Genomic DNA, 72,089 nt, shown 5'->3' on the forward strand with positions numbered 1-72,089 from the left:
TTACACAAGACCCAATGATATGAATTTACCAAGTACGAACAACAAAATGATTACGTTTAGTTTTTGCTTGAAGTGGGGTTAATTATGCTTACTTGATACAAAACAACCACCTGCCAACAAGTCCGACATTTCAATAATGTTTCGCAAACTTTACGATTTCCGACTTCCGGTTGGTGTGTGAAGGCCCTCTGTAGTGGCATTTTCTTCTGATGCGGCTGCTTCTTGGCGCACAGACTGAGCAAGTTTTGTGCTTGACTGCCTTCTCTAAATTTGAACACCTAAAACCAAGCCATTATAGTAGCAGTGACATGTGATAATACAGCCCAAGCACTTTTTGAGAAGCGGCCTAAATAAAGATGGTCATCTGCCCATATTGGGACAATAAAGCCCATCTTAAAATAAGGAAAACCTGGAAAAAAAATAGAAGATAAAAAAACAGGGTGAATGAAGGAAAATCTAAGCTTGACTTCATCCAGGTCCACAAATCTTGACTTTTTTTTTTTTCTTTTTAAACCTGGTTAAAAATTTACACTATTGACTAGTTATGTCAGGGGTAGCCGTGATTGAGTAGCCTAAAGTTCGTATCTCAGTGAGGGGTGAGTGCATGCAAGGGTAGCAAATACTGAGTTTCATCAGGGTTTATAAAATTTTGCAAACATACTTGCAAATAGTTTTATTTCTAACTAACAATAGGAAAGCAGTCATTAACATTTGTAAACCATTACAAGGCATATCATCAATGATGTTTTTGATTAATCAGTGCTAAAGACCACGTGACCATTGTTCCAGGCCAGCCAGAATGTCTCATACATGCCTAAATGGATTTGTTTTAGTGTTGAATTTGTTTCTTTCAATTGAGGCCAGAGGTGCCAAACACTGATCTACAATCCTACATGTATTAGATGTATCCCAAAATCTGAACGAAACGAGGGAACAGAGATTGATATTTGAACATGCAGAAAAATAGATACAAATAATTTATTCTCCACAGTGCATACCAAAAGAAACATGCTGCATTTACATATGAAAGAGTCATGCTTGTCCTTGGCTATTTTTTCCCCAGATGTATACTGAAAGAAACATTCTGTATCTATATACATTATGCAGTCAATACAGTTTGCAACTCAAAGGTCAAGTCAAATATGGTGATCACCACAATACAAAATGGGTGGGAGGGGCTGTGAATGCATTCTACCAGTGAGGATCTGTGTTCTGAGTCTTTTGAACAGCTCCTCACTTGTCTGAACAATGGGAACTGAGTTTTTGTAATGAGCCTATAAAACTCCTCCCTCCTCTCTGTCACTTCTGAAGGCAATATCATCTTAGCATATTAGTGCTATAGAGTTGTGAGTGGGGCTTTAGCAAAATTTGTTACAATGACCAACATTCCTAATGTACAACTATGACATGATTTCAGCCCACACACTCACACACTCACACACACACACACACACACACACACACACACACACACACACACACACACACACACACAAATACCGTAAGGGTCCATCTTTTGAACAGGTCTTGGTCTTTAGTTTTAAGTAAACGGCTCATGATTGTACAACTCTCAAATGTCCCATCATTAGCGGCAATAGTCGAAATACTGTTGTATGCCAGGACCACTTTGCAATAACTGAATGTCACTTTATTAAGGTTTCCTGCATACCAAACAAACGATTTGATTGTAATCTCACAAGCCACACACTCTTTGGATGATGGCCTACAGTGGAGCCTATAGCAGGGAAAATTCCAATTGAGATCTAAATCAGAATTCCGATTTATTACAACAACCAAACCATATTGCTCGCAAAGAGCGTTCTCACTTGCTTGTGATGTGGAATGCGCGGTGGAAGGACTATGATGAGGACAAAACAGAGCGGTGGGAAGATGTATGCTAGAGTGTTCTTGTAATAAATTGGAATTTCAAGTGTAAACTCTCCTTCCCTGTTATGATGTTTTGGTCAGCTCTAGGCTCTAGGTTGATGTCTGAGGACTGTTACTTCCGAGAGCAACTCCATATTCCTCGACAACGGCCAAGGGATGGAAACAGGGAGGGACAACAGTACAGTTTGTGTACAAGACTTCATCATTCAAGATTTAAGTAAATATCTGTACTGCAGTGATATTTGTCTTGAATATGTAAAGTATGAATACTTTTCACACTTTAAAAAAAATTGCAATTTGTGTGTAGAAAAGGATGGCACTCACATGGGTAGATCAGACCGTTGAGGCGGATATTTAAAGTTGACCTATTTTAAAGTTGACTTGTGCAACTTAGTCAAGAAGGGAGGAAAGCACATTTTTCACTCAGTCAAGTTGCATAAAAAAATATATGAATACATATTTTAAATGTGTTATCTTTGTCTGATCTTTACATTTCTTTGATGAGCTTAAACATTAAAATGGCCAAACTGAAAATGAAATTTTAAATAATTGTTTTGTAAGTGTGTAGAAAACCTGACACATACTTAAAAAAGTGAACACAATGAATTCCAGATTGCAAATTGTTGTCCTGACCAAACATTTATCAAGCCTGTCAAATGAACAGACATTCTTTTGAATATAGCAGTCATAACAGAAATGAACGAAGAGAAAATCGATATTATTTAGGCAATGTCATTTCCCTTGATCTGCTACTGTAGTTATTAAATGACCGAACATGCAAGTTACATACAAGTTCACTTCTGAGGGTTGCCATGAAACAATTATTGCCTCTGAGCTATGCTTTTACAGTGTGAGAGGCTGCTACTTCTCACGTGGTGCAACATTTCAGGTCGAGGTGCTGATTAGAACTAATCATCTCCACGGAACTTAATTAAGTACGCAACAAGAGCTGATTGCCTCTGCCTCCCACTGCTGCTGTTATGGGGATATCAATAGTAAATGAACAGTGTCATTAATGCTGATCAGACCTAAATGGGTAGTGAGTCGTTCTGTCAATCACCATAGTTCATACTAATTCAAACAAAAGATGGTACGATATGCAGTACGTGTCAGAATAAGCAACATAACAGAATCTGCCAGCAGATCTTTAGTAAATATTAAATTTATAAACCAACTCCAGTTCTTAAACTCATTTTAATCCAAATATGGGTTAGCGTCATGGCTGGGATCATTTCATCCCACAATGATGCACAATGGTGCTGGGAGACAGGAGTGAAAAAAAAACACTCCTCACCCTTTTGTACCACTGGTTTTGGCAATAGATTATAGATTAACATGGCTGCCGTGGCACGTGAGATGAGCGAACCGTTAAATCACCAAAGGGTTGGCTGTTCAAATCAGGCTCTGTCTGAGTCATGTGTCGCTGTGTCCTTGGGCAAAACACATCACTGACTTTATATTTCTTATCATGGGGAGAACAACTAACGTGTGTGACTAACAGTTCGGTAACAGCGATGCATGCAAACAACAACATTTATGCCACCAAGCAAGCTATTCAAGCGTTACAACTTGAATCCAATCACATTCCCAGTATGTTGTACATCAAAGTGGAATCCAGTGCATGCTGTGTACGCCACGCTTACATTTAAATATGCAAATCATATATAAATGAACTCTGCACCTGAGATTTCCCTATCTTCACGATTACAAAAAAAGGAAACAAAGGGATGGGTAAAACAAGGAAAAAAGAAAAACTTTGCTAGCTGCAAAGTGGAGCTGTATAAAGATGTGCTCTTTGGTGCACTGTCTTCTGGCATAATGAATAAATACCAGAGGAGTGACTTAAAAGTAAGGCTCTCACTCACAGGAGGAGGGAAAGAAGAAGTGGTCCCATATAAAGCGGATGACGGCTGCCCACTGTCCCAGTGTGGTTAGCATGGCTATGTTGCGCTTTTGTATCCACTCATGTAATTGAAGCAGTAATGGGCAAAGTACACAGATTGTTTACTTGAGTAAAAGTAAAACTACCCCATGTAAAAAATGACTTGAGTTAAAGTAAAAGTGCTGAACCAAAAATCTACAAGTAAACGTACAAGCTCTGAAATGTACTTTGAAGTAAAATAAAAGGGAAATTTATTTTTTTTCCACGATTCAAAGATCACAATTCAAATTAATTTTTTTCTATACTGTTGAGATAAATCTTGTCAGTTATGTTCAAGAAGAAGCGGCTCGGTGGAACTGTCTACGGGTAGTAGGCGGGGGACATGTTTCCTCACACATTCCTAAAACATGCATGGAAGGTGTATTGGACACTCTAAATCAGGCATGTCCAAATTCCGGCCCGGGGGCCAAATGTGGCCCGTGGTTAATTTCCATCTGGTCCACAGCCTCTGTCATAAAATCAATAGCGTCTGGCCCGCATGGACAATTAATACATTGGGCAGCAGCGCTGTTACCTACGTGTGCTAAATGCTGGTATCTATAGGCTCTATTAGGAACAGCAAATTAGTGTATGAGTTATTGACGGTATGAGCCACTAATTTTCTAAAATGGCGACAATCAACAAAAGGAGGAAAGTTGAGCTGCAGTGTGATGGAGTGAGCTACGGTCAGCACCAGCAGCTTTATATCACCAACTTTTACTGACAGCTGGATAAGGACAAGTTCTGAGAGATTCGAGCATTTGGTAAGAAAATGCCGAGCTTGTTCGGGTCGACGTATTTGTGTGAGAAGACATTCTCGGTTATTAACTTAAATAAGAGCCGTGTGAGGACACAGCTATCGGACTCTCACTTTCAAGACATCTTACTCATCCATACTACTGCCATAGACCCACACCTGGCCTTTGTCCTGTACTCCAGATCTCAGTTTCACCCATCACACTTATGCGGACAAGTCATTTTTCATTTACGATAGGTCTGAAAATGTTTTTTTTTTTCTTTACTCCAGAATAATAACCATTTGAAAATCCAATCAACATTTGTAGTTACTAATTTCATATTCTAAATGAGCCCTGCAGATGTTATGACGATTGTTCATTTCTCTGATATTGTGTTTAAAAATTCTATAAATATTAAACTGTCGTGAGATTTTTTTTTATCAAATGTAATTTGCACCTAAGAGTACAATTACTTCTGTTCAACTGTTTCCAAAAAGTTAGTGTTAAAAAAAGTGAAGTTAAGTGAATATTCAATTTCAATATTTAATGTCAATTCATTTTTGATATGCATGTTTCAAATTAACCAAAACACATGCTTAAGATGGCTGAAATGAAATTAAAAAAGCAAATGTTAAGCACAGAATGGCTCGCTGAAATGTATTTAACTTAATTGCTGTTATATGTAAAGAACGCCTGCCAAGGTTGGCCACCCTACATTTTTAACAGACCAAATCTGGCCCACTTTGCAAAAAGTTTGGAAACGCCTGCTCTAAATGGTCTCACACAAAACTTGTTTTGGGTTTTAAACTTGTTTTAGCTTGCAGGCTGCACATAGGAAAATCTGCAAATAAAAACCATGGTAAATATTTATACAACATTAAAACATCAACTTCAGATTTATTATTCTTTTTTTTAATACTGTCCAAAATAGTACAAACACAACATCACTAATAATGACAACAACAACAAAAAATAACATTACTATTAATCATTAAACATTGCTGTTCTTAAAAAAAAATATATATATATATATATATATCACATTTTTATACTTAACAAAATCATCTTGCGGGCAGATTAAAACTTTTTGGGCCAGAACCAACCCGTGAGCTGTATGTTTGACATCCCCGCTCTAAATTGTGCTCAGGTGTGATTGGGTACATGAATGGTTGTTCGTCACTGTGTGCCCTACGAGTGACTGGCAACCAGTCCAGGGTGTCCCCCGTCTACTGCCCGAAGACTTGTTGGTGCCTATCTCAGATAGGCACCAGCAAGTCAGAGACCTCAGTGAGGCTAGGCAGCAACATGCATAATGCATAGATGGATGCATTATTTGACGTACTGTACTTTACTATAAAGTTAGCAGCATTAGATGCATTTGTTATTTATACGTCACACTTCTGTGTTCTGGATGAGACCACGATTATCTTAACTAGGATGGAATCACACTAATATGCCCATATTTTAATCAATTTTTTTAAATCGTACCATTCCTTCTTTTTGAAATTTTACAGCAGTGCTTTTTGTTCTTCTCAAAGTGGCGTGAGACTAGGCAGCAACATGCATAATGCATAATATCAAAAAATTGTAAAACTGCAAATGAATCATGTTTAAGTACTAGTGGTGTAAAGATAAACCGATACAAATCGGTTATCGATCTGTAGCGTATGAGATCCGAGTGCATCGGTCGATGGAGCCCTGAATCGGTTAAAATACACTTTGTGTGCAACCAACTCGTATGTGACGCACATAGGTCCGCATAGTCTATGATGCGGCGCACCATATTTCCCCAGACTGGGAATTGAGGAATCACGTCTTACAAACCAGAATCTTCAATGACAGTCACACCTGAAGTTTGAAGTTATTTTTTGCCTTTAATTGGCAACTGTTTTATTAAATAACTAATTCTTTTTTTTTATATATATAACTAACCTCAGCTCAGTGTATTAGCAGGAAGTTTCGCAAACCTGCCAGTTTTGCATTTCAGTACATTATAAGGCTTACATTCATGTTGAGTAGGCCTGATATATTATTTCTTGGACACTAAATAAACAAAAGGTGAAATTACACGTGTATGGGCCTCATTGACAATATCGTTGATTTGTATTGAATCAAATCGTACCGAATCGTTTACTTGTATTAATGAATCGTCCCTGAATCGGATCGTAGCCTGCGAATCGAGATTTGAATTGGATCGTTTTCTTGGTAAAAGATTTACACCCCTAATAAGTACTCAATTCCTTTTAAAAATCCACTCTCCTTCTTTGCACAAGAATGTAAGAAACTGATAAAAGATAATATAATATGATTTAAATGAATTTTGATTTTCATATTTCTGACATTGGAATGTATGGAAATTGTCTGCAGCCAACTCCCATAATGACTAATCTGCATATCCTATTTAATATTAAATTTGGGGAAACGACATTTCTGTTCGGTTTAATCTGAGTGATCAACTAATTAAATCAATCAAATTATGATGGAAAAATCCTCAGTTTTGCTTGGTATGGGCTGCCCCTACTAAGTGGGATTTCTTACCTTGGTAGAAGATAAAACCAATGATAACATATTGTGGACCTAGACCTTTGTCAAACAAAAAGTTAGCTGACATCATTAGCATTGTCTTTATTAGAGTAGCAAGCTAATGCTAGCCATGTTTTGAACCTATCCAAGGTAGCTAGCGGATCACCAAAGTTATAACGGCAGTAGCCTTCAGCCAACTTACCTCATCATGGTTTATGATTTTCGAATGAGAGTTCTTGAAGGCAACCACCCCATGACGTTTTGGGGTCCCCAATGAACGTTAAGAAATCATTCAAGTAAGGTCATGGGTGAGGATGAAAGACTGTGGGATTTGGCCTCTTGAGCCTGTGCTTATTCGGCTTATTTGTTCGTTTCTTATTTGACGCGAGCTTCTAGCAAAGGCTACCTACTGCCTACTTCCTCTCTGCTCTCCAGGTTATGCGGCGCTGACAGTTGTGGGACGACCTTATGTTTTTTTTTTTTTTTTTTTTTTTTTTTAATTTAGCGGCAGCCAGGCTGATTGGTCATACATGGTTTACGTAGTTTGCGCAAAGGTCCTGAAGGAAAAGTAACAAGGCCTTCTATTGTGAATTGTTAAAAAAAGAAAAAAAGTCACAAGACATTTCTTAAAATGTAGCAAGTAAAAAGTACAATATTTGTGTTTTAAATGTAAAGGTAAAATGTCAGGAAAAATCTACTTCTAAAATTACAGAGTACAGGCAAAATTTACTTCAGTACAAGTACAAATACTTCATGACTTCCCATCACTGAATTGGAGACACGTCCTCTCTGTGTGCGCGTGTGTGTGTGTGTGTGTGTGTGTGCGTGCGTGTGTGTCTTAATTTTTCATTAGTGTTCATGTGTCTGATGTGCACATCATTCAATCATCATTCAGAGGACTGTTTTATCAGTTACACATTTCCCAGTGCCACTTCTACAGTAATGCCACTTTTCTATAAGCCCCAAGAACCTGGTGATTCTATGCTGTTTTACCTGAGGTGCATATACACACACACACACACACACGCACACACACACGCTCACCCCCACACACACTGAATTCAGGGTTCATTTTATGTATTACAGAAAAAATGCATGCATGTCACTTGCCAATTTAATGTTGACCACTAAACAATCTGTGTAGGTTACATTTTCTGTGCACAGTAAATTGTGCAAGAGATACTCATAAAGTTTAATATTTTTGGTAATATTATTGTACTGTGAAACTTCATAACGCATGCATGTTACTCCATGGTAAAGTAAAGTCGTTGTGTTCACCACTATACATATTAGTATATCAGCATTCATTTTTTAAAGGCACACTAGTCAGGATGTTGCCATGCATACAGGTTGGGGAAAAAGTGTTCAGTCGGAGAAAAACCCAAATAGTGTCTGATTGCAGGTCGCAGAATGGGAACGTGTCCCCCCCAAGGTCTAAACGCCCAGTCATAATCGGGATGTCACACGTCTTGCCTGGAACATTCAATAGTAATGGGAACAGCATGTCTCTGCCCACCCCACAGGTACTCCTAAAGGAGAAAAAAGCTTAAAGTGATATTGATGATTTCAACTTGGGTCACTATCAAGTTGCTAAATCTTATAAAAATGATTAAGGCGTATTTTTCTTAGAATAGACCTGAAAAAATAAAGCGTTCTCACGTTCCTAATGACTATTTCAATCTGGTAAAAGGGAATTATTTTCTAAAACCTTTGTAAACTGTCATGGCATATGCATACTTTTTTTTAATTATGAGTCTAAAGCGCATTTATTGTGCACCAAAATTAACAGCATCTGCCATGGTTAAAGTCTGATCTACAACCAATGAGCTCTCTGCAACCTTGCCCATAATACAAAATAAGTAGACAGGAAGTTCAACACTAACAATAACGAGGCTCATTATGAGTTTGACACATTCTCATGTTACCTTCTATAATTTTACATGTAAAATTTAACCATCTGAATTGTACTGAAATATCTAGCTATACATTTTCATAGAGAAATGACTGTATGTTCAAGTCAAACAATTTTTTTTAACAAAATAAAGAAACACTGTACAAAGATACGGGGTGCCAATTGACAAAAGCTCCTAATTAATATTAACTAAAGGAGGGATTAGAAAGATGTAAAACCAAAGGAAAACTTAAAATCATGTGGACAAATGCATGTGTGCATGTCTATTCCCAGGGAGTGTTCACATCATTTTAAGCAGTCTGAAGTGGACCTCTGGAATGTAAATCTCAACTCCGTCTGATTTCTGGGCTGATGACATCTGTCTGAATGTGCAGCTGAGAGCAATTACTTCATGATAACTTTGAGTGGGTTTTCTTGCACACTAATTAATCTTTACTGCAGGCGAGCGCATACACGCACGGACACACGCTTACACACACGCACATTCATGCGCACGCACATTCATGCGCACACACACATCTCAGCACAAGTTGACACAATGAAACAAGTACTGTGTCTGCACTTACAGACTTTAGGAACCAAAGACACTTTAGCGTGTGATTTGACAGTCAGTCACACAGCCTCATGTTCTTACATCTGTCATTTACAGTAAAAGGCAAAATATTTCAATAATTGTATAAAATATTAACTTTGTTAGGTTGTGGTATAGCTATTTATTGTGTTGCATCCTGACCCTAACCACACACAGGCATGCAAAGAAAGATTCAAACAATGCTAGACCTCTTGAGCAGGGCATGTGGGAACTGCGGCTTGCTCATAGATAGTAACCAGGAAGTATGTTGCCACTTTAGATTTGAGTGTTCACATGCTCAATTCTGTGAAACAGAATTTTCCCAAATGGCACTTATCCGATAAAAGTCTAATAACATGTTTACAATCCCTTAGCACATGAACCAAAATCTTATAAACCCAAATTTCACACGTATAACAAGTAAAACAGTAGTATAACATGAGGCAGCCAACAACAACAAACAACGTCAACTGACTCTTCATAACAATCAAAATTATGCAAGGGGTCATGCTTGTCGGCCAGTTGGACTCTACAAGGTACAGCTCTCTTTTAAACTCTGTGGTGTGATCTGTTGTCATGTTCTGTTATATCTCGGGTGGAACCACCAGCTGGGCACCTGGTCTCAATATCCATCACTTATTTACCGCAGCCGGAGCAGGGCGGTGACATTGGATTATTCTCTGAACATCCGTCTTGTCAGTTTTTCCGAGTTTTCCTAGTTCCTGTCTATTGTATATGTTTGCATACTCTGCGAGTTGTTTCTCTCAGTTGTCACTTTGTTCTTCGTGAGAATTTTTCGTACATTCTTTGTTGTTATTTTATCATCCCTCGAGTCTTTTCCAAGCTTTTTACTTGGCTCGACGTCGCCGCCCCGTGGATTCCGGCCCTCCAGTGTCCGTCCCTTGTTTCACATGTGCTAGACTCGCATTGAGGCATTTTGTCTATGCAGCTTTTTGTTCTCCACTTGGCCTATGTCCTGTTTTGATTTTATTGTTTTCTAATCCCAGTAGCATGTTACATGCTCCTTTTGTTATTAAACTTTTTCCTCAATTCATACTTTGTGTTCAGTGTCTGTTGGGTCCAGCCACTCCCGTTATTTCCGGTGACGCAAAGCGTCACACCAGTTATGTCTGAGAAGTTGTGATGAAATGGTTAACTCTGATCAGGAAACCCTCTCTGCCAGCAAAGCAGAAGGCAGTACCAACAGTGCAAGACCTTGAAACTGAATTTCAAGACCTATGCCTTGCTGCTCAGAAAGGAATTCAATTTCCTGTAACAACACTGAACAGACCTGTTGTGGGTAGGGACGCTTCTTCTAGACTTTTGCTATGTTATGGCAGAGTCCGATTGTAAGTGGTCGACTTAGTCTGTTGCCTCTGGTCTTTGACTGAGTGGTGCTGATTAGATTAGTAACAGCTGCTTCCAACTGAAGATGGAAAGGTACTCTAACTGAGCCAATCAGGCTAGACATGCTGGCCAGAGGCACCAGTCACAATCAATGATGGAGCTCTTCTCCTTTATTTAAAGACAGTGAGTATAGGGGCTGGGGCGGCTGCCGGTGGTGGACGTGAGGGCTGTGGACGGGTCAACGAACTCAAGAGAGGACAACGCTATCGAGAGGTGGCTGGACCTGGAGGGGCGAGGAACCAACGGATCGATGCCCTGCTGAGTTTCAGCCTGACTGCAGGTTGAGAAGGGCCCGTGTACGCGAGTGGCAGAGGCTCCGAGAGTGTGAGTTCTCCTGGCCAACGCAGCATTTTTTGCTCAACCCCTGCCAGTGGCCACCTGCTGTGCCCGTTCCACTGTGTCTTCATGGGTAACCCTGGTGTGTGCCCCCCTCCCCGACCTGGACTATCGGCAATGGACTCTTGCCAGACAGACCATCAATTGCATGTTTTTAGTTGTTGTGTGTTTTAGTGGGACATTTAGTTTTTTTAAAGGTGAGTTGCATGCGTTTCAGGATTGACTTTTAGTGTTTAAGGTTGGAAAATGGCCACCAACCAATAAACTGTTTTAAATAGAGTTCTGTGTGGTTGTTCAAGCACTGCTCTCCCCCGCGATTAATAATAGGACAAAAAGGGTGGTGGTGAGGGAAAGGTTTGGCAGCTTGGCTGTCGTCCTGCTCCCTTTGTGACATGATCTATGTCACAAGGAGAAACTGGGGTGCCCCTGATCCCTTACAAAGGATGGTTGAGGGCTCTTCTAACAAGACAGGCCCATGAAGCTAATTACAAAGGTGTTGCGGGTACAATTCTCAGAGTGAGGTCTAAAGCATGTGTACTACGAGGGTCAAGGAATGCCAGAAAGGTCATAGACTCCTGTTTGCATTGCCGCGGAACCAAAGAAATAATGTGCCAACAAGTAATGAGTCAACTGTGATTTGAGAAAGCTGCAGCCTTTGAACTTATGCTAGATCTCTCCAGGCCTTATGTTGTTAAGGACACTGTGAAATGAAGAGCAAATGTAAGTTTGGGGTGTGGTGTTCAGCTGGATGGCCTCAGGAGCAGTGCATGCTGATATCGTACAGGACTTGTCAATGGAAGGATTCCTAAAAACATACTAGCATTTCACAGCTCTTAGGTGTTACCCAAGAAAGCTCTGGTTATATCAGGGGACCTGATTTCCTGGAGAACATTGACAAGGATTTGATCCAAATGAAAGTAGCCGATGTAGGAACTGACTGGTCTGGGCGTTTCATCCGGCAGACTCTTCGTCTCATCGACTCATCGTAATGCAGCGGCTACAGCAAAGTCCATATACTCTTTGTTCGCCAGAAGTGGAACAGGGTTGCAGTAAGCGACCTGGTGTGGTTAGCCACCCAAAACGCACCCCGTGGCCAGTGATGTGCAAGTGCGAACATGCCAAAGTTTACCTTGCATTTTGTGGACAGTCAAAGAGGAGGCAAATTGGGAAAATCTAGCCTTCCACCATCTTTCACAGGGATATGAGGTGTTTCTTTTACCAGTAGAGAAACAAGAAAGACCCCCCCGCCCCCACGGTGTGTTTCAGCAAAGGATTATCGCGTTCAAAATGCGCATGTACAGTAAACAGACTCTTGGGACTGGCGATACATCTTGGTATCACATTACACATGCGTGAAACAAGTTGTCAGCTTTCCAGCTTTTCACAACGAAGAAAGGACTAATTAGGAATTAAAGACCAAAAAAGTACACTAAAGTACTCTACAAAAGAGGACAGAAACAGATAATGAGTTAGTTAGTTAGTTAGTTAGTTAGTTAGTTAGTTAGTTAGTTAGTTAGTTAGTTAGTTAGTTAGTTAGTTAGTTTGGCTTGGACAATCGCTGTTAGTTAGTTAGTTAGTTAGTTTGGCTTGGACAATCGCTGCATTTAAATTTTATTATGACCACTCGCCACTGTTTTCCATCAACCCCAACAGCCAGACCACACCTATCTGCTTGACCATGCACCACACCACACAGCTTCCTTTGAGATTTAGATTTTCAATCACATTCCAAGAGGTAGCGGAGGGAGCAGAATCAACCAAACAGTGGAAGCCTCCCACAGCAAGTGGTGTTCTGCAGCAGCATTGTAGAGTGCCAAGTTTCAGCCACTGTTTTTGTGCCATTATAAAATATGGATACCTGTAGTTGTTACTTGATGCAGCTACTTGAAAAATAACATACAGAACATCAAATACAGAGAATATTTCAAATTTAGACAAAGCTGTTTTGAGATTTAAAACAGTGAGACAGCCGCTTGCCACGTTAGCCACATTATTGACAAAAATACAGTAAATACAGGACACAAAGGTTGTATTTTATATCAGCATTGAACCAATTTTACAATTTTACATGTACCATGAATGAAATCACTGTGATTTGAAAAGCTGGACACAAAGCTCACCAGAAGTGATCATTCATTGTGAATGGAGTACTTAGTGTCATTAATTTGGCCGCTTTCTGAGTCAAAGCCTCATTGTCCTCATTCTCTGGTGGAAGAAGCTCTCTAGTGGTCCCCCAAAGCTGCCACCCCCACCCCAAATCAGAGACTACAACCATTAAGAGCACAAGACTTCCTGCTCCAGCTGAAGAATTTTCTCATTTGAGATGCGACATGTGACATCGAGACTCCAGAGCCCGTGTCAGCCGGGTAACACAGATTACCGTATTTTCCGGACTATAAGGCGCACCCTTAATAATGACATTTTTAAAACTTTTTCCATATATAAGGTGCACTGCATTATAAGGCGCAACAGTAGAAGCAGTTAAACTTTATTAGTAGATTACAAACCAACTTTCTGACAACTCCATTCACTCCCAAAATTAATAAACAACTGTCTCATGTTTTATTATATTAGTATTTCCATGACTGTTTATCTTTTAACAGCAAGGTGTAACATGTAGTGCAACATTTATATCAGGGAACCTTTCCTCCAGTGAAATCACAATATAGTAATACTTAAAGTACAAACAATAATAACTCAATAACTCTAAACTCTCAATAGCATAATAACTCAATGTCAATATGACCAACCTTGTTCAACTGTAAACACTCAAAAGAAACAGGTAAAGCTTACTTTATCAGTTCATTCCCCATCTATGAATCCCAATCTCAATATTGATCCATATATAAGGTGCACCTGATTAAAAGGCGCACCATCAGCTTTATAAAAAAAGTAAGGCTTTTAGGTTCGCCTTATAGTGCGGAAAATGCGGTACTTGTAACAGTACTTCAAAAGCTATGCTCAAACATCCATTATCACATGATGACATATGAGGCCTCATTTGTGAAAGTGTGACTGGAAATTACGTAACTGATTCAAAAGTATCTGACCCTATGCAATAATAATAATAATAATAATTACCCAACCCCCCACAGCAATTGTTAATGGCAGTTTTGGGAAAGCTGACTTCACTTTCACAGACCATACCCAAACTAGATTGCCGCCACCTTTGTTGAATCAACTACAATGGTAATCTATGGTACGTGAGGCCTGATCCAGGCTGTGGGTCTTTTTTATTCAGCTCACCAAAAATGGTACAGAATTAAAGTCTGATGTGCATTATTGCATTTATTTCATTTTTGAACCCATTGATAGCAATGTCAGGGAAATGAAAAGGTGACAGTGAGAGCCAGGTGTTTAAGAAAGAATGGACGCCTAAATACTTTATTTGTTTAAGTCCTGTCTGAGGCTGAATGTCTTGTTTGCCAAGAAACCGTTGCGGTTTTGAAAGAATATACATTAGCTGTCACTTTTTCACAAGACATGCTAATTATGAATTATTATTAACCTTTTCAACCAAAGAACGTACGGCTACCACTGACAAATTGGTAGCTAGCTTGCAGGCTCAGCAAAACACCTTTATTCGAGCAACTGCCATCCAAGAAGCAAGTACGAAAACAAGTTATTGATTGGCATTTAAACTACCAAAAGCCAGGAAGTTTTTCTCCGAAGAGGTTTGTTAAAGAGTACATGGTATAGAACCAAGTATGTTATGTCCTCAGAGCAAGAACAAACATGAAAAAATTAAAAAAAAAAAAAAACATATATATATATATATATATATATATATATATATATATATATATATATATATCACAGGTCAGTGAGTCGCCATATTGAAGTAAGGGATGAACATTTTACTAGCAAGCTAAACAATGAATCGGAATCATTATCATATTGTTTGGCACTGGACAGAGGCAATGATATACTGTAAACAACACTGCATAGCTTTTTATTTTTATCGGAGGTATAAATGAGAATTTCAAAATAACCACCGAGTTTTTGTATATGGAGTCCCTGAAGGGAAAAACAAGGGGAGAAAACTTACTTAACAGTGTATCGGTGGTCATACAGAGGCATAAGGTACCTTGGAGTGAGCTTGCAAATGTTACCACAGATGGATCACCAAATCTGACAGCAAAAAAAAGCCAAGATGGTCAAGAAAACTCAGGACAGGTAGAAAGAGGACATCTTCACAGGAGGTAATTATCCTACGTTATATAATTCACCAGGAACCATTGTGTAAAACTGTTGCAGTTTCACCACATAGTTTAGCCAGTTGTGGAACTCATTAACTTTTATAGAGCTCGGGGACTTATCCATCTACAGTCTATTCATTTGATGGAATAATTGTATATACATTATGTCAGTGGCGATCTGCGCGTTTCACACTTTGGCCTGCAGTGATTCGGCTCCCTCAGAAGCAAGATGAGCGCAATAAAACGATTTATTACTCACAAAAGCTGGGTGAAACACGAAACACTAAAGCTGGACCACGCTCGTGACAGGGTTAGGGGTTAGGGTTAGAAATTACACAAATTACACTAATTTTACTAATGACAGACGCCATGCAAAAACAACACGAACCCAAAAGCAAAATAAGTCAAACTCCACAAAATAAAGCCACAACAGGAAAAATCCAGACAGAACGTGATACTAAAACCAGGCAAGCTTTAACATTGCACACTAAATTACAAATCACACTTTAATATAAGCACATCATTTTATTTCTTTAACACTAATTGAATGAGAACAAACAAAAATTACAAAAACATATTAAAAATGAAAAAAAAAATATCAAATGCTCGACTCACCAAAACACGTGTCTCCCACTTTCAATACTTCCTTCTGGTGAAGGAAGATTTCACACAGCATAGCGACACAAGTTCGCTGAATTCAGATTGCCTAAAAACTCTAACATAAAACTACAGCACTACAAGGAGCATAATCAAAAGGATATAAAACACGAAAAGAACAGAATACAAAATCCATTCCTCTTTCTTTCCTCGGAAAGACTTCAATTACTAGCTTGTAGTTTCTACGTTGCATCTCCAATATAAATCCTTTAGTAGTGACATGAACGCCAATGCTGAAAGTCATCTCAGTCCAATTTCCATTTTCTTCTTCAGCCATTGTGGATTGAAAAAAAAAAGCGAGATTAGACTTTTCTGCTAAATGTCTGCAGGTCTCGCTCCGATGTACGCTATGCCTCATGGTTGCCATTAGCTTATGGTTGAACAACATTTCGCATATCGCACCGCCTTCGTGCAGTGAGCATCCAGTCACGTCACATTCAACGTGAGGCCTCTAGATGGCGAACCTATGGCTCAATTGACTATTATAGCTGTCTGTTAAGCATTAGGGCCACTAACATATCCATCTGCGCTTGCGGTGAAGCCCGCACCGTGTTGAAGCAAATGCTCTGGCTTCTGGCGAAGGAAGATTTCACACAGCATAGCCACACAAGTTGGCTGAATTCTGATTGGCTAAAAACTCTTAACATAAAACTACAGCACTACAAGGAGCATAACCAAATTTATATAAAACGCAAAATGAACAGAATATGGAGATTAATTTTAAATATAATATATATATATTTTATAATAATAAAATTAAATTGACTTTTTATTATAGTTATTATGACTATTATTAGTTATTATAATATCAGGTTATTTTTGGCTAGCAGAGAAGGACATGCTGGCCCTGAGGGTCCACCACTCCAGTAGGTATATACAGTATGTTATCATATAAAAATACATTGCTTGCACACCTATTGGCATGTACACACACACCTACACAACAGACATAAACAATTCCTTATATGATATTTTTGTGAATCTTTTAGCTGCAATAAAACAATGAGGAGAGCCTGAGATCACCGGGAGATCTTGGTATTCTCTTCCTTATTTTGCAAAAGATCTTTAGTGCATGAAATGCAAGCAATCAAAGCCGTCAAAACCATGCCATTTTTATTAAAAAAACAAGACAAAACAAAAAAAACTTGTTTTTTTATTATTTGCTCAGTTCCACACACTGGCTAAGTAAAAAGAGGCCCGCAACATGTGAAAATTGTATATGAAATCAGTGGATCATCTGCATGAAGAACACTGGCATCGGTTCTGGGATTTTTAAAAAATTGACTGGGTATTTCAGCTGGTGTCATGTTTCCTCTCACAAGCCCCAGAAAAGATGCCACAGGAGTTGCAGTTTGAACAATTTCAGCAGTTTGATCTCCAAAGTTAAAGGTGGTCAGGAACAAATTCAACTCCATGAAACTGGATGAGTTTTATGCTCCATTAAGTGCAGACACATTTCCAAACATCCAGAGGATGGCACAGATGATGCTAGTGTTGTATGCCTCTACATATGTGTGTGAACAGACTTTTAGTGTGATGACCACCCCACAGATCTCAGATGGGTAACGAATACTTCAGATCTGTTCTGAGAATTGCCACAACAGGATTACCACTAGACTTTGATGGGTGATCGATAACACTGCAAACCTTCCCAGGAGTGGTCAACCAATGGAGATTACTACAAAGCCGCGTTCAGATGGAGCGTGTCGTTTACATTTTACGCGAGGCGTTTTTGTTGCGTGGTCAAGATGAAGTTCACTTTTCAGGCAACAGTTTCACGCGAAGGGAGGGGAGTGAGCTTACTGTGCATTTTACAGTGGATCCGGAAAGGAGAGCATTGCTGAGAACTTTCACTTTTCTGGGATGTGGCAGAGCCAATATTTACTCCGACAGCAACTTTTTTTTTCTTTTTTTACCCTGCATGTCCCTCGCTCTACGGCAATACTCGTCCGACAAAAAAAAAGTTTCAATGGTGCAAATCAAGTGGCCGATACAGTGCTAAATACTGTGCTGTCAGTGCTGCACTATCGTTAGCTTAGCACAGTAACTACGGTTCAATAACTGTTAAAAAAGGAAGAAAACGTTGCACATACCACTTGTCCCAAGTTCTCCCTTCCGCCATTCTACAAGGCAGGTGAGTGCTCTTGCTTGGCTCCGTTTTTGTATTGAAAGCTCAGCAGGCCGTGTTTGGTAGCTCCGGGTGATCGCAAAGTAGCCGCCATGATTCATTCCTGCCCCCTGTGTGGGCCGTTGAACGTTCCCGAAGCTGATTGGCTGACGCGATGCGACATGCGACAAAAGTTCAATTTTTGTATCTTCTGGCTTCACGCGTAATTACATGCTGCGCGTCGCTTGCCCGTCCATCGCGTCACCCGACGCGTCATCGCGCAAACTCCATTGACTACAATACAATCCTCTCTTCGTGCTCCCTCTAAATGCAGCATAAGACAGGAGGAGGTCCAGCCATCAGTTGAAGGTCCAACCCTCAAACTCAAGCACTTCATGCAGCAGGATCCGAAACACACCAGCAAGTTCACCTCCGAATGGGTCAAAAAGAACAAAATTAAGGTTTTACAGTGGCCAAGAGAATGTCTGGCTTTAAATCCAGTTGAGATGCTGTGGTGTGACCTTAAATTAGCAGTTTGTGCGAGAAAACCTTCCAATATGGAAGAGATGAAAAATTGCAAAAAAAAAAAAAAAAAGTGGTCCAAAATTCCTCCACGGTGGTTTGGAAGAGTCATCACCAATTATCGCAAACCTTTTATTTCAGTTATTGCTGCCTAAGGTGGCACGACTTGCTAGTACTTTCAGGAGGCAATTCCTTTTTCACATAAGGTCAGATAGCTTTGTATGTTTTACTACTGGATAAGTAAATCATTTAAAATTATACTATATCTCTTTGGGTCAGTGTGACATTAGCATTGGTTTGATGAGTTTGTGAGTAATAAATATGCAAACAAACAAAAATCAGAGGGGAGGAAATACTTTTTCACAGCACTGTAACTTTAATGGAATTCCAAAGCTCATTAGGCCAGGGATTCTCAAAATTTCTGGAGTCAGGGACACCTTTTTAGAAAGCACATGTTTTAAGGACCTCCATTTGCAGCAACAAACCAAAATTCATTCAAGCCAAACAGAGGTGCCTGTTTTATTCAGCAATATATTAAATTTGGAAATATGTATGTTTCTTTCTGTTGGATCTTAAACATTTAATCTTAGTTTTGATTGCAGACCCAGTTGAATAATGCTGTATTGTTTATATACCTTTGTGAAAGATTCCTGCGCGTTCGGGTATGAGTCGGGATAAACACACATGCACACTTTTATCGCGTCTTTTGCTTTTGCTGCTTGGACAAGATTACTGCAGAGTCCATGAAGGCACCATCACTCCCTACTTTCACTCATGAAATGCAGGTGGCCTCTGATTCATTCAAAGTCAGAACACACAAGACGTATTTATGCTCTTGCAACACTTCAAAGATTTAATATTTAATACTGTCTAATGCAGTTTACAAGCCAATTGTCCTAAATAGAGATCTCTGGATCATTCCCGTGTGACAGTGAGAATGATCCCGGTTTGTCTTCCGGTCCCATCTTTTGTATTCGGTGGGCCCATGGCCACGTCAGCATGTTGTTTCCTGTCCGCTGCTGCCCCCATTCGGGTGGAGGGTTCGAATCTAGCCACCTCAGCACCTTGGCGAATGCTCTTAGAGATACATTGGAGGTCCCCACAGTCCGAGACCTGTGGGCGTGAGTTGATTGAAATGTGTATTCGAGGTTGAGAATTGAACGATGCGCAGTGAAGCCGTTTTCCTTCACTTCTAGGTGTGATGGCGTCTGTAACTGCAGGAGGGCCCCCTGGGGGGTGACCAGACCACAATGTCCAACTTATCTCATTACAAGTCAAGAGTGAAGAAGAAACTACCAATCTATATTACACTAGAATAGCTTCAGAGAAAATTAATAAAGCTTCATGATCATGTATAAAATTTTATAAATCCCTTCATTACTTATAATAATAGCTATACAATAATAATAGCTATATAATAGCTATACTGACGATTAGAAAATAAAAATTGCAAATTGCACGCTTCCTTATAACAAACTAGGTCAATTTACTCCAGTAAGGTTGCTGCCACCTATTTAGTCAAAAACAAATAAATGGCAAGATTTGCTGGCTTCATCGCCTTGCTAGCAAGCAATTGTAGACACATTTTTAGACACAAAACACTTTTTGACAAATGTAAAAGTTATTTTTTTCTACATTTTACTTTCACAATTTAATGTCAAATACAATTAAATGAACACTTAACAAAATAGGATATATATATATATATATATATATATATATATATATATATATACAGTGGGCCCCCGTGTTACGAACTTAATCCGTTCAGCAGCTACGCTCGTAACTTGAACTGCTCGTATGACGGGCAATCCAAACCTATGTTAATTAGTGAATGCGTGCAACGCGTGCAAAAACCTTAGGTAGAAACATCACGACTTTATACACATATTAAAAATGAGTAACATAATCTACTGTACAGTTAAATTAAATAACATATACAAAGGAAAAATGACATTTACCTTTGGGGCGACGTGACTTGAGCTGGGTGGAGGCGGAGGGGAGTAGAGACCAACCCGCAGAATTTATTTATTTTTATATATTGTGGCGAGGCGAAGAAACCACACGTTGCTGTGCTAGTGGAGATCTTTACTCTTCGCATGCCATCACAAAACTGATACAACAAAGTCCAAAACAGCAAAGACAAAGCCAACAGGTTCAAAGCATCAAAGGATCATAGCGACATGCCTACTGGGTGAGAGACATGGTCCTAGTGTCCGCCACACAGCTCCCCCCCGAACACCCAGAAAGGCATAACGGAAAACCCCACAGGGTATTCACCAGTCTGGCACCCTGAGACTCAGTCCGGTCCTGGGCGGTGTATGTGACACCAGGGCCCCAGGTGCGACGGGAGTAAGGGTGAGACGCTCAGCGTGAAAACCATGAGGTAGCGTTGGCAAAGGGATGTTCTGAAGTTCCGCAGGAGCCGAGTGGCAGTGCTGACCCGCATGCTGGCAGGCACAGTGGCTTCCGAGGGACGGCCGGTCACGGCTGCGTCCCAGTCTGTGCCTGGGCATGAACCTGCTGCGGCACCAACACCAGCTGACCCGCTCCGATGTATACTCGGACCATACCTGCGGGCATGGTGAATCGGAGGGGCGGCTGAATGATGGTGGCTGGAGGCCTACTGCTGAGGCCGGACGGACATCGGTAGTAGATGAGGCCGCCCGGCTGGAAGATCCCGGTCGACGGCCAGGGACTCCGAAGTTGGACCGCACAGCCGTTCTCACCAGCGCCCATACCAGCCTGTTGCTGGCTGGCTCGATCCCTGGTGCGCCAAGGGACTGGGCGACGGGTGAGAGGACCCTTGTCGGGGTGCTGGCTGGCTGACGTGGTGGTTGCTTGCTGCATTACCTGACGTATAGTAGGCTGGTGGAGGAATGTCACGATGTGGGACGTCTGCGGTGATTCCTCGCTGAAACATTCTGACGTCCGGGGTCACCCATGTGGCGAGACTACATCTCCAACAGCCTGACTAAACTTTCTAACGTCTGGGGTAATAATATGGCAAGATGACCCATCCGGGGTCACCCATTCTAACGTCCGGGGTCACCAATGTGGCGAGGCGAAGAAACCACACGTTGCTGTGCTAGTGGAGATCTTTACTCTTCGCATGCCATCACAAAACTGATACAACAAAGTCCAAAACAGCAAAGACAAAGCCAACAGGTTCAAAGCATCAAAGGATCATAGCGACATGCCTACTGGGTGAGAGACATGGTCCTAGTGTCCGCCACACATGCTAGTGGTTTCTTTACTCTTCGCATGCCATCACAAAACTGATACAACAAAGTCCAAAACAACAAAGACAAAGCCAACAGGTTCAAAGCATCAAAGGATCATAGCGACATGCCTACTGGGTGAGAGACATGGTCCTAGTGTCCGCCACAATATATATATATATATATATATATATATATATATATATATATATATATATATATATATACATACATACAGTGGGCCCCCGGTGTACCAACTCCCTCTTTTACAAACTTTTCATCTTACAAACGTGGACTGCGGCATTTTTTGTCCCCCTCTTACGCACAAACCTTTCGTCTTACGAACAATGCAACATGCCGGTCAGTGTGTCCGTACTATTTTTTTTCGCTTTGCTGCATCAACAAAATAACTATTCTCGCATAACACGAGAATGCCGATATGCTATTGATCTTATAATGTCACAGTCACTGTTTCAGTCACGGTCTCAATCACGGAGATGCCGATATGCTATTGGCCGATTCAGTTCACAGTTGCCGGTCTCAGTCACGGAGATGCGGATATGCTATTGGTCAGCGTCACGTCAATCACAGAAATGCCGATATGCTATTGGCCGAACGCCTTCATCCAGCTTGATGGCACAGCTGGTTGGTGTGTTGTGAAGACTTTGCAAACTTCATCTGTTAGACATGGCTTCTAAAATTGCAAGTGGCGGTAAAGGAAGAAGTAAGTGGATGATAATAGAAACAAAGCAGGAGATAATAAAAAAATACGAAGGAGGCGCATGTATAGTTAACCTTGCTCGTGAGTATGGCCGTAACCGCTCGGCAATCTTCTAAGGGCAAGAATTTCCTTGCCAGGGGACGGACCTCGGTCAACAACAAAATGGAGAGGCTTCTTCTATTATGTATTAAAGTGAAGGAAATCGCCAGTGACATGTTCTCGTTTGAGAAAAGTTCTAGTTTAAGAAAATAAATAAATTCTGCGGGTTCGTCTCTGCTCCCCTCCGCCTCCACCCAGCTGAAGTCACGTCGCCCCAAAGGTAAATGTCATTTTTCCTTTGTGTATTTACGTTATTTAATTTACCTGTACAGTAGATTATGTTACTAATTTTTAATATGTGTATAAAGTCGTGATGTTTTTACCTAAGGTTTTTACACGCGTTGCACGCATTCACTAATTAACATAGGTTTGGATTGCCCGTCATACGAGCAATTCAAGTTACGAGCATAGCCACTGAACGGATTAAGTTCACTGAGTGGTGGACTGTCAGGGCCAGCGAGGCCTTCTCTGCTGGCCTTATATATCCTGACAGTATCATAAATATAATAAACTATAATAATTATAAGAACTATAATAAACGTGAATGTCATTTTACATTTATTTTTTACTAGATTTTTATATTTTATATTGTTTGTATATCAAATTATTCTCCATATTCCGTTCTTTTCATGTCATATTATATCCATTTGGTTATGACCCTACAAGTGCTATAATTTTATATTGGAGTTTTTAGCCAATTAGAATTCAGCTAACTTGTGTCGCCACACTATGAAATCTGCCTGCCGCCCTAAGCGCTAGGGCATTTGCTTCAGAAGTTGTGGGCCATCTGTACCATGTGCAAAGACACATGCAAACAGTCTCATACTTTTATAGACTGCTGCAATAGCCAATCGAGTCATAAGCTTGCCATTAGAGGCCTCATGTTGAACACGGCGTGATTGAATGCACACTGCAGGAAGGCAGTTTTATCCTTAGCAACCAAGCTACGTAATAATGTTAGCTTGACTGATCCGCATTAGAGGCGTAGTGTAGCTATTAGCTACCCTGTCCATGAAGGGGAAAGTGTTTGTCCGCCACCTCCAATCAATGAACAATGAGCTTTACCCCTGGCAAAGCACGGCTGGACACACATACTATGGTGCTTTTAAAAACTTTTGGGGACACCCGAGTGGATATACAGTATTGTACATCTCAGTTTGAAGGTTAAGTGAGCTCCTCAATGTGCTACAGTGCTTTTAAAAACTTTGGGGGACACCCGAGTGGATATAAAGTATTGTACAGCTCAGTTCGAAGGTTAAGAGAGCACCTCAATGTGCTACAGCGCTTTTAAAAACTTTGGGAGACACCCAAGTGGATACACTGTACATAGAGGTAAGAATTTAAGCCTAAGCCCAAGCCTGATCTGACCCGGCCTAAAACGTCATTCATTTCATTCTGGTCCAGTCGGGTCTGCTTCTAGCTCAGCTTTTTTTTTTTTTTTAAATAAATATATGTTTATAAAAATGTATAGTAAAATGATGTGTGGAATGTGGATACTAAACTAAGGAATACTTGTTATAAAATAAATAATTTAGATAAAACAGAAAAGGCGCTGTAAGGTAATTGCTATTTAACTACTTTATGAGCCGCAGAGCCAGAGCATGCTCTGCACACGTGAACGCCGCCCTCTTAATAATCTTAATATATCTTTTACCATGTATCTGATTTGCATTATTCTATTTAAAGCCTACTGAGCTGCAGTATTTCTTTGCGTAATTAAGCAAGTGTGCACCAATGACAGATGGCCTTAAAATTTTCCCCGTCAACTCTTAAAAAAATCCATTAATGATGGAAAATTGTCAATTAATGTAACCTCTGCAGACACAGAACTATAAAAGATGTAAATGTATATACAGTCTTGTGAAACTTAGATTTCATTGCAAAAGTATGTTAAGCACATGTGAAGAAATTGACAATAAACTTGACTTGACTTGACTTGACTTGAAAAGGCTTTATTTTGTTAGCATAAATCACCTCCACTTCCCGAGTCCTCACAAATAAAATATGAAATTTCGGGTTTGCTTCAAGCTTGGGCCTGCAAATTAAGTTAATTGATAGGGTTCGAGCTGGGTCGGGCTTTAATACTGCGGGCCTGGGTCGGGTCGGGCTGGATTTTTTAGGCCCGATTTTACCTCTAACTGTACATCTCAGTGCGAAGGGAAAGAGAGCCCCACAATGAAGAGGGAGGAAGAAACATCAGGAGATATTGAAAACAGTGATCGATTGTGACCGCCATTTGTTTTGGTGAATGATAGCAATTTCTTCATGTTTAACATGTTTCTGTTATTTTATTTCATTCATATTCAAAAGATAGTAAAGAAATTAAATGATGTTCTCCTTGCGTCAAGAGCGTTTTCTGACCACTGATGGAAATTTTGTCATTGCTGGACAAATGTTTAATGGTACGTTACTGTTTTTCATCTAACTCCATCATTTATCTGACCAACATTCCCTGGCCTCACATTTGTAATCTCACACACCGTGGACGTCCTATGAGTTCATTGTTGCTTCCCAGGTGTTGCAGAAATCTGGTTAAATTGAAAACTCATTGGAAGTCATTGAACATTTAGTGAGCTGTGAGAGCTGTGACACTAGATGTTGGCATTAATTGCAATTTCCAATATTTACAGTATTGCCCTGAAATAATCTGTTAAGAACAAAATTTACTTCTGAAACTAGACTAACACATTTTTTTAGATTTCATCAAGCCAATGCTATCACATGTAGACTGGATAAAGACATGGCTAAAATTACTAAAAATAAAAGTAATAAAAAAACAACTGTTCCAATACACATAGATAACATAGTGGCTTAAGAAAATGAATTGATGGATGAATAAAAATTTAGGGGTGGGGATCTTTGGCTGTGTCACAATTTGATTAAGATTTTAGGATATCCGATTCAATTCAGAATAGATTTTTGACTCCATTTAGTAATTCGAAACAATTCAATTCAATTGATGAGTTATTCTTCAATCTATAGAAGTGCAAAAAAAATCATTTTATGAGGGTCATCTTTGCAAGACAGAATACCAAAGGGAGACTATGTATTTTTTTATTATTTTATTTTTATTTTCTGCACTATAAGGCACACTGGGTTATTAGGCGCACCTTCAATGAATGCGCTGTTAAAAAAAATATATATATATACATATATACATATATATATATATATATATATATATATATATATATATATATATATATATAAGGTGCATAAGGTGGATGTCATTTGGTTAGAATGTAGGATAATGTGCATCAGCACAGACAACTTAAGTCTTTTGATTTCTATCGTACTGTCATCTAACATCTATACACATAGGGACACAACATCTTCCTTGTGTTTTCCCAGTGACTTCCCACTGTCTGCTGAGGAAAGCATGCGACTTTTATGTCTATGCTTGCAATTTGATTTGCAAGCACAATTCATTCCTCTCTCCATCTCCTGTATTGGTTTCCTAAAAGCTGCACATGGAATCAACTCAAGTAAGTGTTGGGAAACATCTGGAAATGCTTTGCCTCTGTGCTGGAGGTCAACGTCTGGACCAATACAGTTTGTACCTAAACGTTCACAATGTGACAAGCCTTTATAAATCTTCCTGACCAAAGCTGTATACTGTATGGGGAAAGCCCAATGCTATTTTTCATTTAGAATCACATCAGCACAACCCAATCCTCTATTCTCCTCCAGCAAAGCATTTTTTTCTTGCCTTATTGTTGAGGCTTGATGAAATATAACCATCATTTAAGCTATGTGGCGCTTTGTTTTCTCTCTTATTCTCTTCTGAGTAGATGTGTTCGTATTCACCATTCATTTTAGACCATATGAATAAATTAATTAAAATTACAAGATGTTGCGATGTTAATATTTCTTTTCATGATGAATTTCTCCATTCTCCTCCAGATCATCCAGCAATGCAATGTCTTATTTTTAAGAGGCTAGAATTATTCCGGTATTTGGAGCTCACTCCAAGGAGTGAGCTGCATGACATCAAAGATTAGTGAATCACAAAGAAAATAATAATTCGTCCATAACAGCCTATGGAATGCTGGACCATTGATGGTATCCACTCTACCGAATTTGTGGTACAAATATGTGTACATAAATAACCTAAACAACTATATAAAAGGTCAGTCATCGCATATATGAAATGCAAAAGAGCAAGACAGAAAAAGGTTTAGGAGTCATTCAAACTATTTTTCTGCAGCTGTTAGTCTGAGGACAGTTTTGCAGGATCGAGTAGCATGTCAAGTTATGTTTGACAGTCCTCACATCAATTCATCAGAATCTCACCAACACTGCTAACTTTGCAAAACACATATGGGTGGGGTTATTACAGTGGTGGACACATTACATCAAGTGTGCATGCACACAATACAATTCTGTGAACAATGTAATTTTACCCTGGATGCATGACAACTATTCTATGAAGGTGAGCCAGGCCTAGTTTATTTCAACTTTCACAGCACCTAAGAATTTTGAATACGCTCCTGGCCTAAAAGTCTCTGCCACAAGTCATAAAAGAACACCTTTTCTGACACACACATCCACACACACACTCTCACACACACTCTCACACACACAGAAATACAAGGAGAAATGGGCATAAGACCCAGTGTAGAGAGAGGAAAAATGTCATGATGACAGAGTTTCATGATTCACACCTTGCTTTGTGAACATTTTTCCTGCATGAAATGAATGAATTATGTGTCTAAAAGGGCAAACATGTAGAAGAAGAAATCACGCTAACTTACAGCTGTTGGCACATATTCGTAAATTTCTAAACAAGTAATAGAGGTGAAGGCATGTTCAAATGATAGCCAACTATACATGCCTTTAGAAATAACAGATGTGCATAAGTGCTCTAACCTGGGGGTCTACCCTTTTGAGATTAAACAATGAATGTCTTATAATTTTGTGCGTCTCAACCATAGTAAAAAAGATAAGTTAATATTTGGCCCTGCTTATCATCAGCACTTGTTTTTGGATACCCCTTCGAACCTGGATAATTGTACTGATGTCCAAAGTGGCTCAGCAAAAAAACCTTTGCGTGATATTCGACTCATCTTTCTCTTTTCAAACAAATATGAAGCACACAATGACAATAGTGTTTATTCACCTTCACCATTTTGCCAAAATTCAAGATTCAAGATTGAAGACATTTATTGTCATATCTATAGCTGGAGCACACAATGAAATTCGTATTCTGTTCATTTCCCTGAGCAGCAGACTACAATCCACAATCAAGCAATAAAAAGCAATAAACAACAAAAAGAGACAATAGTGCTAATAATGTAGTGTAGAATATCATGTAGCGCATAATTTTCAGGACAAGATTTTGTTTATGCATGCATTAGGAGGCAGATTAGTTGGTGAGGGATTTGTTGAGAATCCAGATGGCTTGTGGGTAGAAGCTGTTTGCTAGCCTGGCAGTCCTGGCCCTCAGGCTCCTGTAGCGTCTGCCTGATGGCAGCATTTCAAACAGATCGTTTTGTGGGTGTGTCTTGTCCTTGATGATGTTGTGTGTTCTCTGCAGAACCCTGGTGTGGTAAATGTCCTGCAGTGAGGGTAAGGCTGCTCCACAGATGTGCTGTGAGGTCTTAATCACATGCTGCAGAGCATTGCTGTCTTGTGCCGTGCGGTTGCCATACCAGACTGTGATGGTGGTAGAGGACAATTTGCATTGTGTATCTGAAGAAGTTGTTGAGTCTTTGCTGACATGCCACATTTCTTCAGTCTCCGCATAAAGTACAGTCTCTGTTGGGACTTCTTGATGATCTTTCAAGTGTTGTGGGACCAGGTGGAGATCCTCACTGATGTAGGTGCCGAGAAATTTGAAGACTTTAATTCCCTCCCATCAATGAATAGTGGTTTGTGTGGCTCCACCTGTCAACTTGGGTCTATGATCAGTTCTTTCATTTTGTCCATGTTGAGGTGGAGATTGTTGCTGCGACACCAGGACACAAGGTCTGCCACCTCTTTCTTGTATGATGTCTCTACCCAACCAGTGATTAGCCTGATGACTGTAGTGTCGTCTCCATATTTCATTATGCTGGAGGTAACACAGTCATAGGTAAAGAGTGTGTAAAGCAGGGGGCTCAGCACACAGCCCCGGGGTGTCCCTGTGCTTAATGTCCTGGTGCTGCATGTGCAGCTGTGGAGTCTGCCTGATTGGGGTCTTCCAGTGAAGAAGTTGAGCACCCAGTTGCAGAGGCGGGGTGCCAGACCAAGTACAAGTAGCTTGTCCAGGGATGACTGTGTTAAACGCTGAACTCTAATCAACGAAGAGCATTCTTAGTTATATGTCACTTGAAGCAAGTGGTGACAGTGGCTCATGCAAGTGACAGGTTAAAGACACACAGCTAGCGCTGATGAGCAAACCCTGAGTGCACTACCAGGGATGTTATCTGGGCCGGCTGCTTTCCGCGACGTTGCGAACCTCTGCTTGTGTCACAATTGGGGGGTTCCTGTGCACACTCCAAACCTAGCATCCTTCTCTGCTGATCACGATTCTTAGCGTCAGGGCGAGCGTACTACTCATTCAGCTCATCTGGCAGTGTGGCTTGGCTGGATGTCACTGTGTTGCTCCTCTGTCAATAGTCCGTGATGTGCTGAAGTCCTTCCCACATTCGTCGAGGTTCAGCAGTATAGTAATGGCCCTCCAGTTTCTGCCTGTACTGTCTCTTGGCCTCTCTGGTGTCTCTACTCAGGTCATATCTGATCTTTTTGTAGTCCTCAGTGGTGCCCGAAACAAAAGCATATGCGTCCGTACGTAATTTGATCCTCACATCACAGTTTATCCAGGGCTTTTGGGGAGGATTGTTGGATCTTTCACATCTACTACCGTTGAATAACGCTGTATTGTTTACATACCTTTGTGAAAGATTCCTGCATGGTCGGGGATGAACCGGGATAAACACACCTGCAAACGTTCATCTCGTCAACAAAACAACAAAAGTGATTTATTGCCAAATTGTCTAATGCAGTTTACAAGCCATTTGTCCAAAACAGATCTCTACATCATTCCCATGTCACAGTAAGAATGATGCCAGTTTGTCTTCTGCTCCCGTCTTTTGTATTCGCCGGTCCACCAAAAGGGCTGGTCCCATGGCCAGGTCCAAATGTTGAGTTGTTTCCGGTCCTCTGCTGCCCCCTTTCAGGTGGAGGGTTCGAATCTCGCCACCTCAGAACCTTGGCGAACACTCCTGGAGATACATTGGAGTCCCCCACAGTCTGAGAACGGGGGGCATCAGTTGACTGGTATGTGTATTTGAGTGTATTTGTGGAGACGCTTTCCTTCACTTCTAGGTGTTATGGCGTCCATCACAGCAGGAAGGCCTCCTGGGGGGTGCCCGGACCACAATGCCCAACTCATCTTATTACAAGTCAAGAATGAAGAAGAAGCTACCAATCTATATTACACTATGTATGTTCAGTGAAAATTACTGAAAGCTTCTTTATCATATGTGAAATTACATAAATCCCTTCAGGATATATTCTGAGGCATTTAGTACTTCGGTCGGGTAGAGGAATATGGAGATGTGATCAGCTCTTCCAAAGTGATGCCTTGGGACAGCTTTGTAAGCACCTTTAATGTTGCTACAGACTTGGTCTAGGGTGTTATTTTCAATCTTTGGAAAGCTTATGTGCTGATAGAGCTTAGGATAAACAGTCCTGAGGTAGCAGTGCTGGAAAGTCCCCGCTGTGATGAATAAAGCATCCTGCTGTTTGATCTCATGTTGGTTGATGACGTCATAAAGCTGGTTTAGCGCACTAGTGTTGTTAATTTGTGGTGGAATGTATACGGCCGTTATAAACACCGTGCTGAACTCATGAGGCAGATATAATTCAACCCTATTCTGTCTCCTAGCTATACTGAAACGTTAATTAATGTGTTTATGTCTCGCCTTGAATATTGTAACGTACTGTTTTCACGACTTCCCATGTCTTGCATCAAAAGTCTGCAGTCAGTACAAAATTCAGCATCAAGACTCCTGACTAAGACGAGAAAGTTCGATCATATTACCTCGATACTAGCCAACCTGCATCTGCTTCCAGTAAACCATAGACATGATTTTAATGTGTTGTTAATTACCCTATAAAATGTTACATGGTTTAGCTCCTTCCTGTCTCGTCATCTTAGTATCTTAGTATGAAATGTCCCTACAACTTCAATCAAAAAACACGGTTTGTTAATGACCCCACAGGCTAAAAAAAAAAATATATATATATATATATATATATATATATATATATATATATATATATATACAGTCAGCCCCCGGTTTACGAACACCCTCTTTTACGAACATTTCAACTTACGAGCGTGGACCGCAGAGTATTTTGTCCCCCACTTACGCACAAACCTTCCGTCTTACGAACAATATGACATGCCGGCCATTGTGTTGAAGCATTTATTTTCGCTTAGCTACGTCAAACTAATTTGGAAGCTGACGCTTATCACGGCATCGTCGAACACTATTGCTCTTACAATGTCACAGTCACTGTCTCAGTCACGGTGTCAGTCACGGAGTCAGTCACAGATGCTATTGGCCGGCGTCACGTCAATCACGTCAATTTCGATCACAGAAATCCCGATATGCTATTGGCCGAACGCCTTTATCTAGCTTGATGGCACAGCTGGTCGGGACGGAAGGAAGGAGAGAAAATCAGTCAAAAACGGAAGGAAGGAATGTAGTGAAGACTTTGCAAACTTTATCTGTTAGACATGGCTTCTAAAATTGCAAGTGGCGGTAAAGAAAGAAGTAAGAGGATGATGACAATAGAAACCAAGCAGGAGATAATAAAAAAATACGAAGGAGGCACACGCATAGTTAACCTTGCTCTGAGTATGGACGTAACCGCACGGCAATCTTCTAAGGGCAAGACTTTCCTTGCCGGGAGACGGACCTCGCTCAACAACAAAATGGAGAGGCTTCTTCTATTATGGATTAAAGAGAAGGAAATCGCCGGTGATATGTTTTAGTTTGAGAAAAGTTCTTGTTTAAGAAAATAAATCAATAAATTCTGCGGGTTGGTCTCTGCTCACCTCTGTCTTCACTTGGCTCAAGTCACGTCGCCCCAGAGGAAAATGTCATTTATCCTTTGTGTATCCATGTTAATTTAATTAACTGCAAAGTAGATTATGGCAATGATTTTATATATTTGTGTATATTCGTGATGGTTATAACTATGATTTCACCACGTTTTGCCAGTCAATGTGTACGTACAATTGACTTGCCTTAGCTACATCAACGAAATCATCTGCTCACGCACACCACGGTACCGCTGATATGCTATTGCTCTTACAATGTCACAGTCACTGTTTCAGTCACGGTGTCAGTCACGGAAATGCCGATATGCTATTGGTCGAACGCCTTCATCTAGCTTGATGGCACAGCTGGTCGGGACGGAAGGAAGTAGAGAAAATCAATCAAAAACGGAAGGAAGGAATGTTATTAAGACTTTGCAAACTTTATCTGTTAGACATGGCTTCTAAAATTGCTAGTGACGGTAAAGGAAGAAGTAAGAGGATGATGACAATAGAAACGAAGCAGGAGATAATAAAAAAAAAAATACGAAGGAGGCGCACGCATGGTTAACCTTGCTCGTGAGTATGGACGTAACCGCTCGGCAATCTTCTAAGGACAAGACTCCTTGCCGGGGGACGGACCTCGATCGACAACAAAATTGAGAGGCTTCTTCTATTATGGATTAAAGAAAAGGAAATCGCCGGTGATAAGTTCTAGTTTGAGAAAAGTTCCCGTTTAAAGAAAATAAATCAATAAATTCTGCGGGTTGGTCTCCGCTCCCCTCCGCCTCCACCCAGCTCAAGTCACGTCGCCCCAAAGGTAAATGTCATTTTTCCTTTGTATATGTTATTTAATTTAACTGTACAGTAGATTATGTTACTCATTTTTAATATGTGTAGTCGACCGGTCTTCTTACAAATCCGGAGAAGCAACATTTGCCAACTTTTAAACACGGAACTGGAGAACTCGCTAAGGGAATTGGGACTGCTACGCCGGCCTGCTAATTCACCGGACTCGCCTGCTACCCCTCCCCCGGAAAGGAGGCGCCGGAAGCGGTGCGCCAGGACGAGGAAGCGGGGCAAGCGCGGAGATATCCGAGCTAGGCTAGAGGCTAACCCAACTCGCACGGCCAGACCATCTATTCTTTTGGCGAACGTTCGTTCACTGGACAACAAAATGGACGATATCCGACTTCGAAGATCAGCAAACCGAAAAGTGAGTGACTGTTGTGTATTAGTTTTCACGGAAACCTGGCTAAATAGTAACATTCCGGACTCCGCTATACATCTAGAGCAGCTAACATGGTACAGATCTGACAGGGCTCTCGCAGAGGGAGGGGGGGGGGGGTCGCATGGTGGCGGCGTGCGTGTTTGCATCCGCGAAGCGTGGTGCCAGGATGCCACTGTAGTATACAAACACTGCTCACCTCTGGCGGAATTCATGATCGTGAAGTGTCGCCTCTTCTACTTGCCAAGGGAGATAAGTTCAATACTGCTGGTCGCTACCTATATCTCCCCAACTAACAACAGCAACAGAAGTGCGGCGCTGAACGAACTGTACCAGGCTATCAGTGAACAACAAACGGCTTCATCATCCTCGCGGGGGATTTCAACCATGCTACCTCTGGCGGAATTCATGATCGTGAAGTGTCGCCTCTTCTACTTGCCAAGGGAGATAAGTTCAATACTGCTGGTCGCTACCTATATCTCCCCAACTAACAACAGCAACAGAAGTGCGGCGCTGAACGAACTGTACCAGGCTATCAGTGAACAACAAACGGCTTCATCATCCTCGCGGGGGATTTCAACCATGCTGATCTCAAAACTGTTCTCCCGATGTTTCATCAACAAATCCACTTAGCGACAAGAGGACATAACATTTTGGACTGTGTTTACACTCAGCACAAAGGAGCGTAGAAAGCCACCCCCTCCCCCACATCGGCGCCTCTGACCACCTCACTATTATGCTAATGCCTGCATACAGACCAAGAGTGAAAGCCATCAAACCTGCATTGAAAGAAGTAAGCGTGTGGCCACAGGAGGCGACCTCAGCCCTACAGGACTGCTTTGAGTCAACAGACTGGGACATTTTTAAGGAAGCAGCCACCTACAACGGCATTACAGATAATGAGGAGTACACAGACACAGTGACCTCCTACATCACCAAATGCATGGACGACGTGACCCACATCAAGAGGATCACCACACGGGCCAACCAGAAGCCATGGCTAACAGGAGATGTCCACAGGCTGTTGAGGGCCAGAGACAAGGCCTTCAAAGCCGGGGAGAAATCAGCCCTGAGAACAGCAAGAGCCAACCTGTCCCGTGGCATCAGGAAAGCCAAACAAGAATACACAAACAAGATAACTTCTCACTTCAAGGACAGCAAGAATGCACACAGCCTATGGCAGGGCATTCAGGCTATCACAGACTACAAACCTGCACCACAAAGCTGTGAGAGCGACATCACTCTGCTCAACAACCTAAACAGTTTCTTTGCACGCTTTGAGGAACAGAACACCACCTGCCCACAGAAAACACCACCACCTCCGCACGACCAGCCTCTGTGCCTGTCTGCTGCCAGCGTGAGGAGGACACTCTCTGCCATCAACACCCGGAAAGCAGCAGGTCCAGACAACATTTCTGGCAGGGTGCTGAAAGACTGTGCAGAGGAGCTGAAAGATGTTTTTACAGACATCTTTAACACCTCCCTGAGGCAAGCCATTGTGCCATCAGGCTTCAAAGCTGCCACCATCATACCTGTGCCAAAGAAATCCTCCCCATCCAGCGAGAAGAGTGATCATTGCCTCACTCCCCTTCCTGAACCAGTTCTGCAGGTATGTAGTCGATTCTTGCTGCCTTCCCTTGTTTAAGTGCTGTTATTGCTGTTTCAACTTCCTCACATAGTATTGGATGGCAGGCATCATCTTGACTTGTCCGTAGGCCCTGTAGTACTGCAGTGTCTCCATTGTGCTGATAGGTGTACAAGTCAGAGCAATATTCTGTCCATCACTTCTTTTTTCTCAGTAAGTGTCTTTCCTGATTTGATCTGTATGCTCGAGGGTCTCCCTTGTTTTTATGTGGTGAGGCTTTTCACCACTTGGTATGATTTCTTGGTGTTATTTCTCATCAAGTTTTTCTCGATGTCTCTGCACTGGTTTTCTATCCAATTTTCTTTTGCTGTTTTCATCTCCTTTTTGACTATGTTGTTACCTTCCCATACTCCTGGGTTCCTTCTGGGTTGTCTTTCTTTTTCTTCAGTTCTCATCTTTTGTCACATAGATCTACAATCTCACTTGTTACCCACGGCTTTTTGGGACGTTGGTGTTTCCCCAAGACCTTATTTGCAGCCTCTATCACTGCTGTGTTGAAGGAGATGACAGTTGTCTCGAGGGCCACGTCCTCATCCAGGACAGTCAGAGGGGCGAACTTTCCAATCAGTGCTTGAAACTCTTCTCTTATTTCAGGGTCTTTCAGTTTTTCAAGGTTGAAGCGTAGTCGTGTGAACTTGGGCTTGTTGAACTTGGGCATCTTCTTCAACTGCAGTTTGATAGTCATCAGCCCTAAAGCATGGTCACGTCCTTTATCTGCCCTCGGGAAACTGCGTGAAAGCGCTTTTGGATCAGGATGTAGTCGATCTGGTTTTGTGTGTGGCCATCTAGCTGGTGCCAGGTCCATATTCTTAAAGGTTTGTGATTGCCAAAAGTGTTCACTATGACCAGGTTGTTGGTAGTAGTCAACTCTAGTAGCCGAAGACCACGTACATTTGTCACAGAGTTGCAGGATGTTCCATTGGTACTCTGCCAGCTTGGTTGAGCATCTTCTCCCACTTTTGCATTGCAGTCACCTGTCGGGTAATGTGGCTGTAGCAGGCTGATGGCAATGGCGACGCATGGTGGTGAACGCAGGTAGTACAGCGAGGTGATGGAATATTGCGTCATGTAGATGTAAAATTACCGTGTAATTATTGGCTTAAGATACCCGTCAGAATTGGCCTCGACTGGAATTAGATAACAATTTGTTCAAGTAGAAAATCAGCAGACACCAAATCATCTCTGAAGACAACCAATGTTAAAGAAGTCCACGAAGTCAACTCATAATGAAGACACATTGTGAGGCCATAAGATCAAAGCAAGCTTTTAGCAATAGTCATGCTCACTATTACTCTGTAACTGCCATTGAAGAAGTGTTAATCACAAGTGTTAAGAACTATGTTCATGTTTATTCTGTTAATGTGCACATATGCCATCTTATTGCCCGTTTAGCCTGATTTGAACTACTGTATGTAACCTTGATTGAACTATGGTTGAGTCATTTACTGAAAAGTCCACAGTGGAAAGTTCCTAATCGGCCAGCTCAGATACTGAACTGCCGGGTCCAGATACCTATATACAGATCTCTATATTTACTGAAAAGGCTACTGCTAAGGCCTTGAGTTGAGATTAGTCATGTCCGATTAGAAGTGTTCAAAGTGTCATTGTGAAACTTCTGGTTTCACTATGAATGTCGAGTCAGCGGGTTGGAGTACTATAAAAAGCCCACTACCCAAGGCTCGTCGCTCCCTTTTTGCCTATATCCATATCCGAGTGGTCGTATAAGACTGCTGAACCCCATTCTGGTCTTAACAAGTGCAAATGATCTTTCAGGAGAGGAGCTGTCACAAAATTGTGTAATTATTCTTCTGTCTTGTCTCAAAGGTTACTCGACGAGGCGGCGGAATAGAGTAAGACGGATAGACGCTTTTGACATAAGGCAGTGAGCACCAGAAAGAATCTTCTCCGACACCGACTTACGCAGATGTTCGTCACCCGGCGATGCAGCGTTAGAGCTGTGCTGGACTAACGGGACGTCTTAACCCTTTAAACAGAGAGTCGGTCAGGACTGTTAGTTGTCCTTAGATGATTGACAGGACTGCGGTAAGAGCAGATCAGTCACACCTTCCACGACTAAGACATTTTTCTTGTTTTTTTCATCGATGACTGCCTGGAGTAGATTGTAGAAATCCTCTACATCATCACTGTTTTCTGTTGTTGGGTCATAGACTTGGCGTCAGGTGATATTGAAGGGGGATGAATTCAGGCAGATGGTGATCAGTCAGCTGGAGACAGGGCGGCACCCTATGACTGTGCCCACGCTGTCTTTGTGGACAAGAAAGCCCACGCCATGTTTGTGTTGGTCGTCCTTCCCACTATAATACAGTTAGTGTCTATCAGTTGTCAACTCCCCTATGTTCTTCCACCACATCTCACACAAGCCCAATAGATTACAGAGGCAATTTTCCATCTCGTGAATAAGTTTTCAACTTTTCCATCGTGACTTAGAGTTCTAACGTTCCAGGTGCCAGTCACCATGTTACTTCTGGCACGAAACCTAGATCTTGTGGCACCAGTAGCATACTTATCGCCTCCGCCCTGGTGAACGGCGGCTAGTGTCGTCCTTTACCCGGGCAATAACCGTGCCAGTATGGGGTTGGTTGTCTTTATCATGGCGTATCTTGGGCAAGATGCTCTGGTGGTGCCCAACCCTCTCCAAACCGTTAGCCCCGGTCAAAGTCTTCGTAACTTGAGGAATCGACCTGGCCCCAGACACATAGCCGTTGAACTTGCGACAAGTCTCGTCCGCCCTGGCCGTTGACCTCCGAGGTGGTTCTTCTGCCCAGTGATGCAGTGTCAGCATCACCCCCACATGTGGTTTAGCTGAGCGGTCACCAGGGTATGGTACTACCTCTCCCCAGAGCCCCCTATACTCCCAAATGGCGGGCCACAGTCGCCTAACTTCTCCCTTTGAGAAATATCACCTTCTCAGCAATTATCATCATTTTTTGATGGCGTTGATGGTTTTGGCTCAGTACATGCATTCGCAGGAGCAGCACACTTGGGAGCTATTGCAAGAGTTCAATATGTAATGAAAAAAAAGTCTGATCCCCCTCCGTATCACAGCTCGCCTCCAGCTCGTCCACCGAATCTGGTGCATTCCCTGCCAGCCAGGCCTCAGTAAAATGCTAGTCGGAGTTCTTAGCTCGTCGCCCAAGGCAGCGGACGCATGCTGGCTGGCCAGGCACAGGTGGCAGCAGTCCAGCCATTTCACCCTAGCGTGCCTCATGACTTTCTTCATGGCTTCCTCCCTCATTGCTCACCCCCGCCCCAGCTGTAATGGCTGCCGACCGCTCACGCCTGCAGCCGGAGCTGCTACGTCATCCAGGCGCAACAGGTCCGCGCCAAGGTACGCAAGCCAAGTGAAAGTTCACCGATGAAGGTTCACTGATGAGTGCCCTGCTGCAAAAAACAGCGTCTACGCCGGGAGAGCGAATAGAAGACGGCAGCCACAGTGGGTGCCATCTTTAACAAAAAAAAGTAATTATCATTTCAAATGATTTGTCCATGAAGTTTTATGAGCAGGCAATCTTTAACAAGACTGTACGCTAAATTACAAGTGGCAATTTAATCTAAGTGTCACATCTTAGCATGGTGAAATAGGAGGAGCAAGGGGACCCAAAAAATGCAGGAAAACTGAGAAATATGTGGCTCAAAAAAGGAAGTTTTAGCAAGAAAATCTTATCACGGGGGTATTCCTATCCCCATTAACTGCGAAAAACATAGGGATCACTGTACTATTCTTGTGTTTGTGCAATAATATCTTCTACATGCTGGAGTCTACCCCAACCTTCTTCGGACATTGGATGGGGTATAGGCTGAGCTGGATGCTAGTTGAGGAAAAACAAAGACAACAAATGTAAATTCTCACAAACATACCTATGGACAATTTATAGAGTTCAATAACCCTACCAAACATATTTTTGGAATGTAGGAGGAAAGGGGAGTGCCCAGAAATTTTAGACAGGCATGGGGAAAATATGCAAACTCCACACAGGAGGACCAGAGTGAACCCACAACCTCCACAAGTTAGACGGATTTGCCAACAAGTCTGCCACTGTTCCAATCACACTACCACTAACAATTTCTATAGATTGGAGCATTACCTATCCTGTTGATAATTCCCTCATGCTTCGGCTGCCTGTTTTCTGAGTGCAATGCATTAAGATGACTGTTTTAACACAAACATCGCAAATCATATTTCATTCTGAGTAATGTTGTTAACACCATCACTGGTGGAAAACATCAGACATTATTTTAAGAAAAATCACAATCATTTAAAATGTACAGATTTGAACAAAAAGTGTGTGAAGTAAAATTATGTTAAAAATGTCAATTTTACAGTTCACTCATTGGCCATGATTTTGCACAGATACATGCAAATAAATCTTATGAGTAAATAACAGCCATATTGGTCAACATGTTTTCTGATGATCATGCTCTTACAGTATATACTGATAACTATTTTTTTTGTTTTTATGTTATAATTTTCTTTTGGGCTTTAAAGAAATAGCTCTTTTTCATGGAAAATCAGGAAAAGCTTTGCCCGATGAAGTCCTAGCATCATAAATCCTGGTGCTGACCTGTATATTAGGTTCTTAAGCTGTGTTTACGAGCATGAGCAAATCAACTTCACCGCAGGTTATTTACACATTTCCTTTGGCAGGCTTTCACTGCTTTAGTGGTGCTCAAGTTCACTGCTAAATGGCTTGATTGTTAAAGTGGAGCTCAACTCTGACACACCTGTATCCCCCTGCCATGCATACACATACACTTTCAGGTTATTTATGGTACAAGTGTACAGGTATGTTTTGTCCAATTAAAGCTGCGTACTGGCCTCTCTCTTCTGTATTTCTATCACAGGTGACGTGTGTGATGGGTGAGAGCCATCGATGGAACTGAAGTGGTTTCTGTCATGTTTACTTATACTATACTTTTTAGTGATTGTGGTTTGTCAATGGAGAGCCCTACGGCCCTTGAGCTAAACCAAGTTGAAATAAACATAAAATACATAATGAAGAAGTCTGCATTGTGTCAGGTTCACCAAGCCAATTACTGTCAACCCGAGCGTTTGTCTAAAAGAAAGAGAGAAGGCAACGGTTATGCTCATGCATGAGGAGAACGAGACAGGACCACAAAGGCTGCAGTGCTGCCGCGCTCTGAGGTACTTCCTCGTTCTCCCTAGTTTTATTATTTAGAGGTCCCTAGGTTACATGTAGGTTCCGGCCCTAAAGGGTAGAGATGCATGGGGGAGCGATGTATGTGACCGGAACCCAAATTCTTGTAATACATCTTGTGACAGCTAAGCGCGCGCGTGTAGGTGTGTGGCTCAATGCAGTATGCAGCAACACGTTCCAGTAAGAAGGGTGCTCGGGTCCACCGCATTTCTCCACCCGACTTCTTCTTTCTTGGGGAGCCTTCCAGGTGACCCTGGTCCAGGATGTTGTTCAATTGTTGCTTGACAGGCCCTGTCTGAGAAAAACTTCAACAACCACCAGCACACGGCCTCGAGCACTCTTGTCATGAGTGGAACATGTTGCTATCCTAATAATAAGGACAGGGTGTCAAATGTATAATCACATTGAATCAAAACATCAATAAATCACTTCATCAATCAACATAACATCTAATCAACATAACATCTAACACATGGGTGATTAGTACATGTGCTCTACTTCCCTGAGTATTACTGATTGCTACATTAAGGACCTAAATCGACATGGTCCTATTTGATTGACACATCTGATTAAAAACATTGATTAAGTACACAATATATATGTAAAGGATTCCTAAATTTCTCCAACAATTTTAAATTTTCCACTTTTAACTGCAGACATTTACATGTTTACATATCACTTTTGGTGGAATGGGGATTTAACAGCATCCAAGCTAATAAATATTTTCCAGATGAATTTATCCAGTTGATCGTTTTGCTCTCTATTGACAGTTGGCACACAGCTATGAATTACATTAGCGTTTTGCTTGTTTTCTTATTTTAGGACTGTTTTGTAATTAAAAGAATGCACGGAAATCATCTGAAATGGCCATATATGTACTGTGTACTTCAAGAGATCACAAATTGAGATCTTGATGGGTAAAGGGAGTAATGTTGTAAAGTGTAATAAATAACCGATGTTCCAATGTTTGTGTCTCATCCTGTATTCGCCAAAAGTGGTCACCCCAGATTAGTTACGACAGCGCAATTCAGGGGAGGAATACAACATCAAGTTGTTGACAGGGCCATGCCTTACTGAGTGATATGCCAGATTCTTATAGTGGTTGGTAAAATTGAGTTTTCTTTTTCTGAAGTCAAATAGAAAAAGGCCAACACGGATATTTATTTTAGCCAGAAAGGGTCTCTGATTGGGAATCCGGCAATGAAAATGGCATGACTGATTTGACAGACTAAGAAACCATCGGATTGCATTGTAGAGCTGACAGGGCGACGCTGGAGGCTGCTGCTTTGATCAGATTCTGACATTGAGTGCTTTTGTTGCCATCAATAGTCACTAAAGGATTGATGGATTATCAGCCGGGCCGATTATCAGGGTGATATCTGCCATATTGTTGCGGAATCCGCCTTTTATGTTACTTACAGCTGATAAAGTTTGTCATTTTATGCCTCTCATTATGCAATTGTAAAAAGGAGATTAGGGCCTTACTACCCTGAGAACTATCCGCTCTGGAAGTTTAGCAGGCTAAGGTCAGACCTGTTTAATTGGAAATACCTTGTGCTGTACAACAGCGCTTCACTGACAAGGCAGCAGCATCTGATTGGTTAGCCTTCTGATACCTTCTGATATCACGTTGATAGAGCAGCTGAGTGCAGTGGAGACGCAACGCAGTATGTGGAATCTAGGGGTAAAACCAATCAAATTTCTCTATCAACGACTATATCATTGCTAGGCCTCCAGGAGCCAAGAAGGAGCATGATATCTCTGACAGAAAGTTTTCGAAGGTTCTGACAAGAGAATATTTGAGTCTCCCACTTCTGTGTGAAGAGAGACAGAAGCTGAGGGCTCCCAGTGTCGTAAATGGTGAGCTCATATTTTAAGTGTGTAACGCTTCCAAAGAGCTTACAGTAATTTCAGATAATTGGACTAGTGCTAAGTTCGTCTACTAGAGAAGTGATTACATAGAAACCAAATAAATGATCGCAGACCAGGCAAAATAAGTTGAACAGCCGGCTTATTTTAGTTGAATAGAAAAACACACAGTTAACATACAGCAACAAACACACATATAAACAGAGAATTCAACATGAGTTTGAGAAAATACAGTATTATTTCCCTCTTCTGTTGATTTTGGTTATCTATCTTGTTTCTTTGAACTTATATAGTTTAAATGGACTTCTTTCTCAACCAGGGTTGTTCTATTATTAAATTCGAATTTTATGTCTTTTAATCTATTTTGAGTACACTCTAATTTCAACCATTTAGTATTTTTGTTGTGTAACAAAAGAATAATACTTCACAGCATTACAAAGGGAATACAAGCGACAACGTTAAAGTCCAACAAATTTGCGAATATGTAACTTCAAATGTTCAATGTCTATAGTTCCAAGATTAAATCCCGATTTATAGTTCTTCTGGCGTCCTGAATGTTCAATCCTTATGACTGTAATCCACAGTGATGAAGGAAAAAATTGATATATCCTACCAGGTTCGAAAAAATGTTCAGTTTTGTCCAAGTGTTCTTTTGCTCCCGCATGAGGCACAATCCACGGAGCTCAAGGGTAGCTCGCCATCTTGAAATCGCACAACTTGAAGTCCACTGTCAAAAAATATATCGTTCAGTGGGTTCTGAACCGATTTAAAGATGTGGGAAAACAAGTTGTGAACGGTACAAAAATCCTTCTTCATGGCAAAAAGAATTAACAAAAATTTCCATCGACTTTTCTCTGTGGTTGCTCAAACGTTTCTCGCTGTGATACAAGTATACACGCACTATCTTGCAACAGCCAGAACCAAGAGAGAAAGTCAAGTGCGCAATCGTGGTCACGTGCGTCATCCTGCTAAATACAAATTAAGAAGGGTCGTTTAATTATTTAAATTTACCATGAAAATAATAATACCAAATTATATTTGGAATGTTTTAATCCTTTAACATGCTTTTCAGTCATGTTAATCCATTTTGTATTTACAAGGAAAGTATTTTTAATGGCTATTTTATTAATAGCCTTTTACTTTGGGAGGTCCATCTTAACCAGGGTTACACCCTCCCCACTTACTATAAATCTATGCAAGTCCCTTTGCATAATGCACAAGAATGCACAGGTTAAATGACTTTTATCTCGTGAGTTTCAATAGAACCAGTAACAGCTTCACTTAAGCTCTGGAACAAAGTTTGAATTATACTAATAAGGGATTCCCTAATTGAGGATAGGTCAATTGTTTGAGTTTCGCTCTCTCTCTTGAAGATCTTCTGACAACTTGTTCTGTTTCAGAAATAGTTTCTTCATCATTATCTTTCAAAGATTTTGTTTTATTTTCTTCAGTTTGGTTTGTCTCTTCATCAGTCTTTAAATTTGGGGCATCGCCCATTTCATTTGACTTAGTATTTGGTTCTCTTTCAGCTTCAAGTGTAAGTACATTCTCTAGTTCTGGTGACTTTTCCAATTCAGGCAATCTATCCATTTCAGGTGATTTGTCAGTTTCATGTAAGTTGTTTGAAATATCAAGAACATCTGATTTAGGATTTTCATCAGAATTGTTTGGATGTGGTCTGGGAAGCACTACCTTGTATTCCTCAAGCGACCTAAAGATCTCCCGTGAAGGACCTGAACGGCGAAACAGAGGGTAGTTGTCCTCATCCTCAGAATTATAGTCAAATTCAGGTTCATCGCAATCAGGCATTGTGCGTCGCCATGTGCTTGGTCAACTGGGCTTCTCTGGTAATGCAGGAGAATTCATAGGGGAAGTGGGCAAAAATCCACATGGTAACAAACGGTATCTGTGAAGAGTTCTTGTAGGACCATTTTGATGCTCAGGTCTTACTACATACACAGGCAGGTTATCCTTTTGACTCATCACCACATGGACAATAGACTCCCATCTATCAACCAGGTTGTCTTTACCCCTAAGTCGGACGTTCTTCACAAGCACATGGTCGCCAAGATTTAGGACAGATTCAGTTATGTGTCATATCTGGTTTTATTGCGTTCAACAGCTTTAGTTGCACTTTTGATAGCCAGTTGGTAACTCTTGCAGGTGAGATTTGAGGGCTTTGACATACTGTGAAGTGATTGTTGCAGTTGCTGGTTCAAATGAAGATTAAAGGCAAGGTCTATTGGTAGTCGAGGCTGTATACCAAACATAAGCTCGTAAGGGGTAAACCCTGTACTGTAATGTTTGGAACAGTTACAGGCATAGACAAGTGGCCTTACAAAGTCATGCTAATGACTCTTGTCTTCATCTATTAGGGTACCCAGCATGTTTAGTAATGTCCTATTGAATCTTTGCACAGGGTTTCCTCTGGGATAATAGGGTGAAGCTCTGACTTTCTGTATTCCAATTAGGTCACACAGTTCTTCAATAGTTTTTGATTCAAAAGTCACTGTGTAGTGGATGATAAAATTTTCCCACAGAGCCTTGGCTACAGTTCGAGCCTTTTGGTTTTGTGTAGGGATACCAACAGCGTACTTTGTGAAAAAGTCCGTGATTACAAGCACATTCTTTGTGGCACTGTGGTCTGGTTTGATGGACAAAAAGTCAATGCACACCAATTCGAGAGGTCTGGTAACCTGTTTACCAGGGGTGCAGCTTTTTCTGGCAGTGTTTTTCGCCAAACACACCTGTGACAACTTTTTATTTTTTTCTCTATGTCTGAAGCCATTTTTGGCCGAATGAATCTGGTTCTGGTCAAATCAAGAGTACGGTCAAACCCAATATGGCCCATGTCAACATTAAGACTTTTCAATGCCATGGGTCTCAGGCTTTCAGGAAGATACTGAGTTTCACCTAGGTTCCTCTTCCAGTACAGAACACCATTCTGCAGCTCAAGCTTGTTTAGCTCACGCAGATACATGGAAAGTTGTGGAGAACATTTTCTCTGTCAGATTTTTCGGCGAGCCAGCTTTCACGCAGCAGGCCAAATGTGAATTCGGTAAGGCGGTTATTACCTATTTGGGGAAGGAGGTCGGTCAGGGCCAAGTTCGTCCTGTACTAGCAAAAGTTCAGGCCATTGTTGATTTCCCGGCTCCCCAAACACGTCGTGAGCCCCGCAGTTTTTTGGGAATGGTTGGTTACTATCGAGCATTTTGTAGAAATTTTTCTGACGTTGTAGCGCCGCTTACAAGCTTAGCAAGCCCGAAATCGCCATACCTGTGGTCGGAAGTCTGTCAAACAGCTTTTGAAGCTGCCAAAGCTCTCCTCTGCAGTGCCCCTGTGCTCACGGCTCCAAACTTTGAGCACCCCTTCAAGCTGGAGGTGGACGCTAGTGCGCTCGGCGCCGGTGCGGTGCTACTACAGGAAGATGATCATGGCCTTGATCATCCCGTCTGTTACTTCTCTAAGAAGTTCAAAAAGCACCAGCTACACTACAGCACCATCGAAAAAGAGGCATTGGCCTTGTTATTGGCTTTACAGCATTTCGAGGTGTACCTTGGTTCCAGCCCAACACCAACCGTTATATTCTCTGACCACAATCCGCTCGTGTTTTTGTCTCGGATGCAGAACAGAAACCAGCGCCTGATGCGCTGGTTGCTGTTGCTCCAGAACTTTGATGTGGATATTCGTTACAAGAAAGGACTTGAGAACGTCATTGCCGATGCCTTGTCCCGATCCCATTAATCGCACATTTACTCTAGGGGGTAAATGTCCGATTTTTAGGTAGGGGGGTGTTATGACCCGTGGGTCATATGTAGCTTTTGTATGTTCTGCTGTGTTCTCTTTTGGTTTGTGTGTGTGTGAGTGGGTGAGTGTGCATGAGTGCCTTTTGGTTGGAGTGTGTCAATTATGTGCAGGTGGTGTCATCCCATTGGCTGGCTCTCCTGATTTGCTGCCCTATTTAAACAGTCCACGGATCAAGCTCTCCCTCTCTCTCTCCGGTCATCCCACCGCCAGAAAACGCCACCTCAGAAATTGTTCGTGTGCATCTGTGTTGCTCGCTGTGTTTATGAGAATCTGCACTCATGCACACTCACCCACTCACACACACACAAACCAAAAGAGAACACAGCAGAACATACAAAAGCTACATATGACCCACGGGTCATAACAGTGGCCCAAATACTCCACAGAAGTCTGGAAGAACATACATATTTTAAGTGATAACTTCAGACCATATTCTTTGAGACGATTGAGCACATGGAAAAGACGAGCCTCATGTTCTTCAAGCATTTCTGAAAACACGATGAGGTCATCTAGAAAGACGAGGACTTCTCGTAGGTTGAGGTCACCCAAACATTTCTCCATCAATCGTTGAAATGTACTGGGAGCATTTGTAACACCCTGAGGCATTATGTTGAATTCATAGAATCCTAATGGGCAAGTGAAAGCTGTTTTGTGCTTATCTGTCTCTTCAACTTCAATTTGATAGTATCTGCTCTTGAGATCAAGGACTGAGAACCACTTCTATCCTGTGAGAGTCGAAAAGGCTTCCTCAAAATTGGGAAGTGCGTAGGCATCCTTGATTGTGTTCAAATTCAGCTTCCGGTAATCAAAACAAAGTCTTACATCTCCGTTCTTCATCTTTACCACAACTATTGGCGAGGAAAACGGTGATTCAGAGTCACGTTTTATTCCTTCTTGACTCAGCTCTTTCAAGTGCTGGCATACAGCATCAAGATATTGCGGTCTTATTGGACAAGATCTGTGTTTGAAAGGACTTTCATAACTTAATTTGATTTGGTGCTTAACTTTGTTGGTGCAACCAAAATCTATGTCATGTAGTGCAAATACTTCAGGCATAGAACTCAACTTTTCTGTAATCCGTTCCTTCCATTCAGCAGGAACTGGAGAATTTGGAAAGTTTAAATTCAGCTTAGTGGCTTTCAAGTTAGATTGTGGATTGGGTTGCACTATGTCTTGCACAGCATACATTTTTGCAATGAGACTTTTTGTAGGAGTAAATATGTCTTGCTCACTTTCATTTCTCAAGACCACTGCAAGCTTTTGTGAGCGCTTTTCAGGAAGACTTAGTAATCAATTGGTGACTATAACACCACCGGGCTTGAAGGATGTGGAGGGAGACCCGACCACTATCCACTTCCCTGGCGTTTCAATGTTTACGTGAACAATCCCTTCCAAGACTCGACTTTGGCCTGCAGGAAGAATTTCAGGCTCTTTTCCTGACAGTGTGACAAGCCCAAGACTGCCATTGTCTTCCATTTTGAGTCTTTGTTGTAACACGCTTAGCACCACTCTGTATCCATGTGGAAGGACACTCAGATCTGTGTCAGTCAAAAGAAGACTTTCAAAAAGAGGGTCAAGCTGCATGTTAGTGCCAATCAAAAGAGAGGATTGGAAACTCAAGCGTGTATCTGGAACAAGCAAGGGAAGACACACTGAGTTCAGTTCCAAATACAATCCTTTGGAAAGCTAATATCAACACTAATGTAACCTGAATATGGAACATTTCCATCATTTGCGGCTTCCACTTCCAACAGATCTTGAATTGGATGGATTTCCAGGTGTGAGAGATAGCGTTCGTAGAAGGACTGAGACACTGTGGTCACTTGCAAACCAGTTTTAAGAAGACAATTGGAAGTGGTTTCATTGATTTTAACGTGAACAGTGTACTTTGCTCCAATCAATCCTTTAGGGATTTTCTCAGTGGTAAATCGGTTAGTCAAGAACCTATTTTTGGGTTTTTGTGAACGTTTGGTGAGACTAGTCTCAATTTCAGCACCCATTTGTCCCTCCATGAGTGCTAATTTTAGTTTAAAGTTTAGGTTTTGTTTTTCTTATCCCAAAGTGACTGCTTGTCTTTCAATTGTTTTCTCTTGTCAGTGAATAAAGATGGATTAGGTTCATTTGAGAATGAAGATATGATGTGACCATCTTCTCCACATTGAAAACAGTACCAAGGCTTTAGTCTTTTAATTGCAGCTTGAGGTGACAATGTGGCTGGTTCAGGTTCTTTGGGTTCAGCTTTTGTCTTGATCTTGGCAGTTTAGCTGGATCTTTTCTTATGGCTTTGTGGCTTTAGCTTGGTGATATGGCTCTGGAGTTGTGTGATCTGAGGTCTTAGTTCTGTGACAATGTCATCTTAAGGAACTGATGTTGGTTGTCTTTTCTGAGGTTTACTGTGACGTTTTTTCATATCTGTTGTTGGTTTTTGCTCACATCCTGTAAATACAGTGTGAACCTTAAATGGTGAGCTTTTTACTGCACGATTTTTGGGACTCCAAACATTTCTGTTGGGACCCATAGTTTTTTAGCATTGCTAGTCCCGGAGTGATGGCATCCTTGGTGGATCTGTTTTCTCTGTATGCAAACGGGTAAGAATTGAGGTTCATCGTCAGGTATGCTTTGTTGGGCTGTGCAACTGGTTTTCAAAGTATTTTGTGTTGATGGGCATTGACGGGCCTATAGTCTTTCTCACTGTTAATCGATACCTTTTTATAACCTTTACTATAAAAAACTTTTTTAATCTAGTCTCATTTAAACATATGTTGAAAGTGTTGAAACTGAACAATACTCAGACTAAGGGTCTGCAGTTTTATTTTATTTTAATCAGTAAACCAAACTTTAATGAGTTTCCAATGCAATGTGCTCACATTACCCCTGGTTGGAAATCACTGCGTTTAATGACTCCATTGAATAACAGATGTAGGCTGGTGTTGAACAAAATAATGTTCAAAATAATGTTTTTTACTGTCTTCCTTACATATATCAAGTAATTGACCTGTGTTGCCAGCCATTGCTTGTTGCATACAGTTCTAGTTATACTTAAATACTTATCAAATGCCATGAATATATTCAAGTCACTGTTAATCTTTATGTCATATGAAATTACAGTATGCCAACGAATATGACTAGAGCTCAGCAAATGTGGTCATGCTCCATCCTACCAGTGCAAAAGTTATTGTGAAGCCTTGATATTTGTAATTATCTTGCTCAGTACAGAAATATACTTGTATGAATATACATTTGCATGACATTAACATTGCACACATTGAGTAAATCCTCACTTTTGGGGGGTAGCGGCCATCAAGCTCTCTGAACGCCTGCCACTGCTACTGTAAAAAAAACAAAAAAACAAAAACCCGAAGAAATACTGTATTGGTAAACAGAAAGAATGGTCATTTAAAAATTTGTAAAAGAAATACAATTTGCCTAAAAGTCTTTTTTTCAGATGTTTATGATTAATTGGTTATGTCAGACAAAACCTTCAAAACTTTATTCAACTTTTTTTGTTCAAACATTTTGTTGTCCGTTCCCGTTCATCTGGTGGCCGTAGACACAAGAGACGGGGGAAACCTCATTTCCAGGGCCAGATTTGCCCGTCCGGGTAAATAGCCCTCGCAGGACGGCTCGAAGCGGTGCTTGACTCGGTACAAACGGCAGCGGGAAGGCAGCGCCGGTCTCAACCGTCACTTTTATTTTTGTAAATACAACAGAGAACTGAACAGCACTTCCACAGATGTTTTTATATGTTCACACATTTTTCGCATGCGTCGTCTTTTCTTCACATTCTCCTTCATCTCTCTCGCGTGATCAGCCACTCTCTCTCTCTACGCAACAGTTAAAACAAAAACATTCCAACATTTAAATCTCGGCCCCTGGAAAATAACGTCTTTAAAATCTTATCGGGGCTCCCAGAATCCAACTTTTTCATTTGTAAAATTTTTCCCAGTAATAAACTTACACTACTTTGTTTATCAAATGTAAATGACAAGAGGATTGCAACATAACATTAATGAATGATAGTACAGGAAATGATATATGGTTAAGAGTGCTGACAAATATTATTAAATGCCACATAATTTTATACAAAGATGCATTTAGACTGCAGTATAAAATGTTCCTACAGTATCACCTCACAGTATCATGTGAAAGATGTAAGATAACTGGTAATACCTTATCACAACGATTTTGGGTTTGTTCAAGGGTCCGATTGGTTTAAATGGTACTCCTCTATACTCAAAAGTACAGTATATGCTCTTTTCAGTTTCTCAGATTATTTTCAAATACTGGGTCATCATGTGACTTTTGTGGTTGCTTATGATATGGTGATAGTCATAAGCTGAAAAAAGTTCCTCTTTAATTTGAAACTTGGAGGAGGGAAATTATTGAACTGCTGTACATAAAAAAAGATAAGCAATATTGAGGCAAAGTTTTGTATTGCATGGAAGCCAATTTTAGAATATAAGTGATTCTAATCAATTATAAGTATCTTCTTCTGTTATAATTTGATGAATAAGTATAATTTTGCGTATATAGGATGAGTGCAGTTTTTTTTAGGTGTTTGTGTGTGTTTTAATATATATATATATATATATATATATATATATATATATATATATATATATATATATATATATATATATATATATATATATATATATGTATAACTATTGCAATATAAGTTGTACACAATCATGGGTAAACAAATGTGCACGTCCTTGTACAATGTGAGCGTTTTTTAGTAATTAAGTCTGGAAAATGGATGTATGGACGTTTACAGTATTAACAAACATGTTTGGGCTCAGAAGGATCAGAGTTTGGACCCGGAAGCAGACAGGATACAAAAGTGTAAAAGTAGAAAGTATTCATACACCAAATTCCAACAAGACCACAAATCAAGAAAACGACTGTACTTTAAAATTGAATTTAGAAAAATAATAAACTGAAAAAACAGGCAGGCAGCTTGTTATGACAGCTTGAAAGCTTGACTTGATGTTCTGAGAATGTGCCACTGAAAATCTATGTCTTAAATACTGCCAGATATCAATCCCATATGACATAATAAATCAAAGCAACATAGCAATTGCATGGCAACTGATGCATCTTGGAACAAATCTGTCACAAGAGTAAATGAACCCTAAACGACAAAATAATACAATAAATTGTGTGCATGGCTTTATGACAAAGGAGGTACTTCATTTGTGACTGACACATCACTACCCTCAACAAGTAATGCTAAATATTATGGTAACAACCTCTACTTCTGGGGTCAACGGGTCTGTTCCAGTGATGTGGTTGTACATAACAGATAAGACATAGAGAGGAAGTTCTGTCCCAGTATCAGGATGTCAAAAAGGAAACAGCGGGGCCAGTTAATGGCGTCGACTAAATGACAGCAGATAAGTCCTACGTCCAAAAACTATGCTTATCATAATGGCAAATACTGACCCTGCTGATCTGATCAAATCATAACAAAAATGTACAGTCATAGTGGGGAAAGCAAAGAACACAAATGTGACATAAAATTTCGAGGGATGTAGGAATGTCAAAATGGCATGGGATACTGACATTAAAGAACAATCAATCAATTAAATATGAGGCATTAGAAATTTTGTAATTTTGATACAAAAATACTTGATGAAAAGCCATGTAAGTAATGGATGCAAAAATCATTAAATAATTGAAAAAGTAATGTAAGTGAAATCAATTTAGTCACTTTAAAAAACAAAAACAAAACGAAACCAAAAAGAAATGGCAACACAAATGGTTAGCACATCAGTTTCACAATTCAGAGATTGTGGGTCCTAATTTGCGCTCCAGCATGTTCTCCCCGTGTCTGAAGAGGCTTTCTCTAGTTTCCTCCCTTTTACCAAAAAACACGCATAGCAGGTTAATTCCGTGCTTGTCAATTTTACTTGGCTAAGCCCCCCATAGCCAAGAGAAAAGTTTGCGCACCCTTCCCCACTTGTTGCACTGACTATAAATAAGATTATTATCTGTAAAAATTGTATCCATAAACCTTTATTCTTTTTAACAAAAGAAAACAAATGCAATATAAATCAACTTTCAACAACTGCTAATTATTTTTTTACAGCGTATATACAGGTTACAGATTAGTCTAAAACAGAAAAAAATAACCAAGTGCATCAAAGTAACTAAAACTACAAGAACATAATAAAACATTCTTATTTTATTGCAATTACACTTTACACGACAAAAAAAAGGCTTTTCCTTGGGGTCTTGGGTTCCCACCCTTCACCTCACGCTCCACACCACTATTTAAGAAGCACTGGGTTAATTGCACATTGAACCCAGGAGTGAAGCCTCATAAACAAATTGTGATATTTTTTACTCCTCTTAATGGCACTCTTGATTTAAAATACAGGTGAAATTTAATACATTCATGTTGCACTACTTATTTTTCAACTTACCATCTCAAGGGGAGTTAAAAAAATCTCAGTGGTTCATGAAGCTTAATTACTAAATTGCCCAAAACTATGATTGTGAGTATGAATGATTGTTCGTCAAAGTGTGGTCTCTAGCTGGCTATTTCAGGGTTCAGGGTATACCCCAACTACTGCCCTTAAAAGAGCTGGGAGAGCCTCCAGCTTGTCCGTAACGCTCATGAGGATAAGTAGTTCTGATAGTGGATGGATAGATTAATGTAAAATAGACACATTTTTCTTATAATCAATTTATTCAATGAACAAAGTACAATAGAAAAAAAACCATTACTGATTGTAGAGGTAAAAACCAAAACAAAAATGAAAGTGACAGAACCTAACACTGATTAGCAATAATCGATGCCATCAAAATAGCACAAAACGTGACTTCAAAATGAGCATGCCATCAACTAGCACAGGGCAAAGGTATATAGAAGGGGTAGGAATCTTTGGTTGTTCCACAATTTGATTGGATTCCGATTTTGTGGTCCCATTCTCAATTCAAAATATTTTGATTCAATTAATTAAAAATGATTTCTGTTTCAATCTATAAAATCTACATACGTGCAAAGAATCATATTATGTGGGTCATCTTTGTAAGATAGAATAACAAAGAGAAACAATCTATTTTTTTTTTTTTTTTTTTTTTTACATTTATTAAATTTTGATATGTGAGGAGCATGACTATTTTCACAAAAACACCATGTGGACAACTGCCATATTTTGAAGATAACTGAAAACTCTATAGCTTTTATAGTATAAAAAAAGATGAAATAAAAAATTTTGAAAAAAAAGGTAGAACAAGATACATTGTCATTTCACAGTAAACTGTATCAAAATATTATAGTAATAGAATATAACTGTTGCCCAAATGAAAAAAAATCTGTTTCTAGTACATTTACGACAAACAAGATATGAAATGATTTTTTTCAAGTGAGAAGCCAAAGCATATCAATTTCTATTTTGTTTTAATGGCAATATAATTATCTTTTATATTGATATAAGTCATAGTAAAATTGATTTTTTTTTTTTTGGCACACCACCAGTAAACAATATACACAATGTCGGCACAGAAATTGAGCCAATCAAAACAAACTAGTGAAGGGACTTGTGGCTCTTCAAGTGGAGCCAGTCTTTCAGGTAATAGTTAATCGTAGTAAATAGCTTTTATTTCTCACGTTCAAAATGTCAAGATTTTAGCAATAATCATTGAAGTTGATGCAGAGGATTTGCTTTCGCAGCCCCCATAAAATGCTATGGGCCGGAGTGTGACACCTGTGATCTCGGACATGCAGGACAGACTGTGGCGGGAATGCAGCGTCAGAAAATGGGGATGCTTGTAGTCTCAGTCACTCAAACAATCTAAAGGAAGAGCCAAGAGTATACACGCACTTTGAAATGTGTCCATTGTTACTTGAATCACGTCAACTTTTTTTGTCACAATGGCATACCAGAATGCTTTGCTCAGCTATGTGCAAAGGATTATTAATTTCAATCATATTTAAATAAATAAATAAATAAATATTGCATTACAACCCCGATATATATATATATATATATATATATATATATATATATATATATATATATATATATATAAAACTTAATTCTTCAACATTTCTTTTTACTTCTGCGATTGGCTAACAATCAGTCCAGGATGTACCCCGCCTATTGCTCGAAGACAACTGTGGGTTGAGCGCCAGCAAGCCAGTGACCCTACTGAGGATAAGCAGCTGAAGAAAATGGATAGACACATGCTTATTATTTCAGTACAATGTATGTTAAGTAAGGTTGTGTACATATATGCATTTCACTTTATGACAACATAACACTGAAGCACAGCACACTCATTGACCCAGCCATGATTGGCACTCAGAATGAGGAAAAAATGATTGTCAGTTTTGGTCATTCCAATACATTAACGGCACAGTCTGTATTGTTTTTGCAGCATTCTTATACTTGGACACTCACTCGTCCCTAGCTGCCAACTTAAGACTATGCTTAACTCCTATACTCTAAAGTATAAGGCAGTTCAAATATTTCTCAGCAATTTGGAGGGCCATTTCACAGCAGGAAGCTGACAATTACAATACAACAACGGATGAAAATGAGGGATGAAATTTAATGTTCTGTCTGGCCTAGTCCGTTGTTTCTAAAATGTTTCTCATCATTCTGCGTCTGTCGGCAAAACGGACGTCTGTCAATAACCAACAGACAGCCCACATCTTGTTTCACAGCCAACCTCTGGTTTTACAATAGTGAAATGTCTCCAGCTTAACCTGAGACTCCTGCTGCCTCCCGCCCTTCAATTTTTGTCCCCAACTCATGGATAGCGGCAATGTGTGCCTGCCGGAGGGCTTCAGACACCGGAGAGTGAGGATGACAAGTCGCTGACTCAGCACAGGCGGACAAATGAATGAGCCTGACCTTTGAATTCAGATTGAATGAACACTGGTGGCGAGCTTTCCACACCACTTCTGAATAATAACACTATTTCATCCATCGTACATATGAAATTGTAAAAATAGTTCAACATTGTACTAAAACACAGTATTAGTACAACTTTGTACTTCCATCTTGGCTACGGGCAGTGAAGTGGGCTGTTGTACCTTGCTGGCTTAAACAGAAAAACAAGTTTCATTTATATGTGAAAGCGTCGTGTGTGTTCCATAGTGGTCATATATTTTGTCTTTTGTTGCAGAGCTTTGATTGTTGCCTGAAGGGTGAACAATTTGTATGCATACCTGTTGACAATTGTAATTGACAATTATTACTAGGAGCAGTTCAGAGCAAAGGATGTCATTGGATTATTCTTTTCTCGTCTTTCCTGCGTCATTTCCAGGTTGTTTACCTCTGCCAACTTGTGCTTGCCCTTTGTATCTTGAGTACTTTGTCTTTAATCATTTTATGCTTATTTATTGACCATTTTGAAGATATTATCCGGTGGCGTCCTTCCACAGAGAGTCTATTCCTCATTTGTTCGTATTCATGCATTTTTGCTACCTGATTTCCATTGACCTATCGCCTATGCTGTACTTTCATACAGTCAGTTTTTGGCTGATTTTTAGAGTTTCTTTTCATGATTCTTTGTGCGCATGTTAAGAAAATTATACTATTATTCCACTGCGAGTTGAGGTCCTTCTGTAAGAAAAATGTTCATTGTATAACAGAAAGCTGCACACATACAAATGACTAGCAGACTCATACAGCCACATCTTATGCAAACTCAACTGCCAATGAGCATTAGTCACACTCTGACACATGATCTTGTCCTAGAATACCTCCAGTTAAATTTCACTGTCATGTTCTGTTGGTGTTTGTTGGTTGTTGTGGTTTGCTATTGGGATTTTCTGTTCTTTTCTGTCTTGGGGGTTTTCTGGGGTATTAATTGTGTTTGAGTTGAGTGGTTTTTGTTCACACATTTAGTTCATGTTTTATTCCCTTCATATCTGTCCTCGTCAGTGTGATTGTGTCCACCTGTCTGCATTAACCCAGAAGCACACACAGACAGGTAAGAAGTGCCTTTTTATTTATACACAAGATAGTCAGAACTGTGTGGGGGTAGGAAGCAGGCAGGCTGAATTGAACTGGGGCTGGTTGTCTGTTCAGATAGTCTGGCAAGCGTGGACTGGCAGGTGGAACATGTCTTCTCAATGGTGCAGCTTGCATTGGACAGGTTAGGGGAAAGCTGCGATGAGACACGAGTAGAACCGAATGGTCGGCGATCAGATGAGTGGTCAGAGACAGGCAGGGTCGAGGCACAAGGAGGCAGGTGTAATAAAGGCAGGTAATTGCTGGAAGGCTTGGCATGGGGATACAAGACAATCTGGCATGTACTGGCAGGGAGAGACAGGGTTTATGCAGTGCCGGGAAATGGGTAGCAGCTGGTAGTAATTCGGGCTGACTGATTGGAATGTGATAGAACTGGTTTGTTTAAGAGAGAATGAGGTGCTTGGACAAGCAGGCTAGGACCGGAAGGACCATTTCCTCTGTTATGGTGCAGAAAAACACGCTTAAGCTGCAAAGGATAATACTAAAGCAAAAAAAAAAAAAAAAAGTTACTTAGTCACATATCGTGAAAAAGTTCAGGGTAATAACAACCACTGTGCTTTGCATTCTTCCCTCTTTAATATTCATTGTCATACCACCCATAGCGAGCATCACCGACAAAAATACGCAAACTGAGAAGAACAGAAGCTGCTCTGAACTAGCTGTGACAGTGAAATGGGCTGATGTGGGTGAGTTAAAATGAAACAGCTGTTTTCTATTGGAGTGAAAACCCCTTTCCATATAAGTGGACAAGAATAATACAGAGACACAATTAGTGCCACTCATTTAACAAAAATGGATCTCATTGGGCTAATTACAATCAATCAACGAACAGAATTTGTAAATATGAAGGAGTTGGTAAAGCAAGGTCATGGGCTGTGGTGAGAAAAAGAGGCCACGGGGAGCTTCCAACCAATATAGTATTTCTTTTCATCGCCCTGCTCTTTTCTTATTCGTGCCTGATGTAGATGATTTATACATACATACAGCAAAGCATTCTGGTATGCCATTGCGACAAAAAAAGTTGACGCGATTCAAGTAACCAATGGACACATTGCAAAGTGCTATATATATATATATATATATATATATATATATATATATATATATATATATATATATATATATATATATATATATATACACAGTATATATGGTGAATAGAAATGTGTGTTTTGTTTCCGCAATATTTGCAATGGGAGTCTTTGGAAAATTTGTTTTCTTAAAGGGGTCCCTGACTCCAGAAAGTTTGAGAACCCCCGCTCTAAGTTGTATTGGAAATGTACTGCAACTAACAGCATCTGACAGAAAAAGCTGCAATACATTTTCAAAAATATCAGTAGACTTAAATTATTTAATTTCTGTCATTTATTAATTTTGCAACTTGCGAAATGGGTAAAAAGGTAAATGTGAAATCAAAAATCTCACTTTATTTACCCTGAGCATTTTAGGCAAAATTGACCATTGTATTGTTTCTGATTTTTAGTCCAATGTATGTACTTCACACAGGCTCGGTGGTACAGTGAATAGCATGGCCGCCTCACAGTTAAAAGGACCCAAGTTCAAATCCACCTGGCTCCGGCCTTCCTGTGAGGAGTTTGCATGTTCTCCTCAAGCCTGTGTGGGTTCTCTCTGGGCACTCCGGCTTCCTCCCACACTCCAGAGAACATTCATGGCAGGTGAATTGGACATACGTGCGTGAATGGCTGTTTGTCTCTGTGTGCCTTGCGATTGGCTGGCAACCATTTCAGGGTATCCCCTGCCGACTGCTCAAAACCAGCTGGGATAGGCACCAGCAAGCCAGTGACCCTTGTGAGGATAAACACCTCTAAAAGATGGATGGAATAATGTACTTCACACACCAACTCATTTTACGTTTCATTTCAATGACAGATATTGTAAAGTTGTCAGCAGTCATTGGAAATGTGACATCCATTCAGAAAGTAGGTCAAGTCACTCAAGAACATACTGATGTAATGTGTGAATCTTGGCTATGACTCAAGACAAGTTGAAGAAAAGTGACGTGTAGAGTTTTAGCTGAATGGAAAATGTTTGAAGAGCTGGTTATACTTATTTGTAGCATTAATTTGAATGAAAGTGTTGGGGGGTTAACTTGGCTGTCACCCCCCACACACACCTTACCCTGCAAACTAAAAATGTGGGTACAAATAATTCAACAGTTCTGGCTAATCTTCTTCCGGGGCATTTAAACGTCACATCTCTAAATTACTGCTTAATATACCATTGTGTGCCATCACTTCAAATATGAGTGCTTTAAATTAAGGTCCATCTGCAGCTACATTTCACCCACACCATCTGTAACAGTGCTCAGCTTAAATATTTTCTGGAATAGAACAGGGATATTGGTCTCTGAGCAGGAAGTGGCTGTGAGTCAAGACAATCACACTTTGTGGAAGGTCATAGCTGGCCGTGAATGCTTTGAAAAACAAGTCCAACCTTTTTGACCTTCCAACTCCCCCGCGTGCAACGTCTTACCTCATTTCTGATACATCTGGGGGCGTCCACAATTCTCAGCTCATAAAGGAGAGAGCTCATAGTGTGAATAACACCCTAAGTAAGGTCATCCAAACTTTGTAAAAGTTCACTCTCTGATATTGAAATGTAGTGAAATGTTTTCCTCTTGTTTGTTAGCTTTACATTTTGTTTTGCCCCATAATATTTTAGCCCCATTTCTTTGTACATATTTTACACACTCTAAGAATGTGTCAGCAAGGGTAAATAAATGGGAGAAAATACCTAGTGTCCATGTCATCATTTGAGAAGTTAGCGGAACATAACATAAAACGCCACACACACACACATGTGCACAGGCACATGATCCCTTAAGGACAGAAGGCACATATGCACACACATACCCGCACACACATATGCACAAAGGTAATGAAATGATCCCATAGTGACAGAAGGCACACACACGCACACACACACACAAATCACACGTACTAGTTAAAAAATAATACTGGAATTATTGAAGAAACCTGAGGCTCAGCACAGGGCATCCAGTTGACGCACCATCTCAAGGAGAGTATGCGGCAGAACAGGATCATAGGCCATGGCCACAGGCAATCAGCATCAAGCCCCAGTGAGGCAGCACAGCTTTATATGTAGCTGTCCAGGATCCCATGGGCAAGGACCATGGCCACGACCTGCAGAACTAAGAAAAAAGAAAATCAAAAAATGTTATTTATTCATTCATTATAATTACTAATGTGTGCAGGAAATTGCAGGAAAATACTAGAAATATTAAAATATTGGTCTAAAAGATAAGGAAACAGCTAAAAAAACTCAAAAACCTTCATCTGGGGAAAATGACAACCCTTCAGAAGGGACCACATGTGGAGGAGATTCCGAGTGTTAAAAATAACACACACACACATATATATATATATATATATATATATATATATATATATATATATATATATATATATATATATATATATATATATATATATATATAAAGTATCAGTGGCGGTCCATGTGTTTCACACGCTGAATAAATACCCCTCAGAAGCATAAGTAGGAATTACTGGGCATCACCTTGATCATGTGCAACACAGGCTCAGCCGGGGCATTTAAACAACAATAAACATCAGCAATCAAAACTTATCACTATAGGTAATACTGTCAAAAGTTAAAAATAAAAGGGAATTTAAAGATATTTGTCTACATTTTAAAGGTTAAAGGAAAGGTTTAATAAGATTGTGCATGAATTATGAAATCACAGTTTAACGTACGAAGTGTCACATTCCACGCTGATTGTGCCTTCTGTCCCTTCCACCACGAGGAGGTGGAGTCAACGGCCACACACCTGACTGTAAGTCATCTAGGGCTTTTTAAGTGCGGTCGGTGCAGGAGGACGTTGCTGGGTTATTTCTTCCCCATCCCTCAAGTGTATTTTGGTTTGTACTTTGTCTCTTTCGTCTTTGCCTCTTTCCCCTTTTTTCCCCTTTTCGTTGACTATTGTTACTGCAGTGGTGGGTGGTCAGGGCCAGCAAGGCAATCTCTACTGGCCTAACATAACCTGACATCATTATCATAACTATAATAAACTATCATAAATATAATAACTATTATGAAAGTCAAATTAAACTTAAATTCATTTATATATATATATATATATATATATATATATATATATATATATATATATATATATATATATATATATATATATAGTTCTGTCCTCCCAAGATGTTAAGGAGGCTTTCATCAAGGTAGACAGACAGCGAACATCAAAATGAGTGCAACTTCTTTCATAGTTGTGTGATTCTCACTCATTTATATTGTGTAAAACTGCAAAGAAGAATATACACCAAACATAATTATACATATGCGAAAATCACATCTTACCAAACTGTGCAAATTAAATTAACGTGAAAATGAAAATATGAAAATGCTAAATGAGCTACCACGAAAATTCTACCACGAAAATGCTAATGAGCCAACACATACAAAGGCAGCAATGTATAATGCGCTGATATAAACTAACATTAGCCAGCTTATTATCTCTAATAACACAAATGACCAACCATAGGCATATTAACGTAAGTAATATTACACTAAATAAACGACTCACAGACACTCGTGGGCCAGCTCTCGTAAGGACAGACAACAACGTGTGGCATCGACAAAACTGCTCACAATTGGAACACCTCCTCCTCCGCTCCAGAAATGCACTGCCAACAGCGGCCAGAGGTGGCACCAAAAAACAAAAACCAAGGCACGAGTCTAAATGTTTTAAATAATTATTCTTCGTGAAATGAGTGACCCGCAAAATGCATGCACCCGTTACCATAATCTAATAAAGAATAAAGCGGAAAATCACATGATATGTCGGACTTGACATCATTTCACAGTTTTCGAAAAGAATGGCTCGAGCTAAGCCATGTCCTCTCCTCTATTTTTAAAACATAATTAGCTTTACTTGTCTCACTTTCACTTTCTATTATTTGGGTGTTTTTTGAGGTAAATTGTGACAGAAGGTATTAAAAGTTATTCAAAGAAAACTTTGGTCTCTTTTTTTGTCTGTTTTTGTCACTTTTATAAAATTTATAATCAAAACTAATGTAGCGACTTAATCTTCCTAATTTATGCAAACCTGTTCCTCAAATTTCAACCTTGATACCTTATTATTATAATTGAAAATTATCTTAACTTACTTTCTTAGCTCAAAGAGAGTAGACCCATTTTCCTTTAAAGGGTTTGTGCAATCATATGCAAAATGCCTTTGTGTAAATATTGTACAATAAACACGAAACTGCTGATGTAAAATATGCAATTTTTGAAAATTTGGGCGATACAGCTATCAGAATGTTATCAGAATGAAAATGAATTCGAATCAAGTAATGATCAAAGATTATTCAGACAGAATGTTACTTTATTTAGTTCATGGAAAAGGAATTGCAAATCAATTAAGTACTTGTTTCAGGCTGCTTGGTGTTGTTTACAGTGTTGCACCAAGTTCTCTAAACTCCAAATAAAACATGTAATAGAAATTGCACTGTTGATCTGAGCTAATCAAGCCTATGTTTAATAGTTTATTACTTAATATTGATGAATATGTGGCCAAAAATCAGTTAGTTTTCAAAACTTTTGAAGCCCAAATGTCCTTCAATTCTGGAATGACTCAAATATTTTCATCTCAGGGGTGGTCATTTTGGGGTTCAGGTAGCGACCATTAACGACCAATTACAGGTCACCTTTTTTTCTGAGTTTAATCATGTGATATTCGTGAGTGACCTGAACAACTGAGTTGTCTTTTTCAATCAGTACGAATGGGCTTGCATGGAATATATTATCGTAAAATAATAATTTGGAAGTGACATCATCATAGGACATATTAAACATTATATGGAGGATTTTAGAAGTGTGTGAATTGCAAATTGAATGTTTATCTTTTCAATAAATATCCACTGCTTCTTGTTGCTCTTCTAGTTTAAAAAAAAAGTCTTGAAAAGAATAAAAGTAAAATAAAATCAACATGCAATAATTCAAAGCTAAATTAAAAAGTTAGGGATGGAGTCCATTCTTAAAAACGCTGACAAATCCCCGCAGGTAGTATTTTAAGTCAAAAATTTCTTTTCACGGTGTTTTTTTTTTTTCTTCTTAGCATAGTTATGTGCAGCAGAGCGGATACAGATTATTTTGCATGTCAAGACGTGTTGAAAAGATAACCATTGTGATCCTGATCTATTTTGCCAGCTATTTTCTCATTTCCTGTGCGAGTATTTCAATCATAATGGTCCTCCTCTCCGAGGCGTTTGTACTTAATGGACTCTGCATCCACACACAATGATTGTCACACTTGCAGCAGTAGACACATTTACTGCTGAGTCAAAAGCTAATAAATTGAATGCGCATAGCTTTTTCTCTAAACTGACATCAAAGCAACTGAATGTCAGAAAGTACAAAAAATAATAATTATTGTTATGCTGACCATACGCTAAAGATGTTAGATGTGTTATAATGAAAAATGAGTTGAATTCTGTAATTGGGTGCAAGAACTACAGAACTTGATTTAAAGAAAGAGTGTTTTCCAAAAAGTACTTTGGAAGTGATTGTTTAGTAGACTCTGGTGTGCCTGCACACCAAATCAAGTGCAAAATTAAATCAGACAATTGAATCTTTAATTATCTGTCTATTTCTGAAAATATTGTCTGTGAGCAAGCCATTCTGCACTGCAAATAAGTCCTGGTGGAGTTTCCTTCAGGGTGGGTGCCACTTACATGAACAAAATAGTTGGTCACTCCCTGTTAATGAAAGATGTCATGCTCCTGCCCCTCTCCCATGATACCTGTTTTTTTTTTTTTTTGCATGTGTGAGCATGTGTGCGTGTGCCGCTCTTTGAGTGTGGAGAAGACACCAGCTGGAGCAGGGTCCAGGTTTGAGCAATAAGCATTAACCAACTATAAAAGCCAGCCCTGGACTGCACCACAGCTTCAGATCCACTTACAACTGTCACATCCATCTCAGATATTTCCCTCTTCCTGAAGACAACCCTGTGTATCTCCGGTTGCCTCCTGCCCAGATTTTTCATGCCCGCACCTGAATGGTTAAATTCCTTGCCTGCCTTACTGTCGGAGGTCGGGAACCATGAAGCTTTCTGCCCTGCCTGGCTTCCTACTCCCGCTCAATCCCCCTTTTTGTAAATGTCAATTGAACTATTTGCAAGTTCACCTGTCTCCCTCCTGTCTCTGCATTTAGATCCCAGATCCTCAAAACTTAATAGTTAAATCTGGCCAGGATGGACCCCGCAGATTTGGATCTGTTAGGCACACTCTCGACGGACAAGGAGTGCTAACTGGCCTAACACAATCAAGCCCTGCATATATTCCTTGGTAAGGTTAATAGGTTTTCCAAATCTCTGTCATCTGCTGGGAGTCAATTAAAATTCTCAAGTTCCTGCACTGCACCTTGCAACGACATTACAAAAATCTGCTTTCACTTTGCTGTCCCATCATATACATGCCGACTCCCACACCCACAATGGAGCACTAGGATCCTGCCGTGCTCTTCTGGCGCAATACTAATTATTTTTCGAACAGCAACCGCACACCTACCTGTTTTTGAGTGGCTATACTTTCATGGGCATCAGCTGAAGGGGAGCTTCATTCATCTGCACGTACACACTATTCAAGTTTCACAGGGGAAATGCATAAAAATTTGACCACCCTGTATGTGGAAAAGAGAGATACAAACATTTAGTGTCCCTTTGCTAGGCATGGTGGAATCCTCGATTGAGTTTTGTACACCCACAATTTTGAGTCTATGCAACAATGAGGCCCTTTGTGCTCTCAAGTCTGGCAAAATGAGCTGGGTTCCTGAGACACACCCTCAGTTTTGACCATCTTGTTGAGTTGGCAATTAAAATTGATTCTCTGACTGAGAGAGCACCAGAAAAACTATGGCCCAGCTCCACCCATCAGGTACAATTCTCCTTCGTGCCAACAACTAGTTCAGGCGTCCTCATTGTAACATCTAATACACACAAAACTTTCAGCAGAGGAGAAAAAAAAAGTGGGGTGGTTTCGCTCATCAATGCCAGGGAGATATTTGTGAGCCAAACCCATTACTCTCTCATGTTGGCTACTAAAGCTCCCAGCTACACTTCCCTGTAGTCACCCATCCCTAACCCTGCCTGCGCTGATCGACTGCGGGCACAATAATTTTCATTGCTGCGATGAACAATGATTGTAGATTTGTGACACAAATAGGAATAGACACATGTTTACTTGCCACGCCCATAAAGACCATGTTCCTAATGTTCAGTGATTGTTCCATGCAGAACAGCAGATGGTCTTTGCATAGATTACCAGGAGCTGAACAACATCACCATTAAAAACAAAGAGCTCCTTCCTAATGATTGCACCCCTTTCCATAGTGCTCATATTTTTTCCAAGCTCAACCTGTGCAATGCTTACCATCTTGTTCGCATCAGGGAAAGTGATGAATGAAAATCCTTACTATTAGACTGCTTGGGCATTGTCAGAACCTGGTCATTCCTGTTGAGTTGCCCCTGCAGCTTCAACTATCCGCTAGCCTGCCGACTATCAGCCTGCCCAAGCCCCCGGCCCATCTACTCCCCCTCACCTGACTGCCTGCCACGCTCTGACTTTGCTGGCCCCAAATGCCTCTCCACAGCAGCTCAGTCCTGTCAGTTCCCACACCAGCAAGTATCCTCCAATAAATAAAAACTCACTGAACTTACCTGTCTGCACATGCTCTTGGGATTGCCAGCTTGCAGCTGTGACATTTTTTTAGTCTTGTGAGTCCCAGGGACCAACCACTTTCCTGAAGTTATATGGGCACTGACCTCCACAAACAAATGGACAAAGAGAATTCATTAACCAAGCTAGAATCTTGAATCTACTGACAGAATTACTGTATTGCTGTCGGAAGGAGCAGTCTGGTGATGAAATCTGTGAAATGTGGGAACAGGGCCGGTATGGGCAGATGACAGAGCAGGCCAGCAGATAGGCTGGTGACTGGGCTTATGTCGGTTGCAAACAACACAGGCCTTGGTAAACTTGCGTACGTCGTTTTCCTTAGTGGGTCACTAAAAGCGTTCCATTGAACCCCAGGGTGGCAGTTCAGTTTGGAGGAATGAGGCCATTGTAAAACTTCAGAGTGTAAAGAATCGTGAACGGGCAGGCATCTAGGTGGACAGGCGCTGGGTGTGGTCTGGACCCTAACCGCAGACTCAATCCTCTCCTCTATCTCCAAGGTAAGTAGCCCAACAACACAAGACGAAAGAGGGATTGTATCTGACTCTCTGCCCAGGTTGTACTCCCAATCAAACTGCCTGGAGAGGGCGGTCTGGTCTGGTGTTTTGTGATCCAGGGCAGAGAGAAGAAAGAATTAATTCAAACCCGGCAAAGAAGAGGAACCAGCAAGCTTGACGGGAGTTTAAACTTTTGGCTTGCCAGATGTACTCTAAATATTTGTGGTCCCTTCACACCTGGAAAGGGGTTTTGGCGCCTTCCAGCCAATGCCACCATTCTTCCAAGGCCACTTTCACCGCCAACAGTTCACAATCCCCGATGTTTTAGTTAACCTCGGCTGGAGAAAAATGACCGGAATAGAAGGCGCACGGGTGGAGCTTGTGATCCTTTGCCGACTGCTGAGAAAGAACAGAGCCAATCCCAACTTCAGAGGCGTCCACCTCGACCACGAACTGCAGTTCTCATTAGAATCTGGGTTCTCATTTACTACAATTTAAATATACAGTATCTTGTCCCTAAATCAATGTTGTGTATCAAATTAAAACTTTCGGCTTTCGTACTATGTCAGAGGTGTGCTGTGTCATAACGTCATCAACTGCACAGACTATATATATATATATATATATATATATATATATATATATATATATATATATATATATATATATATATATATATATATATATATATATATATACATGTATACAATTAAATAACATCATAAATAAAAAATATAGAAAGGCTAGCTTTCTTGATTATCTCCAGCTTTATTTCCATACATACACTATCATCTTCTTAATTCTCATCTCAACATCTCAACATCACTAGCAATCTTGGGACCCATGGCTAACTCATTCAAATTTGAATGAAGCAGTTTAATGCACAACACATAGTTATTTTAAGCAAGACCAGCATTTTAAGCATTTTAAGCAGACCAGTATTTTAGGTAGTCGTGACACAGACCAATAGCAGACCAGTATCTTAGGGAGTCGTGACGCAGACCACTGGCAACCCACTATCTGAGTGACATGTTGCAGTGCAGGCAGTTTGACGGGACCAGAAAATAAGAGCAATTACCTAAAAACACTTGAAGATGGAGAGAAAACAACACAAATACAACCAACCCCTAGGGTCATGACGGTTGTTTTTGTCGTTAAAGCAGGAACAATACCGTAAAGATGAGACGAAAAAAATGACGCAGTCCATGTCGTAAGCTGAAAAAAAACGTGAGTCAGGGATGTCTTAGATGGAGTATATTATATATATATATATATATATATATATATATATATATATATATATATATATATATATATATATATATATATATATATATATATATATATATATATATATATATATATATATATACACAGTGGGACCCCGGTTTACGAACTCCCTCTTTTACGAACTTTTCATCTTATGAACGTGGACCGCGGCGTTGTTTGTCCCCCTCTTACGCACAAACCTTTCGTCTTACGAACAATCAAACATATGCCGGTCAATGTGTACATACAATTATTTTTGCTTTGCTGCATCAACAAAATCAATTGTTCACGCTTGTCACAGTAACGCTGAACGCTATTGCTCTGACAATGTCACAGTCACTGTGTCAGTCACAGAGTCAGTCACAGAGATGCCGATATGCTATTGGTCGATTAAGGTCTCAGTCCCGGTCTCACTCACGGAGATGCGGATATATTATTGTCCGTAGTCACGTCAATCACAGAAATGCCGATATGCTATTGGCCGAACGACTTCATCTAGCTTGATGGCACAGCTGGTCGGGATGGAAGGAAGGAGAGAAAAGAAGTGAAAAACGGAAGTAAGGAATGTTATGAAGACTATGCAAACTGTTAGACATGGCTTCTAAAACTGCAAGTGGCGGTAAAGGAAGAAGTAAGAGGATGATGACAATAGAAACAAAGCAGGAGACAATAAAAAAATACGAAGGAGGCGCACGCATAGTTAACCTTGCTCGTGAGTATGGCCGTAACCGCTCGGCAATCTTCTAAGGGCAAGACTTGCCTTGCCATGGGACGGACCTCGGTCAACAACAAAATGGAGAGGCTTCTTCTAATATGGATTAAAGAGAAGGAAATCGCCGGTGATATGTTCTAGTTTGAGAAAAGTTCCCGTTTAAGAAAATAAATAAATAAATTCTGCGGGTTGGTCTCTGCTCCCCTCCGCCTCTACCCAGCTCAAGTCACATCGCCCCAAAGGTAAATGTCATTGTTCCTTTGTATATTTATGTTATTTAATTTAACTGTACAGTAGATTATGTCACAAATTTTTAATATGTGTATAAAGTCGTGATGTTTTTACCTAAGGTTTTTGCACGAGTTGCACGCATTCACTAATTAACATAGGTTTGGATTGCCCGTCATACGAGTAATTCGAGTTAATAGCGTAGCCGCTAAACGGATTAAGTTCGTAACACGGGGGTCCACTGTATATATATATATATATATATATATATATATATATATATATATATATATATATATATATATATATATATATATATATATATATATATATGGATCTGTGAGGATCCAAGTTGAGAAAATCTATACTCTTAACATGAATGCTTAACACTCCAGGAATGCCTACCATGCATTATTTTTTTCTTTTTAGTCTGAATTAGAATGTCATCATTACCACAGGAGCTGTGACAGATCTCATTTGATACCAAGACATCCTGCCTGCAAAGACACAAGACGTCAGATTTTAGTAGGGAGAAGCTGCTTCTCTAATCAGCACTGTACAAGGCTTCTGTTTCCAAGGCAACACTGTGTTATTCATGCACATCTAATCCAATTCAGAAAAGACTATGTTCATCTATAACCTATTGTTTCAGACATTTTCAAGAAGACACGCAACTGATCTGTTTCTCCAGAGTATTAACCTTGGGTTTCTTTTTTGTTGTGGTACGGGCAAAATGCGCCAAAATGGAAAAAAAAAAAAAAAAAACTGATGAAAAAAAATAATGAAACCCTAAACATACAGTACATACACTTCCTCATACAACATGAAAGAGTTGTATGATGAATACTAATAATATTGTTGTTGTAAGATATATAAATCTCAATGTAATGTTTCCCATGGAGGAATGGGTTCAACAATGACTACAGCTACTTCCCCTTCCAAAAAAATAAAATTAGGCATGTTCCTCTTCACCCGCAGCCATTTTACACTCTGCTGCCAAGGCAAGGTCTAATTATGCATTTGAGCGTGAGAGTTTAATTTGCACGTTTCATTTGGAGTGATTGGCACTCACATAAGTTATGCTGAATGCTGTTTAACTAAAGGGGAAGCAGGCGGTAGACACTAACCTCTATCACTTTGACTCTCATGTTAGTGAAGCAACACAAGTTTGAGCACAATTTATATTCATTTCTCAGAAAATGGAATGGAATGTGTGTGTGGCTCATGATGTTTCTCACACCACTATGCTCCAATGAAAAGTATGTACAACTACTGTCATTGATTAACCCTTTCCCTCCCTTTGGAACAATGTGTCCCTGCCTTTTGGAAAAAATGGAAGAAATGGTACCAATAAGATGAAATGGCATCCCTGCGGTTCATTAAACACCTATCTACAGATTCTAGTGGCTACTAGCAACTTTTCCATTCACAAAAGCCAGTGCTGGGCCCACTGGGGTCAACAAGGTAACTTGTGTTGTCAATTGACTGTACTAATCTAGTACTGCAGAAATATATAGATAATATGTGCTATGTATGCGTGTTACTATAGATTACACACATGACTATGTATTGTAGGCATTTAGTGATCATTTTCACTTCTCTGGCACATTTATATTAATAATATTATTGTTATTGTCATATTATTGTTATTATAAATTACAGACAAAAAATCCCAGGGCCAGTAACCTAATCTATAGAAGTGAGATTTTTTTTTCAAATTAATTTTCCAAGATTTATAAACAGGTAATATATCGAGCGGTTACGGCCATACTCACTAGCAAGGATAACTATGCGTGCGCCTCCTTCGTATTTTTTTATTATCTCCTGCTTCGTTTCTATTGTCATCATCCTCTTACTTCTTTCTTTACCGCCACTTGCAATTTTAGAAGCCATGTCTAACAGATAAAAGTTTGCAAAGTCTTCACAACACACTGACCAGCTCGTGCCATCAAGCTAGATGAGGGCGTTCAGCCAATAGCATTTTGGCATTTCTGTGATTGACGTTACAATGGCCAATAGCATATTGGCATCTCCGTGACTGCCTTAATCGACCAACAGCATATAGGCATTTCTGTGACATACGAGAAAAGTTGTTTTTGTTGATGCAGCAAAGCGAAAAAAATGTTGCGGACACACTGACCGGCATGTTGGATGGTTCGTAAAACGAAAGGTTTGCGCTTAAGAGGGGAACAAAAAAACGCAGCGGTCCATGTCGTAAGGTGAAAAATACGTAAGACAGGGGGTTCGTTAACCAGGGGCCCACTCTATTTGCAAAAGCCTGGCACTTTTCAGGGCACACAATCTCCACTTCTTTTATGATTGTGTTTTTTTGCTAATTCCATCCATCCATCCATCCATCCATCTATCCATCTTCTACCGCTGTCCTCTGGGGTTGGGTCGCGGGGGCAGCAGCTTGAGCAAGGAAGCCCAGACTTCCCTCTCCCCGGCCACTTCTTCCAGCTCTTCCGGAAGGATCCCCAGGTGCTCCCAGGCCAGCCGAGAGACATAGTCCCTCCACCGTGTCCCGGTTCGTCCCCGGGGCCTGCTTCCAGTGGGACATGCCCGAAACACCTCAACGAGGAGGCATCCAGGGGGCATCCTAACCAGATGCCCGAACCACCTCAACTGGCTCCTCTCAACGCAAATTCACTTTCACTAAATGGTTTTGAAGCCACTGTGCTTTCATTATCAACAAGGTAGTTAGCTTTTACTGCAGCGTCACTGATATCTCGGCTGTTTGTAAACACAATGTGCTGTTTTTAAAGATCCGCCAACAGTTCGTTGACCTTTCTTCTCCACTGACCTTGAAAGTGGTCATATTTGTCATCATAAAGACTCATAGTGACGACAGAGGTTGTATGCTTTCAGTACTGTGGCATGCTGTGAACACACTAAATATACAGCTTTTCCATCCACTTCCGTGAATAAATAGGATGACTATTTATTTTTAACACTCTGCACTCTTTGTCCACTTTTCAGAATCAATAATACGTTGCATAGGCAAAACACCACTTACTCTATGAGTGTATAAACAGTTCAATTTCTTAACACAATTGCTATTGCGCCACCCAGTGGAAACAACAAGATCTCTATTTTTGTTTCTTTTTCATTGGAAAAAAAAAGAACTGATCATTTTTATACTTTATAGAACAAAATCAGGCTGGATCAAACCCTATTGCAGGCAAGAGCCGACTCACTGGCCGTATGTTTGACACCTCCGCAGTAAATAATAACAATGTCCATCATACAAAAGAAACTACCATGATAGAAATGTATGTTCCCATGGTTTGATAGTTTTGCAATGTTTAAACCACATGATTGCAACTGTGTGAGGGTAGCGGACGACGACAGTACCTCACTCACTGGTAGCCAAGAAATGGATAGGAACCAAGATAGAAAGTCCAGTCTCATGACGGGAGTGGTTGACAGCAGTGTCTCACTCACCAGGGGGCCAAGCAGAGAGAGAGAGAGAGAGAGAGAGAGAGAGAGAGAGAGAGAGAGAGAGATGACTTTCCAACTGTCACTGATTCGTTGTTGCCATGGTGAAATTTTCTCACCAAATACATGTCCTTTGTCGTAGTGGCTTTTAAGTAAACATGCAGGATTGTCTCATACAAATATTACGAGAGAACTTTTGAATATACCCATCACACACTCTACCTCACATTTGAAGAATAAGGTTATTTTTTCCCCCTGAAGTCATCTCAGTAGCTTGCAACATGTGAAGACCGAACACTCACATACTGCCTCATATTTGCCCAAGAAATATTCAGTGTTGCCATGCATATAATCCAGAATTAATGTCTTTCATAAACATATAGCCTAAACAGGTACACACATAAAGTTCTTGTTTTGCCACCTTCTGACCAAGAATGTCAGACAAAAGGTATCTTGTTTTTCCTTTGTAAATGTTTCTGTGAACAAGCTCATTCTGCGGGCCAATTGCACATTGTTTCAATGATATTCTCTTGTTAGACGACAAAGAGTAAATCGGCTGAATACACTGTGAACAAGGCTTAATCGGGCAAAAATGTAATAACTTGGCAACCATTGCATGACGCAAATGTCATCAATGCGATGCGATACATTCTCAAAATATGTCTATGGTGGGTAGGGAAAAACAAAAAAGCCATAACCACAACCACTCCCCTCAGCAAAGAAACCATCCTCCAGTAATAATATTGAATAATTGTGTGGTCAGGATTTATTACGTGTTTAAGATTTGCCTGCCCAGTTTCAAAAAGTAATTACGGACTTCATTCTCATCAACAGCTAACCTCAAACACTGAGTTACTTTATAACACTATGCTACACTTTCAAGGTACAGATACACTGGCAACGTTGAATCAAAACAGATCATTTACTCCCCAAAAAAACATTAAATGTAGGCTTACTTGATTTTGTGTGTGGCTTGAAAGTAGTTTACCTTGAAAAACGACCTAAAAAAGACCTAAAAAAAAAAAGCTTCTATATTGATATAGTTCATTTTTTGGCAACATTTTCAATACACGAGTACAGCCATGTTGAAATCCTAAGCGTGTGCAAACTCACTGCAATAGATAATAAACAAATATTGGATGAAGGGGGACACAAAAAAAAAAAAAACAATGCCATAATGGATGAGAAGAATAGCGCACCAGAGAAATGTTGTGCTGAAAAACATTATTCCAGAGAGATGGGGAAAAAATATTTAAAGTATTACATTTTTGATGCATTATCCCTTTCACTCCCATTGGGACAATGCGTCCCAGCGCTTTTGAAAAAATGGCAGTGGATATAGGAATGGTAGCGATAAGATGAAATGGCATCCCAGCGGTTCATTACACATCTATCTACACATTCTAGTGGCAGCTTTTCCATACACAACAAGCCAATGCTGGGCCCACTGTTAACAAAGTAGGTTGTGTCATACAATTTCTCGTGAATTAACGCTCTAGTACTATGGAAATATATTGATATGTGCAATAAACTGTATTTGTGTTACTATAGGTTACATTGATTAATATGTATTGAAGGCGTTTGGTGATCATTTTCACTTCTTTTGCTCATTTTTTGTACAGGTATCATGGT

The sequence above is a fragment of the Hippichthys cyanospilos genome, chromosome 5 (assembly GCF_059441005.1).
Source record: "Hippichthys cyanospilos isolate Australia breed blue-spotted pipefish chromosome 5, RoL_Hcya_1.0, whole genome shotgun sequence".
Classification (NCBI taxonomy): Eukaryota; Metazoa; Chordata; class Actinopteri; order Syngnathiformes; family Syngnathidae; genus Hippichthys; species Hippichthys cyanospilos.